The sequence below is a fragment of the Oncorhynchus kisutch genome, linkage group LG23 (genome assembly GCF_002021735.2).
Source record: "Oncorhynchus kisutch isolate 150728-3 linkage group LG23, Okis_V2, whole genome shotgun sequence".
In the NCBI taxonomy this organism is placed as follows: Eukaryota; Metazoa; Chordata; class Actinopteri; order Salmoniformes; family Salmonidae; genus Oncorhynchus; species Oncorhynchus kisutch.
Window position 1 is genome coordinate 47257558 of NC_034196.2, and position 72089 is coordinate 47329646.

General features: G+C 43.3%; 2 protein-coding genes across 2 annotated transcripts; both read left to right on the forward strand.

The window, feature by feature from the left end:
- Positions 1–11606: 11606 nt before the first annotated feature.
- Positions 11607–48783, forward strand: ythdc1 (YTH N6-methyladenosine RNA binding protein C1). The gene is made up of 15 exons (XM_020473059.2): positions 11607–11886; positions 16401–16502; positions 22093–22415; positions 25975–26341; positions 29178–29326; positions 30278–30386; positions 31017–31134; positions 31375–31459; positions 33603–33772; positions 37248–37327; positions 38542–38578; positions 45232–45274; positions 46452–46517; positions 47576–47734; positions 47841–48783. Exons 1-15 carry the CDS (start codon positions 11859–11861, stop codon positions 48054–48056), a joined length of 2052 nt encoding a protein of 683 aa, XP_020328648.1. The 5' UTR covers positions 11607–11858; the 3' UTR covers positions 48057–48783.
- A 5811-nt stretch (positions 48784–54594) lies between these two features.
- Positions 54595–60525, forward strand: dnajc25 (DnaJ (Hsp40) homolog, subfamily C, member 25). Its single transcript, XM_020473060.2, has 4 exons — positions 54595–54938; positions 57091–57243; positions 57915–58385; positions 60237–60525. The coding sequence occupies exons 1-4, from the start codon at positions 54639–54641 to the stop codon at positions 60357–60359; spliced, it is 1047 nt and encodes a 348-aa protein (XP_020328649.1). The 5' UTR covers positions 54595–54638; the 3' UTR covers positions 60360–60525.
- Positions 60526–72089: the final 11564 nt, after the last annotated feature.

Genomic DNA, 72089 nt, shown 5'->3' on the forward strand with positions numbered 1-72089 from the left:
TTGTAGGTAGGGGGACTATTCAACATGTCATTATGGAGACTCCTGTCTACCTGTTGTAGGTAGGGGGGCTATTTAACATGTCATTATGGAGACTCCTGTTTACCTGTTGTAGGTAGGGGGACTATTTAACATGTCATTATGGAGACTCCTGTCTACCTGTTGTAGGTAGGGGGGCTATTTAACATGTCATTATGGAGACTCCTATTTACCTGTTGTAGGTAGGGGGGCTATTTAACATGTCATTATGGAGACTCCTGTCTACCTGTTGTAGGTAGGGGGGCTATTTAACATGTCATTATGGAGACTCCTGTCTACCTGTTGTAGGTAGGGGGGCTATTTAACATGTCATTATGGAGACTCCTGTTTACCTGTTGTAGGTAGGACTATTTAACATGTCATTATGGAGACTCCTGTCTACCTGTTGTAGGTAGGGCTATTTAACATGTCATTATGGAGACTCCTGTCTACCTGTTGTAGGTAGGACTATTTAACATGTCATTATGGAGACTACTGTTTACCTGTTGTAGGTAGGGCTATTTAACATGTCATTATGGAGACTCCTGTTTACCTGTTGTAGGTAGGGGGGCTATTTAACATGTCATTATGGAGACTCCTGTTTACCTGTTGTAGGTAGGGGGACTATTCAACATGTCATTATGGAGACTCCTGTCTACCTGTTGTAGGTAGGGGGGCTATTTAACATGTCATTATGGAGACTCCTGTTTACCTGTTGTAGGTAGGGGGACTATTTAACAATTCATTATGGAGACTCCTGTCTACCTGTTGTAGGTAGGGGGGCTATTTAACATGTCATTATGGAGACTCCTATTTACCTGTTGTAGGTAGGGGGGCTATTTAACATGTCATTATGGAGACTCCTGTCTACCTGTTGTAGGTAGGACTATTTAACATGTCATTATGGAGACTCCTATTTACCTGTTGTAGGTAGGGGGGCTATTTAACATGTCATTATGGAGACTCCTGTTTACCTGTTGTAGGTAGGGCTATTTAACATGTCATTATGGAGACTCCTGTCTACCTGTTGTAGGTAGGGCTATTTAACATGTCATTATGGAGACTCCTGTCTACCTGTTGTAGGTAGGGCTATTTAACATGTCATTATGGAGACTCCTGTTTACCTGTTGTAGGTAGGGGGGCTATTTAACATGTCATTATGGAGACTCCTGTCTACCTGTTGTAGGTAGGGCTATTTAACATGTCATTATGGAGACTCCTGTTTACCTGTTGTAGGTAGGGGGGCTATTTAACATGTCATTATGGAGACTCCTGTTTACCTGTTGTAGGTAGGAAATCTAATTAGCATAATTTAAAAAATATTCGGAGTATTCTGTAAACATCACCTTTTGTTATAGATGAGGGGAGGTCCTTGGGGAACATAGGACTGTGGACACACCAATCCTAAGCAGTCGGCGGGTCTTGCCAGTTACATGTTGAAAGATTTGTGTATTTTAAAAACAGATTGCTAAAAGGAATTTATAATTCATTGTTCATATACTTTTGTGCTCACAACAGTCAAATGTGAGAGAGCAGCCCAGATGACTAAGTGGCTGAACAACATCTGGCTGACCAATCAGGATGTAGAGGGCATAGAGACCACGATCCAGAGGGCTAAGTGGACCAGACAGAATGGGGTCAAGGTAGTCTGAGAGTATTCACGTCTCCTGGATACTCTAGGCATGGTGGGTTACATTTTCCCAGAAACATTAAACTTGAATTTGATTTTTTGTTATGATTAACTAGTCATGTGACTCAAGTAACAGACACATCTCAACATCAACTGTTCAGGGAGACTGCGTGAATCAGGCCTTCATGGTCCAATTGCTGCAACAACAACAAAAACTACTAAAGGACACCAATAATAAGCACTACTAATAAGAATAGACTTTCTTGGGCCAAGAAACACGAGCAATGGCCATTAGACCAGTGGAAATCTGTCCTTTGGTCTGATGAACGGATGATCTCTGCATGTGTGGTTCCCACCGTGAAGCATGGAGGAGGAGGTGTGGGGGTGTTTTGCTGGTGACACTATCGTTGATTTATTTAGAATTCAAGGCACACTTAACCAGCATGGCTACCACAGAATTCTGCAGAGGTACGCCATCCCATCTGGTTTGCGCATAATGGGACTATCATTTGTTTGTCAATAGGAAAATGACCCAAAACACACCTCCAGACTGTGTAAGGGCTATTTGACCAAGAAGGAGAGTGATGGAGTGCTGCATCAGATGACCTGGCCTCCACAATCACCCGACCACAACCCAATTGAGATGGTTTGAGATGAGTTGGACCGCAGAGTGAAGGAAAAGCAGCCAACAAGTGCTCAGCATATGTGGGAACTCCTTCAAGACTGTTGGAAAAGCATTCCTCATGAAGCTGGTTGAGAGAATACCAAGAGTGTGCAAAGCTGTCAAGGCAAAGGGTGGCTACTTTGAAGAATCTCAAATATAAATTAGTTTGATTTGTTTAATCATTTTTTGGTTACTATGTGATTCCATATGTGTTATTTCACAGTTTTGATGTCTTCAATTATTCTACAATGTAGTAAATAGTAAACAATCAAGAAAAACCCTTGAATGAGGAGGTGTGTCCAAATTTTTGACTGGTACTGTGTATCTTGAATCACCCATAAATTTGAAAAACAATTACATGATTTTTAGGCGTAAAGTACTTTATTAAAATTTAGTAGTTTGGGGGTTTCTGTACATTTCTATTTTTCTGACAACTTTTACTCCACTACATTCCTAAAGAAAATGTGTCCACAGAGACGCATACAAAGCTCTCCCCCGCCCTCCATTTGGCAAATCTGACCATGATTCTATCCTCCTGATTCCTGCTTACAAGCAAAAACTAAAGCAGGAAGTACCAGTGACTCACTCAATACGGAAGTGGTCAGATGAAGCAGATGCTACGCTACAGGACTGTTTTGCAGCACAGACTGGAATATGTTCTGGGATTCATCCAATGGTATTGAGGAGTCAATTAGTACATCAACGACGTCGTCCCCACAGTGACCGTATGTACATTTCCCAACCAGGACCCATGAATTACAGGCAGCATCCGCACAGAGCTAAAGGCTAGAGCTGCCGCTTTCAAGGAGCGGGACACTAATCAGGACGCTTATCAGAAATCCCGCTGTGCCCTCCAGACGAACCATCAAACATCAATACATGACTTAGATTGAATCCTACTACACCGGCTCTGACGCTCGTCGGATGCGGCAGGGCTTGGAAACTATTACAGACTACAAAGGGAAACCCAGCCACGAGTTGCCCAGTGACGTGAGCCTACCAGACGAGTTAAATGTCTTTGATCCTCGCTTCGAGGCAAGCAACACTGAAGCATGCATGAGAGCACCAGCTGTTCCAGATGACGGTGTAATCACGCTCTCCGTAGCCGATGTGAGCAAGACTTTTATGGGAGTCTCTCCTGTCTGAGGCAACACTGATTGCTATGCAAATGATGGTTCCACCCCAATTTATCAAGGAACTCAGCCGCCAGAGGAAAAGGAAGAGATTCCATGATGAGACCTCTCAAGAGGAGACCGCTCAGGACAGTGAAGCAACGGTGTTTCAGAACTGTGTTTTTTTACTGCTATGGACAACATAAGTGACTTGGACACTAGCTTCCACACCACTGCAAAAAATGGTCATAGTTTTCTGCTGTTCTGAAAGTTGGGCAGATTAGTGAAGATAAAGTCCCTTCTGTGTGCCAACCACTGATCATGAAGTATTCTATAGATCTGAGTTTCAAAATGAAGTCAGACACCTGAACACTGTTTATGCTGCCACTTTCCCTCCTAATTTGTCCCCTCTTGGTCTCCTGACACCTGAACACTGCCACTTTTTCCCTCTTGGTCTCCTGACACCTGAACACTGTATATGCTGCCACTTGTCCCCTCTTGGTCTCCTGACACCTGAACACTGTATATGCCCCCCTCTTGGGGGACAAGTTGTCCCCTCAAATTGAATGCAATTTGTAAGACCTGCCCTGTCTGGAACTGCGAGGAGTAACAGCGTAACCTACGTTGCTAGCTACCATGACAAAGACCAAAGCCGGTGGGAGTACCGTTGAGGACAGTGGTGTCTCTCTATCACAGGTGAAGGATGTTTTAAACGAACAAAAAGAGACCTACAAGCAGTTGTTACAACAACAAGAACATAGCTTCAAGTGTTTTGTCCAAATACTGGTGGATTCGACTAATAAAAGAATGGATGCCCTGACCAGAGAGGTCCAGGACCTGAAGAACAGTTTACAGTTCTCCCAGGGTCAGCTCGACGACGCTGGTCTGATGTGATTAATGAGGAGCATCCAGACGCTGCACTTGATGAATTTCTGAAATTGCATCTTCCAGTTATTGATAAACATGGACATGTTAAGAAACTGACTGTTAGAACTGTTAAGGCTCCATGGATCGATGAGGAATTTAAAAACTCTATGATTGAAAGAGATGGGGGCAAAAGGAGTGGCTAATAAGTCTGGCTGCACATCTGACTGGCTGATATACTGCAGATTAGAAATGATGTGACTAAACTCAACACAAAGAAGAAGAAACTGTATTATGAAGCCAAGATCAATGATGTAGAGAATGATGGGGGAAGAAATTAAATTAAATTATGGGCAGAAAGACATACAACTCCATCTTTCATCCAATCAGATGGCTTATTCATCACAAAATTAGTTGATGTTGCCAATTATTTTAATGATTATTCATTGGCAAAGTGGGCAAACTTAGGCAGGAAATGACAACAACGATCAGTGAGCCATTAATTATAGTCACGCATAAAAAAAACTAGGAAAGAAAGAAAAGCATTATAATTTTGAATATTATAAAGTTAGTGTGGGAGAGGTGTACAAATGATTAACGATCAATCATGACAAACCTCCTGGCATTGACAACTTAGATGGAAAGCTACTGAGGATGGTAGCTGACTCTATAGCCACTCCTACTGAGGATGGTAGCTGACTCTATAGCCACTCCTACTGAGGATGGTAGCTGACTCTATAGCCACTCCTACTGAGGATGGTAGCTGACTATATAGCCACTCCTACTGAGGATGGTAGCTGACTCTATAGCCACTCCTACTGAGGATGGTAGCTGACTCTATAGCCACTCCTACTGAGGATGGTAGCTGACTCTATAGCCACTCCTACTGAGGATGGTAGCTGACTCTATAGCCACTCCTACTGAGGATGGTAGCTGACTCTATAGCCACTCCTACTGAGGATGGTAGCTGACTCTATAGCCACTCCTACTGAGGATGGTAGCTGACTCTATAGCCACTCCTACTGAGGATGGTAGCTGACTCTATAGCCACTCCTACTGAGGATGGTAGCTGACTCTATAGCCACTCCTACTGAGGATGGTAGCTGACTCTATAGCCACTCCTACTGAGGATGGTAGCTGACTCTATAGCCACTCCTACTGAGGATGGTAGCTGACTCTATAGCCACTCCTACTGAGGATGGTAGCTGACTCTATAGCCACTCCTACTGAGGATGGTAGCTGACTCTATAGCCACTCCTACTGAGGATGGTAGCTGACTCTACAGCCACTCCTACTGAGGATGGTAGCTGACTCTACAGCCACTCCTACTGAGGATGGTAGCTGACTCTATAGCCACTCCTACTGAGGATGGTAGCTGACTCTATAGCCACTCCTACTGAGGATGGTAGCTGACTCTATAGCCACTCCTACTGAGGATGGTAGCTGACTCTATAGCCACTCCTACTGAGGATGGTAGCTGACTCTATAGCCACTCCTACTGACTCTATAGCCACTCCTACTGAGGATGGTAGCTGACTCTATAGCCACTCCTACTGAGGATGGTAGCTGACTCTATAGCCACTCCTACTGAGGATGGTAGCTGACTCTATAGCCACTCCTACTGACTCTATAGCCACTCCTACTGAGGATGGTAGCTGACTCTATAACCACTCCTACTGAGGATGGTAGCTGACTCTATAGCCACTCCTACTGAGGATGGTAGCTGACTCTATAGCCACTCCTACTGAGGATGGTATCTGACTCTATAGCCACTCCTACTGAGGATGGTAGCTGACTCTATAACCACTCCTACTGAGGATGGTAGCTGACTCTATAGCCACTCCTACTGAGGATGGTAGCTGACTCTATAGCCACTCCTACTGAGGATGGTATCTGACTCTATAGTCACTCCTATCTGTCATATCTTTAATCTGAGCCTAGAGGAAAGTCTTTGTCCTCAGGCCTTGGAGGGAAGCCAAAGTCATTCAACTACCCAAGAGTGGTAAAGCGGCCTTTATTGGTTCTAACTATGGATGCACGATATATCGGTGAACATATCGGAATCGGACGATATTAGCTAAAAATGCCAACGTCGGTATTGGCCGATGTCAAGTTTAACGCTGATGTGCAAAACCGATGTCTCTGTCATGGGTGATGTTGGCTTTCACCGACTGGCCGTGCACCGGTACACACTACCAAGTGAGCTATTTTTCAGATGTTGCCCTACAGGAGTTACACAGTAATAGCGTCACTGCTATCAGCTTCACGACATACATACTATGGAACGCCGTTTGGGTCTTTGCGTGTCAAAAAAGATACAGTAGCGCTGCCAAAGCTGTACAAAAAACTCTGCAAACACCGGCCACGAAAGATGTGTTTACAATACCGCCTTAGTAATGAAGCATCATTTGTTCGACCGCAACCTCTGGGGTAGCTAGCTTTAGCTTGGTACCTAGCTAGCACCAATACAACCAGCCTGAAAACAATGACCAGTGGAAATGGCAGTCATTTTTATTATTCTTAGCAAAGATTTAGGAATCCTTGTGAGTAAGTATTAGCTAGGTTGCCACTTGTTGGTCACCTGTTGAAATTGAACTTTAGTTCATGAAAATAAATAGCTAGCCAGCTACTTAACCCTGTTAACGTTATAAGCAGCCCTGATAACGTTATAAGCAGCCAGCTAGCTTCATCTGGCAAGTGATGCTCGACCGGACCGAGTTATGTGTTGTGAAGCTAGCCACAATAAGGATTAGCCACAGCAGTTTTCAAAATAAAAGTATGGCAAGATTCTACTATTTGTATTAATTTGCATCACTGTCAATTACACACTTTTATTTTGAAGACAAAATCCACAAAGTCCACTATTGTGGCTAATCCTTATTGTGGCTAGCTTCACATAGATGGGTCCGACCACCATTAATCAAATAAGAACTGTCTTTTAAATTAGGGTTATTTTAGATGATGGCACCTAGCTATATAGTTATCTAGCTAACTATAGCTACTGAAACAGATTATGTCGTTTTGCTGTGTTTTGGGGAAGAACATTGTTTGCATCCATGAGCTAGCTAGCTTTTTTTTATGACCAGCAGTGTAGGTGCGCGAGACAACTTTACCAGCATCATAGCATACGTATCGATTAATCGTTGTGACATATGAAATACCAGTGATAGTGTAATCAATGTGTAATAACTACTTAAAAAATGTATGAGCGTGTTAAATTATTATGTGACGTGCAGTCATATTCAGGCCCTGATTGGTCAACAAGCTTAATTGACACATCAAAAAGTGTTATAATATATTTTTTGACACGCAAAGACCCAAACGGCGTTCTATAGAAATCCTGGTTGAGAATGAAACGACTGAACAAATGAACAACGAAACAGCAAGTAAGTGAAAGAAACAGGTTTTGATGATGTTTTACTGGTAATGGGGACATACGTAAATGCCAACAAAATAACTTTTTGGTCAGTGTGGTGTGTGTGTATCCTTTATTTAACTAGGCAAGTCAGTTAAGAACAAATGATTATTTACAATGACGGCCTAAGCTGGGCAAATGCTGGGCCAATTGTGCGCCGCCCTATGAGACTCCCAATCACGGCCGGATGTGATGCTTTTTTGACACCACACTCCACAAAGAAAGTTCTGCAGGCTCTAGTTTTGTCTAATCTTGATTATTGTCCAGTCGTGTGGTCCAGTGCTGCAAGGAAAGACCTATTTAAGCTGCAGCTGTTCCAGAACAGAGTGGCACGTCTGGCTCTTCATTGTAATCAGAGGGCTGATATAAATACTATGGATGCCCAGTCTCTCTTGGCTAAGAGTTGAGGAGAGACTGACTGCATCACTTCTTATTTTTATAATAAACATTGTGTTGAAAATCCCAAATGGTTTGCTTACACTTACACACACACTTATCCCACCAGACATTCCACCAGGGGTCTTTTCACAGTCCCCAAATCCAGAACAAATTCAAGAAAGCGTATAGAATTATATAGAGCCCTAATTGCATGGAACTTCCTTCCGTCTCATATTGCTCAAATAAACAGCAACCTGGTTTTAAAAAATAGATAAAGCAACACCTCACGGCACAACGCCTAGATAGTTTGTGTGTATGTATTGATATGTAAGGCTACGTGTGCCTTTAAAACTATGTATGTAGTTCTGTCTTTGAGCTGTTCTAGTCTATTGATGTATTATGACATCATTATTATGTCACTCTGTATCATGTGTTGTGTGGACCCTAGGAAGAGTAGCTGCTGCTTTTGCAACAGCTAATGGGGATTCTATCAACTGGGCAGCAGGTAGCCTAGTGGTTAGAGCGCTGGGCCAGTAACCGAAAGTTTGCTGGATCGAATCCCAGAGCTGACAATGATTTCTAGGTTAGACTACTGCAATGCTCTATTTTCCGGCTACCCGGATAAAGCACTAAATAAACTTCAGTTAGTGCTAAATACGGCTGCTAGAATCCTGACTAGAACCAAAAAATTTGATCATATTACTCCAGTGCTAGCCTCTCTATACTGGCTTCCTGTCAAAGCAAGGGCTGATTTCAAGGTTTTACTGCTAACCTACAAAGCATTACATGGGCTTGCTCCTACCTATCTCTCTGATTTGGTCCTGCCGTACATACCTACACGTACGCTACGGTCACAAGACACAGGCCTCCTAATTGTCCCTAGAATTTCTAAGCAAACAGCTGGAGGCAGGGCTTTCTCCTATAGAGCTCCATTTTTATGGAACGGTCTGCCTACCCATGTCAGAGACGCAAACTCGGTCTCAACCTTTAAGTCTTTACTGAAGACTCATCTCTTCAGTGGGTCATATGATTGAGTGTAGTCTGGCCCAGGAGTGGGAAGGTGAACGGAAAGGCTCTGGAGCAACGAACCGCCCTTGCTGTCTCTGCCTGGCCGGTTCCCCTCTTTCCACTGGGATTCTCTGCCTCTAACCCTATTACAGGGGCTGAGTCACTGGCTTGCTGGGGCTCTCTCATGCCGTCCCTGGAGGGGGTGCGTCACCTGAGTGGGTTGATTCACTGTTGTGGTCATCCTGTCTGGGTTGGCGCCCCCCCCCCTTGGGTTGTGCCGTGGCGGAGATCTTTGTGGGCTATACTCAGCCTTGTCTCAGGATGGTAAGTTGGTGGTTGAAGATATCCCTCTAGTGGTGTGGGGGCTGTGCTTTGGCAAAGTGGGTGGGGTTATATCCTTCCTGTTTGGCCCTGTCCGGGGGTGTCCTCGGATGGGGCCACAGTGTCTCCTGACCCCTCCTGTCTCAGCCTCCAGTATTTATGCTGCAGTAGTTTGTGTCGGGGGGCTGGGGTCAGTTTGTTATATCTGGAGTACTTCTCCTGTCCTATTCGGTGTCCTGTGTGAATCTAAGTGTGCGTTCTCTAATTCTCTCCTTCTCTCTTTCTTTCTCTCTCTCGGAGGACCTGAGCCCTAGGACCATGCCCCAGGACTACCTGACATGATGACTCCTTGCTGTCCCCAGTCCACCTGGCCATGCTGCTGTTCCAGTTTCAACTGACCTGAGCCCTAGGACCATGCCCCAGGACTACCTGACATGATGACTCCTTGCTGTCCCCAGTCCACCTGGCCATGCTGCTGCTCCAGTTTCAACTTCCACCTGACTGTGCTGCTGCTCCAGTTTCAACTGTTCTGCCTTATTATTATTTGACCATGCTGGTCATTTATGAACATTTGAACATCTTGGCCATGTTCTGTTATAATCTCCACCCGGCACAGCCAGAAGAGGACTGGCCACCCCACATAGCCTGGTTCCTCTCTAGGTTTCTTCCTAGGTATTGGCCTTTCTAGGGAGTTTTTCCTAGCCACCGTGCTTCTACACCTGCATTGCTTGCTGTTTGGGGTTTTAGGCTGGGTTTCTGTACAGCACTTTGAGATATCAGCTGATGTACGAAGGGCTATATAAATAAATTTGATTTGATTTGATTTGACAAGGTAAAAAAAAGACACTTAACATACTGTAGGCCGTCATTGTCAATAAGGATTTGTTCTTAACTGACCTGCCTAGTTAAATAATAATCCTAATAAATGACCGAATACCAATTCAATTGAAAGAGGACTAAATTCGATTAAAACATTGGATCCTGTTGATCAGGTAGCTTTGGTCAACAAGATCTGCCATTCTTATTGTGCATAATGGAACTGACGTAGATTGGAAAAGGTGCCATCTCGAACCTAAAAGGGTTCTTTGGCTGACCCCATAGAACCCTTTTTGGTTCCAGGGAGAATGCTTTTGAGTTCCGCGTAAAAAAAACTTTTCTACATGGAACCAAAAAGCGTTATCCTATGGGAACAGCCAAAGAACCCTTTCGTGAACCCTTTTTTTCTAAGATTGTAGATGAGTGGGCTGTCATTACTTCAGAACAATTGAAAGTTGTGTACATTGCAATAAAGTAAATAACTTTAGCCTTTAATTTGATATTGAATATACAGAGGGAACCCTTGACCTTGACCATGACATTAGACATATGTCATTGGATGAAGAGGTCTTCTGTATGGGGGAGTTTTGTTAGAGGCCCTACGCTTGTTCTGAACATTAACATACATCGCTTGAGGTAAGGTTTTGGAAGCATAAGGAACTTATCTTTCATATCAGCAAGAAATCATTAAAAAAAAAACGTTAAATTGATGGGAGTTGTTGAACACAAAGCAGCACTTCGGGCTGTCTAGCTCCTGGCTATCCTTTCTTTGGATTGTGGGGTAGATCTCATTATTGTAATGATTTTTTAAATATTTGATAAGGGCTGTTTACGTTAATTGCCTGTATTCAATGGAGAAAAAGCATATGCTTCTAGACTCATTTCATGAATATGCATAAGCTATCTCGAGACCACGCCCATATGTGTTTATTTGTCACATGCACTGAATACAACGGGTGTAGTAGACCTTACCCTGAAATGCTTATTTTAAAAGCCATTCATTTTTGTTGTTGGCCAAATTAAAAAGTTATTGATCTCCAAACAAAAAACGAATTCCTTGCTTTAGTGGGGGAAACAACGCCACCTGCTGGAGGGAGACATGTTTCCCTTCGAGTTGAGCCTCTAGCCCCCCCCCCCCCCCCCCCCCCCAGCCCTCGGAGTTGTGGGTAAACCGTTTTGCAGCGGTCCACTAGATAGCACAGCCTCAAAGTTAACGACATCTTTAAAAAAAAAAATAATAATAATGAACACAAAAATATCTTATTTTTATTTTTTATATATAAGGTTACCAGTTTGGTCAACGTTAGGGTTAAAAGTTGTGTTTAATGTTAGGTTTCATCACATTTAAAAGACGACAACGTGCCTGAAATAGGAGGAGTTTCAGACTTTGTGGCTGTGGTAACGACCCTTTGCAGCAGGAGGAGGGATGCAGTCTTCCGCCATTTCAGCTGCTACGATGAGACCTACTTCCAGTAAACATTGACGAGGGAACCATCCATTTACCTCATTGTAGATGTTGTAGTTAGATATAGGGCAACGATTAGGTATAGGGCAACTATTAGGCATAGGGCAACCGTGAGAGGAGACAAAACGAGTCCTCTAAAGGTTTGCGGAAAGCAGGGAAAGGGGCGGAAGATGGCGGTCGACAGACGAGACGACAAAGGTACGACTCCTCTAACCATTCTCCCTCCTATCCCCCCTTTTGTGTGTGTGTTAGCTAGAAAGCCATCGTTGGTGGTAGTATTCCGATTACTCACAATTTGCCTTCAAGAATGATTCATTTGTGGAAAAAAAAATGGGGGGGGGGGACACAGCCAGTTATTTAAGTTACATGAGCGAACTACATTCGCCATAGTTTTTGGTAGTTCACTATCGATAGTTTAAAAAAAAAATGACACCCAGAGTTTATACCCTCTGGCCACAGCTAAGTTAACCATTTGAGATGTTCTGTAACGTTGTCTACAGCGATGCTTAACCGTTAGTATCATGTCGCATTAGCTAGAAAAACAAAATCAAGCTGATTTGTGCCCTCCCCGGATCTAGTAACCAAACCCCATTCCAGGGCCGTCATTGGAAATACCAATTTGTTCTTATTTTAACTGACTTGCCTAGTTAAAGGTTAAATAAGGGTAGATCAACAAAGTAAATCACGTTATTCAGCTGTTTTTACCTAATTTAAGTAGAATACTATTGGAGATGTGTGATGCTAATTAAATGTATATTCGGTTAATATTCCGGCGTATGGTGATATCTTACTATCCAAACACATCTGGAAATGGATGTTATTGGTCTCAAACACATTTAGAAGATGTTATTAAGTGTGTAGCGAAATTCTACTATTCTCCCCCATGTACCGGTACGTACATGATCCATTCATGCTGCAAAGTCGTCAAGTAACTCCTTAACAATATGTTATGGTGAGATGGCGGGCAAAAACTGGCAAAATATGTGTGCTTTCTTTGAGACGTTTTCCAACACAACACTAAAATGCCTAATGCCTAGGAATGCCAGTCGGGGATGTTGCTTCCCTCTTTAAGCCAATCAGGTTTCAGCAGTCTGTTTACCCCTGGCAGAACGCAGCCGTGCAACATCAGGAAGTAGCATTAGTGTCTAGCATGGTGGTGGAAACGGATGTTTCCCAAACGAAGTATGCATATTTAACCCATTTTTTCCCCCAGCCTACTCGCCATTTATTATAATAAATTCATTAGGTCCTAATCTATGGATTTCACATGACTGGGCAGAGGCGCAGCCATGGCTAGCCCTGGGAGGGCAAAGGCTCACCCACTTGGGAGCCAGGTCCACCTACATGGGGAGCCAGGCCCAAACAACCAGGATTAGTTTTTCCAAAGAAAAGGGCTTTATTACAGACAGAAATCCTCCACAGCTGTCCGGGTGGGTGGTCTCCGATGATCCCACAGGTGGAGAACCCAGATATGGAGGTCCTGGGCTGGCGTGGTTACATGTGGTTGTGAGGCCTGTTAGACTTACTGCCAAATTCTCTAAAACAATGTTGGATTCAGCTTGAACATTAAATTCTCTGACACAGGTCTGGTGGAGATTACTGCAGTCAGCATGCCAATCGCTCCCCCAAAACATTAACAAAAAAACCTCCACATTTGAGTGGCCTTTTTTTTGTCCCTAGCACAAGGTCCACCTGTGTATTGATCATGCTGTTTAATCAGAGAACGGCTCACTAACAGGGATGTAAACTAATTTGTGCACAAAATGAGAGAAATACGCTTTTTGCACATATTGACATTTCCTGGGATCTAATATTCCAACTCGTGAAACATGGGACCTTTACACGGTGCGAAATCGATAAAACCTTAAATGGAGAATGCTTTAACTATGATTCGGTCCATGCCGCTGCAAACCAGATTTTCCTTGGCAAAAAAAAGGACACAAAGCTAAACTCTATGGTCCTTTTCAATCCTACTTTTGTAAAATATTGAGTGGTATAGCTTGCAGTACAATATTGAGTGGTATAGCTTTCAAAATAAACAGATGTGTCTCTGGGTGATGCATTTTTCCATCATTAGGACTGTTTTAGAAATGTCAAAACACTGTTTTGAAGTCTCGTAATCAATATGCAGAAACAGTCAATTTTATGTTGTCAATAGATCACAAACTACCTACACATTAGGGGAGTTAACGGTTAGCTGTGGAAAATAGATTTGGGTTAATTTGGTGTGTTCGTAGGTCGTCATATCTTTTCACACGCACAGCAAACATACGCTATTTGGCTGACACCTCTCAAGACATTTTTTTTCCTTGACGCATAAGTCCTGTGATTATAACAAATAAAATACAAACATTTCCACAATGGAAAAATGCTTTGTTCCTTTATATCTGGTGTCATATAACTTATGTAGAAAATATAATGTACCCGACCGACACGGTCGGATAATCCAAACGCTTCAGTCATTACATATTCAAGTTTCCAGTCAGATCTTTTTTCTTGGTTGGCTTCGGTGAGATTCAAGTAGTACTGCCAAATATCCAGCAGCCTGTAGTCCTGCGGGTCATAGTGGTACATGCGGAAGGCTGGGTTGTTGGAGTATGGCTATAATGCACACCTGATCGTCGAAAATATCTCATTACAAAATCATTGGCCATTAATATGGAGATGGTCCACCCCCTTCTTGCAGCTAAAAAGCTCTATTCTTCTGGGAAGACTTTCCACTAGATGTTGGTACATTGCTGCTATAACAGCCTCCACTCTTCTGGGAAGGCTTTCCACTAGATGTTGGAACATTGCTGCTATAACAGCCTCCACTCTTCTGGGAGGGCTTTCCACTAGATGTTGGAACATTGCTGCGGGGACTTGCTTCCATTCAGCCACGAGCATTAGTGAGGTCGTGCACTGATGTTGGGCGATTAGGCCTGGCTCGCAGTCGACGTTCCAATTCATCCCAAAAGTGTTCGACAAGGTTGAGTTCAGGCCTCTGTGCAGACCATTCAAATTCTTCCACACCGATCTCGACAAACAATTTTTGTCTGGACCTTGCTTTGCACGGAGGCAGTCATGCTGAAACAGGAAAGGGCCTTCCCCAAGCTGTTGCCACGAAGTTGGAAGCACAGAATCGTCTAGAATGTCGTTGTCGTCCTCCACAACTTTACAGTTGGCACTATGCGTTGGGGCAGGTAGCCTACCACTTTGCAGCACAGCCGTTGTTGCTCCTAGACGTTTCCACTTCACAATAACAGCACAGACCGTTGACCGGCGAAGCTCGAGCAGGACAGAAATCTGACAAACTGACTTGTTGGAATGGGTGTCATCCCATGACTGTGCCACTTTGAAATTCGCTGAGCTCTTCAGTAAGGCCATTCTACTGCCAATGTTTGTCTATGGAGATTGCATGGCTGTGTGCTCGATTTTATACACCTGTCAGCAACGGTTATGGCTTAAATGGCAGAATCCACTAATTTGAAGCGATGTCCACATACTTTTGTAACTATAGTGTATAAAGATTAGCTGGCTACTCACTAGCATGTGGGCTTGAGAGCTTGTTTATGAGGCCTGTTGATTTTTCTTATTGCCTGCTTCAAGAAGTTAGTCATTTAGTGGTTCTAGTCAAATGTGTAACTGAGGCATTTTCAAAGACTGACTTGACAGCAAGTGATTATTGCAAAAACGTTTTAATAAAAAAAAAAATTATTGAACCTTTTTATTTAACTAAGCAAGTCAGTTAAGAACAAATTCTTATTTACAATGACGGCCTAACCCGGACGGCGCTGGGCCAATTATGTGCCGACCTATGGGGCTCCCAATCACAACCCGATTGTCATACAGCCTGGATTCGAACCAGGGTGTCTGTAGTGACACCTCTAGCACTGAGATGCTGTGCCACTCGGGAGCCCAAAGTGGATCTCATGGATGTTGGAGGCTTATACTTAGCCTGAGTATAATATCACAAGCCCTGAATTAAATTGGATTATTGCTGACTGTTAGGAATGCAGTGTGTTTGACCTTTAAATTGTACAACAAAGGGGGGTGGGGGGGGGGGGGGTCGGGTCTCCTGTTCTGTTCAAACTAACCTTACAGAAAAAAAACAAAGCGACAACAGGTTTTTAAGACCTGTTTAAGTATTCAGACTCTTTTACTATGAGACTCAACATTGAGCTCAGCTGCATCCCATTTCCACTGATCATCCTTCTAGATGTTTCTATAACTTGATTGGAGTCCATCTGTTATGCAAAGGGGGGGGGGGGGGATAACGAGTAGAATAGTGCCTCTGAACTAGCTGACTAAACTCAACTTCACCGTTTTATGATGGCGTTGACTAGTGTCGGTGGACTGGAGCTCTGACGTGTAAAATACTGATTTCATCACCCAAAGCCCCCTGGGTGATTTGGTAATCCGTCCCTGGTCGGAGCTCTGACCCACACTATTTGCCGCTCAACTCCGTAACTCGTTGAGTTTAGTCGGCTCTACCTAGTCTAGTCGGCTCTACCTAGTCTAGTCGGCTCTACCTAGTCTAGCCACTCTGATTCTCAAAGATGATTTAAAAACACTTATGCTAGCTACATCCCAAATAGCATCTTATTCCTTTCCATAGTGCTTGTTTTGACTAGAGCTCTATGGGCCTTGGTCCAAGTTAGCTACCCTAAATGGACTCTGCACTCTGTTAAGTTGAAATGTGTAACTGTGATTGTACCTATCTGTCGTCCCAGAGGGAGAGCTCAACGTGCTGGATGACATCCTCACCGAGGCCCCGGACCAGGATGACGAGCTCTATAACCCTGAGAGTGAACACCACGTCAACCAGAAAAAAGGTACCCTTTTTAACAGTGCACTTCTGTCCGTTATAAAAGATTTAAAAGGTTATATTAGCGAGCCTCGTTGTCAACGTGTACCATCGTGCCCAAATCATTGTCACTCTTTGTCATCCCTTTTTGCATTGTACACTGAGCAAATATATATATGCAACAATTTTATAAGGAAAATGGTCAATTGATAAATAAATTAATCTATGGATTTCGTGACTGGGAATACAGATATGCATCTGTTGGACCCATACCTTTAAAAAATGGTAGGGGCTTGGATCAGAAAACCAGTCAGTATCTGGTGTGTCCACCATTTGCCTCATGCAGTGCGACACGTCTCCTTCGCATAGAGTTGATCAGGCTGTTGATTGTGGAATGTTGTCCCATTCCTTTTCAATGGCTGTACGAAGCTGCTGGATATTGGCGGGAACTGGAACGCGGTTGTACATGTTGATCCAGAGCATCCCAAACATGCTCAATGGGGTGACCTGTCTGGTGAGTCTGCAGGCCATGGGAGAACTGGGACATTTTCAGGTTCCAGGAATTGTGTACAGATCCTTGCGACATGGGGCCGTGCATTATCATGCTGAAACATGAGGTGATGGCGGCGGATGAATGACAGGACACAGGGCCTCGTCTCGTTTAAATTGCCATCGATAAAACGCAATTGTGTTCGTTGTCCGTGGCTTATGCCTGTCCATACCATCACCACACCGCCCCTATGGGGCACTCTGTTCACAACGTTCCCCTCAAAACCGCTCACCCACACAACACCATACAGACTATCTGCCCTCTGCCCAGTCCAGTTGAAACCGGACCACGTCCGGGATGAGGGCAGTACGTGACATGTAGCTGGAGCTCCTCTCTTCTCAGACTGTCTTCACATTCCTCACCGTCCCTCCTCCTCTCCACCACCAAGAAAACAGCACAATCAAAATATAAAGCATCACATAAATCTATCAGTCATTTCATATCTTGTTGGCTGCTTTCTTTTCCTCTGTGTAATATCACCAAAGGAAACTGGGGGGAAAAGCTGAGGGGGAAACTTTTGCCTGGATAGTATTTGTGTTGCAGGAAATAAGCACAGAACAAGCAGTATGGCTGCTGGCATTGTCATGCTGGAGGGTCATTATCAGGATGAGCCTGCAGGAAAGGTATCACACGAGGGAGGAGGATGTCTTCCCTGTAACGCACAGCGTTGAGATTGCCTGCAATGACAACAAGCTCGGTCCGATGATGCTGTGACCTACCGCCCCAGACCATGACGAACCCTCCTCCTTGATTAGTGACTCCCCATCCCGGGTGCCGGAGCCTCGACTGACACTAATTTGCATAACGCAACGGACATAAATATTCCTATTCATGAAAATCGCATGTCATCTCAGATTTTCAATATGCTTTACAGCCAAAGCTAGACAAGCATTTGTGTAAGTTTATCGATAGCCTAGCATAGCATTTTGTCCAGCAAGCAGCAGGTAACTTGGTCACGGAAATCAGAAAAGCAATCAAATTAAATTGTTTACCTTTGATGAGCTTCGGATGTTTTCACTCACGAGACTCCTAGTTAGATAGCAAATGTTCGTTTTTTTTCCCCAAAATATTGTTTTTGTAGGCGAAATAGCTCCGTTTGTTCTTCACGTTTGGCTGAGAAATCGCCCGGAAATTGCAGTCACAAACGCCGAAAAATATTCCAAATTAGCTCCATAATATCGACAGAAACATGGCAAACGCTGTTTATAATCAATCCTCAAGGTGTTTTTCAAATATCTATTCGATAATATATCAACCGGGACTGGTGGCTTCTTAGGAGAGAGAGAAACAATGGCCCCATTTGTCCTTTATGCACCAAACACTATGAGAGACTTCAGCTGACCACTGACGCAATGTTGACGTTCAGGCAAATTTTTCCAAATTAAAGCCTGAAACTATGTATTGTGACACTAGACACATTAGGGAAGCCATAGAAAAAGTAAACTGGTTGATAGCCCATTCGCTGCTCAATAGGGACGCATAGGAACGCAGAGGATCTAAATAAGAGTCCCTTCCTGTTTGGATTTTTCTCAGGCTTTCGCCTGCAACATCAGTTCTGTTACTCACAGACAATATTTTTATAGTTTTGGAAACTTTAGAGTGTTTTCTATCCTAAGCTGTCAATTATATGCATATTCTAGCATCTTGTCCTGACAAAATATCCCGTTTACTACGGGAACGTTATTTTTCCAAAAATGAAAATACTGCCCCCTAGTCACAAAAGGTTAAGTTGGGTGAATTTTGGCCCATTCCTCCTGACAGAGCTGGTGTAACTGAGTCAGGTTTGTAGGCCTCCTCGCTCGCACACGCTTTTTTAGTTCTGCCCACATTTTCTGTAGGTTTGAGGTCAGTGCTTTGTGATTGCCACTCCAATACTTTGACTTTGTTGTCCTTAAGCCATTTTGCCACAACTTTGGAAGTATGCTTGGGGTCATTGTCTATTTGTAAGACCCATCCAGAAAACAATGTCATGGTTTTAGAAGTTTTAACTTCCTGACTGATGTCTTGAGATGTTGCTTCAATATATCCACATAATTTTACTACCTCATGATGCCATTTATTTTGTGAAGTGCACCAGTTCCTCCTGCAGCAAAGCACCCCCAACATGATGCTGCCACCCCCACAACATGATGCTGCCACCCCCATCCCAACCACCCCGTGCTTCGCGGTTGGGATGGTGCTTCGTGGATATAGTTACTTGTGTACCTGTTTCCTCCAGCATCTTTACAAGGTCCTTTGCTGTTGTTCTGGGATTGATTTACATTTTTCGCACCAAATTACGAGCGGTGTGACGGCTGTGTGGTCCCATGGTGTTTATACTTGCGTACTATTGTTTGTACAGATGAACGTGGTACCTTCAGGCATTTGGAAATTACTCCCGAGGATGAACCAGACTTGTGAAGGTCAACAATAATTTTTCTGAGGTCTTGGCTGATTTCTTTTGATTTTCCCATGATGTCAAGCAAAGAGGCACTGAGTTTGAAGGTAGGCCTTGAAATCATCCACTGGTTCACCTCCAATTGACTCACATGATGTCAATTAGCCTATCAGAAGCTTCTAAAACCATGACATTGTTTTCTGGAATTTTTGGAACTTCGTGTATGTAAACTTGTGACCCACTGGAATTGTGATACAGTGATTTATAAGTGTAATAATCTGTCTGTAAACAATTGTTGGAAAAATGACTTGTCATGCACTAAGTGGATGTCCTAACCGACTTGCCAAAACTATAGTTTGTTAACAAGAACTTTGTGGAATGGTTGAAAAACGAGTCCTCAGTTGACAGGAGGATTTCTTTTTTTTTTCAGAGTTTATTTTCATTAACAAACTTTTTTTTTTCTTTTTCTTACAGCTGTTTTGAAGCTGGGGGACCAAAACTTGAGTTACTTTAATTTTTTGGGCTCCGTTGTGGAAGCATATTTCAGTGGATGGTACAGTTGTTCCCTACACCATTCAGTGCTTGTTTTTCCCATAAACTAAAACTGAGTTTTAGATGGTACAGTTGTGAACAGATTTTGATCAACCAGTAAATTAGCGATTTCCTCTAAATAACTGTCGTGGAAATTCAGTACCGAGAAAGATTTGGTCATTTCTTCAAACAGTTTTTATTTAATTTCAAATAATTATTGCAATAATGAGGCTGGTTGATTTATTTTTATTTTTTTATTTATTCATTAATTTTAAAAATGATTTGTTATATATATATATATTATATATTTTTTTTGTTCGAATTTTATTTTTTTATTTCGATTTTTTTATTTCTTATAGCGGACACTAAAAATGCTTAGTCGTGGTTGGTTCCACCAATCCCATGCAGATTGGGGTGTCATAAGTCACTCTGGGTTCATCCTGTCGTTATCTGCACGGGGTTGATGTCTTAACCCCCCCCCCCCCCCCCGGCTTAGTTTCCCAGATGCAAGGATGATTGAGACAATGAGGCATTGTTCTACCCCTAAGCTATCCCTAGTAAAACACATTCTTGTCTATGTAATGCAGTCTTTAGATCATTTGTCAGCTCAAGCCATCTCTGGTAACCATATGCCCAGATTAGCTGCAGGGAACTAGAGTGGAGCTCTAGAAAAACAAAACACAGAATTAAACAGAACAGTAATGTCCTATTTTTTTAAGTATTAGTTGCTAACTATTAATATCAAACAAACCAGGTAAATACACCACCGTTCAAAAGTTTGGGGTCACTTTAGCAATGTCCTTGTTTTTGAAAGAAAAGAGTCCATTTTTAAAATACAATCAAATTGATCAGAAATGCAGTGTAGACATTGTTGATGTTGCAAATGACTGCGCTGGAAACGGCTGATTTTTAATGGAATATCTACATAGGTGTACAGAGGCCCATTACCAGCAACCATCATTCCTATGTTCCAATGGCACGTAGTGTTAGCTAATCCAAGTGTATCACTTTAAAAGGCTAATTGATCATTAGAAAACCCTTCTGCAATTGTTACCACAGCTTTTTCGGTTTTTTTAAAACTATAAAACTGGCCTTTTTAGTCTAGTTGAGTATCTGGAGCATCAGCATTTGTGGGTTCGATTACAGACTCAAAATGGCAAGAAACAAGGACCTTTCTTCTGAAACTCATCAGTCTGTTCTTGTTCTGAGAAATGAAGGGTATTCCATGCTAGAAATTGCTAAGAAACTGAAGATCTCGTACAACGCTGTGTACTACTCCCTTCACAGAACAGCGCAAACTGGCTCTAACAGAATAGAATGTTGAGTGGGAGGCCCCGGTGCACAACTGAGTTTGAGAAACCGACGACTCACAAGTCCTCAACTGGCAGCTTCATTAAATAGTATCCGCAATAACACCAGTATCAACGTCAACAGTGAAGAGGCGACTGGAACACAGTTGGGACTCTGGGATGCTGGCCTTCTAGGCAGAGTTCCTCTGTCTGTTCTTTTACCCATCTTAATCTTTTCTTTTCATTGGTAAGTCTGAGAGATGGCTTTTTCTTTGCAACTCTGCCGAGAAGGCCAGCATCCCGGAGTCGCCTCTTCACTGTTGACAATGAGACTGGTGTTTTGCGGGTACTATTTAATGAAGGTGCCAGTTGAGGACTTGAGGCGTAAAGAACTACACTCTTTATGACAATTTTGTTAGCACAGTGTTCAGCTGTGCTAACATAATTGCAAAAGGGTTTTCTAATGATCAATTAACCTTTTAAATGATGAACTTGGAACACAACTTGCATTTGGAACACAGTAGTGATGGTTGCTGATAATGGGCCCCTGGACGCCTATGTAGCTATTCCATAAACAATAGTCATTTACAACATTAACCATATGCTATACTGTATTTCTGATCAATTTTATGTAATTTTAATGGATAAAAAATGGGCTTTTCTTTAAAAAACAAGGACCTTTTCTAAGTGACCTCAAACGTTAGAAAGTTAGTGTATGTAATTTTTCTGTCACATAACACAGCCACAAAGTCAGAACCGATACCGTTCCGGTGGGAGACATAAAGTGAGAAACTGACAGTCCAACACAGAGGGATTTAAGAACATAATATTGAAGATTTAATGACATTTTTTTTTTTTCTCCCTCCTGCAGGATCTAAGAGGAAGAATGACCGAGGGGATGACCACGATCTGAAACGTCTCCGGCCCTCGGCTCACACCACCACCAGACAGGCCACTAAAAGATCTGCCCCCTCGGCTGGTGGGAAGAAACTGGTCAACCTCAGGGGGGTGCGGCACCCCTCCGAATACAAGACCGAAGATTATTACGACGACCGGAAAACCCATTCCATCCGAGCTGGTGGGGCGCAGAGGGGGGACCCTCCCAAAGCAGCCCACCTTGACAAGCCTCTGGGCCGCAGGAGAGAGCCAGACAGACAGAGGATCAAGCCCCTCATGCCTGAGCTAACCACAGAGGTAGGAGTGGCTTCGCTAAGGGTCACGAGGGGAAGTTACTTTAGCATATCTGCAGGGCTGTTTTCAGGTCTTTTCACTTCGCTAGACAGTATAGCCTTTTCTTTTAGAATGAAATGAGATGCATCTTCTAGTGATCTGTAGATAGGACAGGCCCCTGTCGGGTCACCAAGCCAGCAACGACAGGGAAACACTGCTGGTTTGTCAGCCTGTCCCGCTTCTCGGTACCTGTTTTTGTGCGCTGTGGTTGACTGCAGTCAACAATAGAAATTAACAGAGGAGAGGGCATGATGCTTCTTTGTCTTCTGTGAGTGAATGTCCACATCCTATGTTATATAACTTTTACCGATGAGTTGAGGTCGACTTCCATTATTGTTTTCTGGCACGTTAATTTCCGCCACGGCGTCGGGGCACATGGGCTATTTACGATTCCTTTCATTCTATTTGTTTTGTTTCCGGTTCTTTGATTGGCCGCTGAACAGCGTGTGTTGACTAGTATTCAAAGCACCGTGTCGAGACTTGCCAGTGACCGCTGAAGTGACTCGTCAGCGTAGCCTAGTGATTGGTTGTTTGGGAATGAACGGCTCTTTTTGAACTGATCTTTTAGGTGAATCGAATCGGGGGGCTATTCGAATCGCATCGACGAGAGAGCCGTTCATTTGGCTCCCTAATTTGCATACTGGTCGGCTACTACTGCTTCTTGGTGAATATCTGCAGATACATTAGAGAATAATTTTGATGAAGATGGTGAATCATCACTGCAGGAACAATAGGTGGAGATGGAGAACCTCATTCTGGTGCAAAATATGAAAGAAAGAAAAAAACGATTTTGAAGGTTATAAAAGCTGATGTCATTATGTATTATTAAAGGGACTGGAGTCGTAGTCAGACCGGCCCTAGTCCATATCCAACACGCTGTAGTCATACAGGCCCTAGTCCATATCCAACACGCTGTAGTCATACAGGCCCTAGTCCATATCCAACACGATGTAGTCATATAGGCCCTAGTCCATATCCAACACGCTGTAGTCATATAGGCCCTAGTCCATATCCAACACGCTGTAGTCAGACAGGCCCTAGTCCATATCCAACACGCTGAAGTCATATAGGCCCTAGTCCATATCCAACACGCTGAAGTCATACAGGCCCTAGTCCATATCCAACACGCTGAAGTCATACAGGCCCTAGTCCATATCCAACACGCTGAAGTCATACAGGCCCTAGTCCATATCCAACACGCTGAAGTCATACAGGCCCTAGTCCATATCCAACACGCTGAAGTCAGACAGGCCCTAGTTCATATCCAACACGCTGAAGTCATACAGGCCCTAGTCCATATCCAACACGCTGAAGTCATACAGGCCCTAGTCCATATCCAACACGCTGAAGTCATACAGGCCCTAGTCCATATCCAACACGCTGAAGTCATACAGGCCCTAGTCCATATCCAACACGCTGAAGTCAGACAGGCCCTAGTTCATATCCAACACGCTGAAGTCATACAGGCCCTAGTCCATATCCAACACGCTGAAGTCAGACAGGCCCTAGTCCATATCCAACACGCTGAAGTCATACAGGCCCTAGTCCATATCCAAAACAACCAACACGCTGAAGTCATATAGGCCCTAGTCCATATCCAATACAACCAACACGCTGAAGTCATACAGGCCCTAGTCCATATCCAACACAACCAACACGCTGAAGTCATACAGGCCCTAGTCCATATCCAACACGCTGAAGTCATACAGGCCCTAGTCCATATCCAACACGCTGAAGTCAGACAGGCCCTAGTCCATATCCAACACGCTGAAGTCATACAGGCCCTAGTCCATATCCAATACAACCAACACGCTGAAGTCATATAGGCCCTAGTCCATATCCAACACGCTGAAGTCATACAGGCCCTAGTCCATATCCAACACGCTGAAGTCATACAGGCCCTAGTCCATATCCAACACGCTGAAGTCATACAGGCCCTAGTCCATATCCAACACGCTGAAGTCATACAGGCCCTAGTCCATATCCAACACGCTGAAGTCAGACAGGCCCTAGTTCATATCCAACACGCTGAAGTCATACAGGCCCTAGTCCATATCCAATACGCTGAAGTCATACAGGCCCTAGTCCATATCCAACACGCTGAAGTCATACAGGCCCTAGTCCATATCCAACACGCTGAAGTCATACAGGCCCTAGTCCATATCCAACACGCTGAAGTCAGACAGGCCCTAGTTCATATCCAACACGCTGAAGTCATACAGGCCCTAGTCCATATCCAACACGCTGAAGTCAGACAGGCCCTAGTCCATATCCAACACGCTGAAGTCATACAGGCCCTAGTCCATATCCAAAACAACCAACACGCTGAAGTCATACAGGCCCTAGTCCATATCCAACACAACCAACACGCTGAAGTCATATAGGCCCTAGTCCATATCCAATACAACCAACACGCTGTAGTCATATAGGCCCTAGTCCATATCCAATACAACCAACACGCTGTAGTCATATAGGCCCTAGTCCATATCCAACACGCTGAAGTCATACAGGCCCTAGTCCATATCCAACACGCTGTAGTCATATAGGCCCTAGTCCATATCCAATACGCTGTAGTCATACAGGCCCTAGTCCATATCCAACACGACCAACACGCTGAAGTCAGACCGGCCCTAGTCCATATCCAATACGCTGTAGTCATACAGGCCCTAGTCCATATCCAACACGCTGTAGTCAGACCGGCCCTAGTCCATATCCAACACGCTGTAGTCATATAGGCCCTAGTCCATATCCAACACGCTGTAGTCAGACAGGCCCTAGTCCATATCCAACACGCTGAAGTCATACAGGCCCTAGTCCATATCCAACACGCTGTAGTCAGACAGGCCCTAGTCCATATCCAACACGCTGAAGTCATATAGGCCCTAGTCCATATCCAACACAACCAACACGCTGAAGTCATACAGGCCCTAGTCCATATCCAACACGCTGAAGTCATACAGGCCCTAGTCCATATCCAACACGCTGTAGTCAGACAGGCCCTAGTCCATATCCAACACGCTGAAGTCATATAGGCCCTAGTCCATATCCAATACAACCAACACGCTGAAGTCATACAGGCCCTAGTCCATATCCAATACGCTGAAGTCATACAGGCCCTAGTCCATATCCAACACGCTGTAGTCAGACAGGCCCTAGTCCATATCCAACATGCTGAAGTCATATAGGCCCTAGTCCATATCCAACACGCTGAAGTCAGACAGGCCCTAGTCCATATCCAATACAACCAACACGCTGAAGTCAGACAGGCCCTAGTCCATATCCAAAACAACCAACACGCTGAAGTCAGACAGGCCCTAGTCCATATCCAACTCCCTGCCTTGCTGCTTTTTCTATTTGGCTGACTTACAGGAAACACTTAAAGTGCACTGGTTTTGAACAGAGCCCTATGGTCCACTTTTTTACCAAAACCTTATGGCCTTTGCCAAAAGTAGTGCACTATATAGGGAATAGGGTGTAATTTGCGATACAGACTCTGGTGCCTTTCTGTTCTCCTCTTGTCTAGAAGCTGATGCGTCCCAGTGAGGGGAGTGTTGGCAGGGTCAGCACCTCCTCCAAGGAAGAGGCAGAAGAGGAGGCATCAGACCAGGAGACGGGCAGCACGGCTGAGTCCTCCGAGGGAGACCGATCCAACATGGAGGGAGAAGAAGTGATGGAGGAAGAGGAGGAGGAGGAGGAGGAGGGAGAGAAGGGCCCAGAGGAAGACGAGGAAGAGGAGGAAGAAGAGTATGAACAGGAGGAGGGGGATCAGAGAGTTGTGAACGAACCGCCAGATTACGACACTCGCAGCGAAGCCAGCGACTCCCAGTCTGATTCAGTGTCGTTCTCTGAGGGGGAGTCGGTTCACTCTGGGTCTGGATCTGACGCCTCAGGTAAACACATCTGCTCAACAACCCTTTCTTCTTCTCTCTTCACTATCCTGGTTGCATCCCATTCTCCTGACATCTGTTCACTTCCCTTCATGGATTAAGATAAAATAAGAATTTGTTCTTAACTGACTTGCCTAGTTAAATAAAGGTTAAATAAAAAAGAAGGAAATGACTGGTATCAGAAAATGGGTGAAACTGGGTCTAATTAGAGGCACCAATCCATCCCATTTAGAGAGCCTGGGTCTAATTAGAGGCACCAATCCATCCCATTTAGAGAGCCTGGGTCTAATTAGAGGCACCAATCCATCCCATTTAGAGAGCCTGGGTCTAATTAGAGGCACCAATCCATCCCATTTAGAGAGCCTGGGTCTAATTAGAGGCACCAATCCATCCCATTTGGAGAGCCTGGGACTGTCCTAGAGGCACCAATCCATCCCATTTGGAGAGCCTGGGACTGTCCTAGAGGCACCAATCCATCCCATTTGGAGAGCCTGGGACTGTCCTAGAGGCACCAATCCATCCCATTTAGAGAGCCTGGGACTGTCCTAGAGGCACCAATCCATCCCATTTAGAGAGCCTGGGACTGTCCTAGAGGCACCAATCCATCCCATTTAGAGAGCCTGGGACTGTCTTAGGCACCAATCAATCCCATTTAGAGAGCCTTGGACTGTCCTAGAGGCACCAATCCATCCCATTTAGAGAGCCTGGGACTGTCTTAGGCACCAATCCATCCCATTTAGAGAGCCTTGGACTGTCCTAGAGGCACCAATCCATCCCATTTAGAGAGCCTGGGACTGTCTTAGGCACCAATCCATCCCATTTAGAGAGCCTGGGACTGTCTTAGGCACTAATCCATCCCATTTAGAGAGCCTGGGACTGTCTTAGGCACTAATCCATCCCATTTAGAGAGCCTGGGACTGTCCTAGAGGCACCAATCCATCCCATTTAGAGAGCATGGGACTGTCCTAGAGGCACCAATCCATCCCATTTAGAGAGCCTGGGACTGTCCTAGAGGCACCAATCCATCCCATTTAGAGAGCCTTGGACTGTCCTAGAGGCACCAATCCATCCCATTTAGAGAGCCTTGGACTGTCCTAGAGGCACCAATCCATCCCATTTAGAGAGCCTGGGACTCTTAGGCACCAATCCATCCCATTTAGAGAGCCTTGGACTGTCCTAGAGGCACCAATCCATCCCATTTAGAGAGCCTGGGACTGTCTTAGGCACCAATCCATCCCATTGAGAGAGCCTGGGACTGTCTTAGGCACCAATCCATCCCATTGAGAGAGCCTTGGAGATTATTCTACCAGTAAGGTGCCACAAATCTAACAGCAGATGTACCTAACTGGTTGGAGATGGAAGGTATCTCCAGAGTTAGCCATCTCTCAACCGGGTCTGGTATCTCTGTCCTATGACGGTACCGCAGGAGGTTTATGTAGGAGGGCTTTATAATAACAGTGCAATTCATCAATCTAGCTTTCAAAGAGTGACCGGGCTACTTTCTGATACAGAAAGCTATGATGTGTACTGAACCTGGTGCCCCGTCGTAAAAGCCTAGTGTGTTTACCATAAACTGTGTCCAGTAGCTCTTCAATACAGCTACATTCATATAAATTATATCCTCATAGTCTATAAGCAGTGTGAATATCAACTGAATAATTAGTTTTCTGCTGTTATTTTATATAGGAAGGCCGTGTTAGTTCATTCTTAACTCATCAACATGCTTTCTGAAACATGGCTCTAATCAATCCAGATGCCTACATGAGCAAAAGTATGTGGACACCTGCTCATCCAACATCTCATTCCAAAATCATGGGCATTAATATGTAGTTGGTCCCCTCTTTTACTGCTGTAAAAGCCTCCACTCTTCTGGGAAGGCTTTCCACTAGATGTTGGAAAATTGCTGCTATAACAGCCTCCACTCTTCTGGGAAGGCTTTCCACTAGATGTTGGAACATTGCTGCGAGGACTTGCTTCCATTCAGCCTCAAGAGTATTAGTGAGGTCGGGCACTGATGTTGGGGATTAGGCCTGGCTGGCAGTCGGCGTTTCAATTCATCCCAAAGGTGCTCGATGGGGTTGAGGTCAGGGCTCTGTGCAGGCCAGTCCAGTTCTTCCACACCGATCTCGACAAACCATTTCTGTATGGACCTCACATTGTGCACAAGGGTCATTGTCATGCTGAAACAGGAAAGAACCTTCCCCAAACTGTTGCCACAAAGTTGGAACCACAGAATCATCTAGAATGTCATTGTATACTGTAGTGTTAAGATTTCCCTTCACTTGAACTAAGGGGCCCAAACCATGAAAAACAGCCCCGACCATTATTCCTCCTCCACCAAACTTTACAGTTGGCACTATGCATTGTGGCAGGTAGCGTTCTCCTGGCATCTGCCAAACCCAGATTTGTCTGTCGGACTGCCAGATGGTGAAGCGTGATTCATGAGTCTAGAGAACGCGTTTCCACTAGTCCAGAGTCCAATGGCGACGAGCTTTACTCCACTGATCTTAGGCGAGCTTTACTCCACTGATCTTAGGCGAGCTTTACTCCACTGATCTTAGGCGAGCTTTACTCCACTGATCTTAGGCGAGCTTTACTCCACTGATCTTAGGCGAGCTTTACTCCACTGATCTTAGGCGAGCTTTACTCCACTGATCTTAGGCGAGCTTTACTCCACTGATCTTAGGCGAGCTTTACTCCACTGATCTTAGGCGAGCTTTACTCCACTGATCTTAGGCGAGCTTTACTCCACTGATCTTAGGCTGCTCGGCCATCCAGCCGACTCTTGTAATTACTTTGGATTTTATGTGATTTATTATTATTTTTTCTTGTCCTCCAGGTTCTGAGAAGAAGCATGAGAAGCTATCCTCCTCAGTCCGAGCCGTCCGCAAGGATCAGACCAGCAAGCTGAAGTACATCCTACGAGACGCACGCTTCTTCCTGATCAAGAGCAACAACCATGAGAACGTCTCCCTGGCCAAGGCTAAGGTGCACTTCTCTATCTTAACTTAGTCTCTCAATCTCTACCCAGTACAGCCAGTAGAGGACTGGTCACCCCTCAGAGCCTGGTTCCTCTGGTCTACCCAGTACAGCCAGTAGAGGACTGGTCACCCCTCAGAGCCTGGTTCCTCTGGTCTACCCAGTACAGCCAGTAGAGGACTGGTCACCCCTCAGAGCCTGGTTCCTCTCTAGGTTTCTTCTAAGGAGTATTTCCACTGTGCTTAGACTTCTGCTTTCTCAGCTGCTTGGTTCTCAGTTCAGCGTGCTGTGATAACAGTTCAGCGTGCTGTGATAACAGTTCAGCGTGCTGTGATAACAGTTCAGCGTGCTGTGATAACAGTTCAGCGTGCTGTGATAACAGTTCAGCGTGCTGTGATAACAGTTCAGCGTGCTGTGATAACAGTTCAGCGTGCTGTGATAACAGTTTAGCGTGCTGTGATAACAGTTTAGCGTGCTGTGATAACAGTTCAGCGTGCTGTGATAACAGTTCAGCGTGCTGTGATAACAGTTCAGCGTGCTGTGATAACAGTTCAGCGTGCTGTGATAACAGTTCAGCGTGCTGTGATAACAGTTCAGCGTGCTGTGATAACAGTTCAGCGTGCTGTGATAACAGTTCAGCGTGCTGTGATAACAGTTCAGCGTGCTGTGATAACAGTTCAGCGTGCTGTGATAACAGTTCAGCGTGCTGTGATAACAGTTCAGCGTGCTGTGATAACAGTTCAGCGTGCTGTGATAACAGTTCAGCGTGCTGTGATAACTGCTGATGTGAAAATAGCTTTTATTTAACTAAATAAATTGATATAGAATGTACAAAACACAAATGACCGCCATCAATCTAATTGTCTGTTTATATGTACTTAAAAAAAATAATCTGTACGGTAATATTGACTGATGCTGAACACAAACAAGCAAGTGGTTTATGTTGGTTGTTATTGACAGGGAGTGTGGTCCACTCTGCCTGTGAACGAGAAGAAGCTGAACGCCGCCTTCCGTTCTGCCCGCAGCGTCATCCTGGTCTTCTCAGTCAGGGAGAGTGGAAAGTTCCAAGGTAAACGGGCTTAAATGGAATCCTATTCCCTATATATATATATATATAAGTAGTGCACTACTTTTCACCAGGGGCCTCATTTATGAAAGGCACAAATAAGACTTTAAAACTAGCGTGCGCCACTTTTCACACAAGGTTGTGATTGGTCCATTTTTTTTTTACTCGACGGGAAGGTGGCCGTATCTCCACACGAATCTCAGATCAAGAGAACGCACAGCTTCTTGTTGTCGATCAATTGTATTGCAACTAAATATAGTTTATTTTGAGGGAAATGGAGGTGTTGAATGCACAGTATTTATAATGATGGTTGGCTAATGATCAGGCACGGTTGATGAGGTCCCAGAGCCCTATTGTACTTCCTAACTAATCGATAACCTTAGACATCAAGCAAGTACAAGGGAGGAGCGAAAACCTGCAGACACTGGATCTTCCAGGAATTAACAGCCCTACCTGAGACAACATCTTGGTTTTCTATCTTGTTCTTGGATCACATCCCTGATGTTATCATGCCGTGCGGGGGTCGACGCGCGCCGTCGGCCCCGTGCGGGGGTCGACGCGCGCCATCGGCCCCGTGCGGAGGTCGTCCTGTGCATAGTGTACTGAATATGGTCTGTCATCCTGTGTGTGCAGGTTTTGCCAGGCTGTCCTCGGAGTCCCATCATGGAGGGTCTCCCATCCACTGGGTCCTGCCTGCTGGGATGAACGCCAAGATGCTGGGTGGGGTTTTCAAAATCCACTGGATCTGCAGGTAAACGCTTCTGGCTTATCCTCAAAGACATGAGGTATGTTCCAAATGGCACCCTATTCTCTATAGAGTGCACTCCTTTTGACCCGGGCCCATAAGATTTAGGTCTAAAGCAGTGCACTACATGGGGAGTTTGTAAACGTATCATGTCTTTACTGGCATTGTGGTAGCAGCCAGAAATATGAACATGATTTTTTATTAAATTTTTTTAATAAAGGAATCATCTAAATGGCTTGTTTTCAGACGGGAGTTGCCGTTCACTAAAACGGCTCACCTTTCCAACCCGTGGAACGAACACAAGCCTGTAAAGATCGGCCGAGACGGACAGGTAGACATTCTTCATCTATCTATCTTATGCTGTCCTTGGTCTTTTGGTTCTGCGTCGATCACTTTCTAGAGCTTGTCACTCTAGGATAGTGGGTATGATTCCTGCTGAGGTCTATCATACATTTTGTTAAGTTGTTTGTATAAACGCATCTGCTGCCTATACAGTGTATTCGCTAAGTATTCAAAACCCTTGACTTTTTTCCACTTTAAAAAAAAAAAACTGTTATAGCCCGATCCTAAAAACAGATTAAATAGTTTTCCCCCTTCATCAATCTACAAACAATACCCCATAATGACAAATCAATAACAGGTTCTGAGAAATATTAGCAAAAGAACAGAAATATCACATTTACATAAGTATTCAGACCCTAGGGCCTCCCGGGTGGCGCAGTGGTTAAGGGCGCTGTATTGCAGCTGTGCCACCAGCGACTCCTGTGGCGATCCAGGTTAAGGGTGCACGCTAACCAAGGTTGCCAGGTGCACGGTGTTTCCTCCGACACATTGGTGTGGCTTGCTTCCGGGTTGGATGCGCTGTGTTAAGAAGCAGTGCGGCTTGGTTGGGTTGTGTTTCGGAGGACGCATGACTTTCAACCTTCGTCTCTCCCGAGCCCGTACGGGAGTTGTAGCGATGAGACAAGATAGTAGCTACTAAACAATTGGATACCACGAAATTACAGAGAAAAAGGGGTTAAAAAAAAGTATTCAGACCCTTTACTTATGGCTGAAATCCCATTAACAGGATCGATATTACAACGGCAGGTGAAAGTGCAGGGCGCCAAATTCAAAACAACAGAAATCTCATAATTAAAATTCCTCAAACATACATGTATCTTATAACCTTTTTAAATGTAATCTTGTTGTTAATCCCACCACAGTGTCCGATTTCAAATAGGCTTTACAGCGAAAGCACCACAAACAATTATGTTAGGTCACCGCCAAGTCACAGAAAAACACAGCCATTTTTCCAGCCAAAGAGAGGAGTCACAAAATAGAGAGAAAATTAATCACTAACCTTTGATCTTCATCAGATGACACCCATAGGACTTCATGTTACACAATACATGTGTGTTTTGTTTGATAAAGTTCATATTTATATAAAAAAAAATGTTTACATTGGCGCGTTACGTTCACTAGTTCCAAAAACATCCAGTGATTTTGCATAGCCACATCATTCAACAGAAATACTCATCATAAATGTAGATGATAATACAAGTTATACACATGGAATTATAGATATACCTCTCCTTAATGCAACCGCTGTGTCTGATTTCAAAGAAACTTTAAAAAGCAAACCATGCAATAATCTGAGACGGCGCTCAGAAAAATAATACAATTAGCCGCCATGTTGGAGCCAACAGAAACCAGAAATCACATGCTAAATATTCCCTTACCTTTGATCTTCATCAGAATGCACTCCCAGGAATCCCAGGTCCACAATAAATGCTTGATTTGTTCGATAATGTCCGTTATTTATGTCCAATTAGCTACTTTTGTTAGCGTGTTTGGTACACCTATCCAAACGCTGGTGCAGGTTCCCGCATAACCTAAGACAAAAAGTTATATTACAGGTCGAAGAAACATTTCAAACTAAGTTTAGAATCAATTTTAGGGTGTTGTTATCATAACTCTTCAATAAAGTTCCAACCAGAGAATTCCTTTGTGTCTAGAGATGCAATGAAACGCAGGTCATTCAGCTCTTATTCAGGCCCACAACACAGAAGCCTCATTCAAGTTAAGACGGTTGACATCTAGTGGAAGCCCTAGGAAGTGCAACTTCATCCATATCCCACTGTGAATTCAATAGGGGCTGGGTTGAAAATCGACCAACCTCAGATTTCTCACTTCCTGTTTGGATTTCTTCTCAGGTTTTTGCCTGCCATATGAGTTCTGTTATACTCACAGACATCATTCAAACAGTTTTAGAAACTTCAGAGTGTTTTCTATCCACATATACTAATACTATGCATATATTAGCAACTGTTTTTGAATAAGGTTGTAATGTAACAATGTGGAAAAAGAGAATGGGGTCTTGAATACTTTCACAATGCTCTGTATTTTATATTTATGTATTTTCACACTAATTCTAATTTTTATTTTATTTTTTATCTACCGATCTGTGTCTCCCCCCTCCTCGGGACCACCAGGAGATCGAACCAGGATGTGGGATGCAGCTGTGCATGCTGTTCCCCCAGGACGAGAGCATTGACTTGTATCAAGTTATTCATAAAATGCGACACAAGCGGAGGATGCCTTCGGAGCCGCGTTCTCGAGGACGCCCGCCGCACAGAGAACCCGCCCGAGGCGACCTGGGAAGGTTAGAAATATTCTTTGGACTGCTAGTGAGCTCTGGTGTCGGCGTGACATGATGCCCCGGAGCAGTGTTCTGATCTGATGGTCTAACCGCCCCTTCCAGAATGCTCTCATCACATCCCAGCGAAGAGGGAAACCTGCTGACATCCTCTGGGCTGTTGCTAAGGACCCCGTACCACAGCTCCACAGTATCTATGGGCCGGGCCAGTCTTAACCCCAGTATCTATGGGCCGGGCCAGTCTTATCCCCAGTATCTATGGGCCGGGCCAGTGTTAATCCCAGTATCTATGGGCCGGGCCAGTGCTAATCCCAGTATCTATGGGCCGGGCCGTTGCTAATCCCAGTATCTATGGGCCGGGCCGTTGCTAACCCCAGTATCTATGGGCCGGGCCGTTGCTAACCCCAGTATCTATGGGCCGGGCCGTTGCTAACCCCAGTATCTATGGGCCGGGCCGTTGCTAACCCCAGTATCTATGGGCCGGGCCGTTGCTAACCCCAGTATCTATGGGCCGGGCCGTTGCTAACCCCAGTATCTATGGGCCGGGCCGTTGCTAACCCCAGTATCTATGGGCCGGGCCGTTGCTAACCCCAGTATCTATGGGCCGGGCCGTTGCTAACCCCAGTATCTATGGGCCGGGCCGTTGCTAACCCCAGTATCTATGGGCCGGGCCGTTGCTAGTAGGCTGAGTGTGGCTTGTCTCTCTCTACAGGTGATGGTGGTTAATTAGTTTGATCTCTCAATATAAAGAATGCAATTTTTAATTTATACCATCATGATACTTAAAACCACTTAAGTTGTAGTTGCGTTTTAATACACTTGTCTTCAGGTTTGCTTGAATGAATTTGTCTAGATAAGTTTGTTTTTTAAAATTTGTTTCCGAAGCCTTTTCTTTCAGGAGTATCCTGGCGAGTTAAAACCTAGTCATATATGGGACTTAGAAAAAGGAGCCGTTCCATTTAAGCAGAAGATGGCACATGGATTTGAGTGGGGAGAATGATGATGCTGTCTTAAATGCTTCCAGGGGACTTTCCTCTCCCTCCATGGGCCATTTATTGAATATACATAATGTATACCTGTGGTGAAATCTACACTACTGCTGTGTGTGCCTGTAGCTTCAGATGGGCAGGGGTGGGTGTCTATCTACAAAGCTGCCTGGAAAGGGAGTAAAAAAAAAAGCGTTGGAAGGTTCTGGAAAGCGGTAGGCCTTTTGGGAGACCTGGCGACAACCTAGAGAGAGAGAGAGAGAGAGGGGGCTTGGCTCTGCTGTGTGGTTCTCTCTACCTCCTGTTGCAATGCTCCATTTACACCAGCAATCCAAATCCCCCGACATCCCCTTCAAGAGATCATATACCCGCAAAAAAACATTTTGGTTAATGGTCAGTCAGTCACTGCCCCCCCCCCCCCACAACCAAACAGGACTGAAGATGGTTGTGGTGCTGAGAGAGCCTGCCAGCCGTTCCTTGTTCAAGTTTCTTCATCTGGAATGAATGGCACCTGGTGGTAGGTGGTTAGAGAAACCTAAAGGACTAGGTTAGGAGTGTTTCCTAAAGGACAGGAGTGTTTCCATACCCTAACCTAAAGGACTAGGTTAGGAGTGTTTCCTGAAGGACAGGAGTGTTTCCATACCCTAACCTAAAGGACTAGGTTAGGAGTGTTTCCTAAAGGACAGGAGTGTTTCCATACCCTAACCTAAAGGACTAGGTTAGGAGTGTTTCCTGAAGGACAGGAGTGTTTCCATACCCTAACCTAAAGGACTAGGTTAGGAGTGTTTCCTAAAGGACAGGAGTGTTTCCATACCCTAACCTAAAGGACTAGGTTAGGAGTGTTTCCTAAAGGACAGGAGTGTTTCCATACCCTAACCTAAAGGACAGGAGTGTTTCCATACCCTGACCTAAAGGACTAGGTTAGGAGTGTTTCCTAAAGGACAGGAGTGTTTCCATACCCTAACCTAAAGGACAGGAGTGTTTCCATACCCTGACCTAAAGGACTAGGTTAGGAGTGTTTCCTAAAGGACAGGAGTGTTTCCATACCCTAACCTAAAGGACTGAGAATAAGGTAGGAGGAGACCCACTGGCAGAATGATACAACCCCACTCCTTTCCTTTTTAAGGCCTCAATGGACTGAGAATAACGCCACAAGGAAGGGATGTTCTAAGCCAAAAGGGGGCCGTCACCTTTTTGGTTTTATAAAATGGCCGACGTGAAGTTCGTCCCCTGGTCTTTTCGATTGCAATGGACTGCATCAATCACCCTTATCAATCACCCCCTTTGCCCTCCCCAGCCCGGCCCCATCCTTGTAATGTCTTTGTGGCTGTAAACCGTAAGATGGACTGTCTATATGAACTTTTGATATCTTAATATATGTCAACGGTAACAGGTCACAAAACTACAAGAAAGCGGTATGTTACAATTTTAACCGGCTCTTTCTTCATTTTCCTGTAGACAGTCATTATCCCAGCTGTAAAAACAAAACAACATTTTGGTATCTGGTTGATTTTTGAATTGAAAATGGAAAGTTGTGTTGTGGAGTAATGATCATTCACTTAGTGCTAACGTGGTTATTGATGGCTAGTCAGAAGCTGTTAGAATAGAACTCTAGCTCCTTATTGGAGACAAGTGATACCTCAAACTATCCCCAAACAGGTAACTAGGGTGTACTTCCAATAGTTACAGTACTGTAAACATCCTGTTTTAGCTACAGAATGAGTTGAACTATCATAGGACCGATCTGAACAAAAAAAACTTACTGGTCAATTCACTGTTTTAATGGAACTGTCCACAACCAGTAAGATATAATTCAGAATATAATGGTTGATTCAGTCAGATATCAGTCAGAATATAATGGTTGATTCAGTCAGAATATAATGGTTGATTCAGTCAGATATCAGTCAGAATATAAGGGTTGATTCAGTCAGATATCAGTCAGAATATAAGGGTTGATGCAGTCAGATATCAGTCAGAATATAAGGGTTGATGCAGTCAGATATCATTCAGAATATAAGGGTTGATGCAGTCAGATATCATTCAGAATATAAGGGTTGATTCAGTCAGATATCATTCAGAATATAATGGTTGATGCAGTCAGATATCATTCAGAATATAATGGTTGATTGATGCAGTCTGCTCATTATAACTGTCTCTACATGTTTAGTGTTTAAAAAAAAAAAAGTATTTGGAAATACTGTCAAGATTCAATGAAATGCATCCTGAATTTTGGTCATGAATTAAGTTTCCCCCTTTATGGAGGTGGATGAGATCAGAAGAGACAGAATGGTGATATGGCTTAAATCAATTTGTTTCCCAATCTGTCAATAGGTGTTTTTTTTGTGTTTTTTACTAGTTCATGTAAATGTTTTGGTGTATACATGTGCTTTTCAGATGATACTAGATGTTTTACACAGTTCTATTATGACTTAGGGCAACTAGGATGCTGTGCTGTATCGTGGTGCTTGTCTCAATTGTTTACCTAATTCATGTAGGCGTCGGCCCGAGGAATATGACATTCACAACAGGAAACGCCCAAGGATTGACTATCCAGCCGAGTTCCCACAGAGACCAGGTTACTATTACTGCCATATGTATTGGTCCAGCATGGACATGTATCCCAGATGGTCCCCTATTCCCTATATAGTGCTCTACTTTAGACCAGGGTCCTATGGGGCCCCCTATTCCCTATATAGTGCTCTACTTTAGACCAGGGTCCTATGGGGTCCCCTATTCCCTATATAGTGCACTACTTTAGACCAGGGTCCAAATGGCTCTGGTCAAAAGCAGTGTGTGTATATATATATATATATATATATATATATATATATATATATATATATATATATATATATATATATATATATATATATATATATATATATATATATATATATATATATATATATATATATATATATATATATATATATATATATATATATATATATATATATATATATATATATATATATATATATATATATATATATATATATATATATATATATATATATATATATATTTCAATTGTATTTGTTATATATATTTCAATTGTATTTGTTATATATATTTCAATTGTATTTGTTATATATATTTCAATTGTATTTGTTATTTATTTAAGGAACTGGGCCATTTGGGCACACAACTAGTATTTACCAATTGTATTGGTACCGGTCAATGTCAGTTATAAGGACGAGCTGGACCAACAGGAACGTCGGCCATGTGCAGTAGATCTCCTGCTGGGTGTCGACGAACGATTGTGATCAAACATGAAGACACGTCTGGAAATTAACAGAAAATGACGGCCATTGTGGTCAAAGGTGACAGTACGGCCACCCGCTGACGTTTGTGTTGGTCTGTCTTGTCCTTTTACTGGTATCTGAACGATGTACTCATGAAACATGCTTGAGTTTACCAGTAAAGGCTCATTTTGAAATCCATATCGACAACAAATGTAACAGAGTTGAAGCCAGATCCAGATGACCGATGTTTAGTCTAGCTGACTTATTACTGTTACAACTATCAGTTTACTGTAGTGGCAAGAGGTTAGATTTTAATGTTCCAATTTTCTGTGTGATATTTTCCACTTTGGATGTTATGAATCAGAGTAGGAGGTTGTAAGTAAGTATTGATTTTTACTTTTCTTATTGACTACCGATGTAGCAGTATTAGGACAAAACATGTTGAAATTGGCAACTAGTGTGTCTGTAAACACAGATGTTCCACAGGGACATGAAAGAACATGATTCGCCAGTCGGAGTAAATCAGCTTTCTCTCTTTACACAGGCTTTATGCCAGTTCCACGTAACCCACCAGTTGACCGGTAAGTACCTGACATAACTCACCGTGGACCCCAAATCTAAACCCCCCCCCCCCCCCCCAGGCTCTAGTGTAGATTGATGACAGCTTCAGTTAGCTTCGCATTCCAGCTCCGGCTTCATCTGCACTACGACGGTGGATATTACTCGTCCGCCTGCCGCTAACTAGCAGGCTTGTAACTGCGTGTGCTTGTCGGTCGTGGTTAGTCGAACTCTTTCATTGAGACCTGAAAAATCAATCCACGGGCAAGTCAGTGACATGTTTTCATTTGTGTCAAAAACAAAATGAAAATGTATCTTGCAAATTAGAAGTGCCGTCTTTATCCTATTACTTAGCATCAATGCCGTCTTTATCCTATTACTTAGCATCAATGCCGTCTTTATCCTATTACTTAGCATCAATGCCGTCTTTATCCTATTACTTAGCATCAATGCCGTCTTTATCCTGTTACTTAGCATCAATGCCGTCTTTATCCTGTTACTTAGCATCAATGCCGTCTTTATCCTATTACTTAGCATCAATGCCGTCTTCATCCTATTACTTAGCATCAATGCCGTCTTTATCCTATTACTTAGCATCAATGCCGTCTTTATCCTATTACTTAGCATCAATGCCGTCTTTATCCTATTACTTAGCATCAATGCCGTCTTCATCCTATTACTTAGCATCAATGCCGTCTTTATCCTATTACTTAGCATCAATGCCGTCTTTATCCTATTACTTAGCATCAATGCCGTCTTTATCCTATTACTTAGCATCAATGTCGTCTTTATCCTATTACTTAGCACCAATGCCGTCTTTATCCTATTACTTAGCATCAATGTCGTCTTTATCCTATTACTTAGCATCAATGCCGTCTTTATCCTATTACTTAGCATCAATGCCGTCTTTATCCTATTACTTAGCATCAATGTCGTCTTTATCCTATTACTTAGCATCAATGCCGTCTTTGTCCTATTACTTAGCATCAATGCCGTCTTTGTCCTATTACTTAGCATCAATGCCGTCTTTGTCCTATTACTTAGCATCAATGCCGTCTTCGTCCTATTACTTAGCATCAATGCCGTCTTTGTCCTATTACTTAGCATCAATGCCGTCTTTATCCTATTACTTAGCATCAATGCCGTCTTTATCCTATTACTTAGCATCAATGCCGTCTTTATCCTTCTATTTAGCATCCGGGTTGGCTAGGTTACTTTCTAAATTGTAATCATTAAAGTAACTTTTCAATTACCCAAACTCAATTACGTAATCAAATTACTTTCACTTTTAGATGTACTATCCCCTTACGAGACATTTGTCGTTTTCTAATACATGTTACCAACTGAACGACTTCTCTTGCAGGATAAATCAATGTTAAAGTTTAAATAGCTGGCCATGTATGGATGTTAGTTTGTTGGTTACGTAGGCTTCATCTAACCCATCACTTTCTACTACATTATAATAATATGATTAAATGACATCTTTACATTAAAAACCAGTCATTCCTATAAATGTTATACCCCTTGACATTCAAGAATAGGACTTGGAAATATAGAAGTATAGATTAGAAAAGTTGTTTTACCTGAGCATGACCCCAAAACTAAGGATGTATTAGCCAGCCCTACTCTGTTTATGATTTAATTGTCACGGAGGACTGATTGGGCTCATTTGATTCAAGTTGAAAAGTAAACACTGTGCCCATGGAATGGCTTTGAGCACTATTGAAAAGTGCTATTTACATGTGATAAATGAATGTCATATGCTGCATTTGCTACAGGGCACAGTTACCTGTTTAGTTGGTGACACTTTGATATCTTGCTAATATGCAGCTGTTTAAAGGGCAAGTCCACAAGATGAAACGATAACAAAAGATGCCCCCGTCTCTGTTTTGGGATGGGCCTGGAGAAATGTAACCCCGCTCAGATGAATAGACATCTACAATGTTTACAGACATTGGATTAAAAAAACAAGCTTATATTTTGCGTTCTGATCGAGTGTAACAGCTGAACGAAGCTCATGAGACATTTACAAGTTATATTCAAGAATCAATGGAGATGTAAAGTACCAGTCAAAAGTTTGGACACACCAACTCATTCAACGGTTTTTCTTTTCTTTTTACTATTTTCTACATTGTAGAAGTAACTATGAAATAACACATGGAACCAAATCAAAATATATATATATTTTTTACAAGAGATTCTTCAAAGTAGCCATCCTTTGCCTTGATGATAGCTTTGCATACTCTTAGCATTCTCTCAACCAGCTTCATGAGGTTGTCACCTGGAATGCATTTCAATTAACAGGTGTGAATTTGTGAATTTCTTACCTTCGGGCTCCAGAATGGCTCAGTGCTAGAGGCGTCCCTACAGACCCTGGTTCGATTCCAGGTTGTATCGCAACCAGCCGTGATTGGGAGTCCCGTAGGGCGGCGCACAATTGGCCCATCGTCGTTGGGGTTTGGCCGGGGTAGGCCGTCATTGGAAATAAGAATTTGTTCTTAACTGACTTGCCTAGTTAAATAAATGTATTAATTAAAGATGTGTTCGAGCCCATCAGTTGTGTTGTGATATGGTAGGGGTGGAAAATTTCAAGAACTTTGAACATTTCTTCAAGTGCGGTCACAAAAACCATCAAGCGCTATGATGAAACTGGCTCTCAGGAGGACCTCCACAGGAAAGGAAGACCCAGAGGTACCTCTGCTGCGGAGGATAGGTTCATTAGAGTTACCAGCCCAAATAAATGCTTCAGAGTTCAAGTAACACACATCTCAACATCAACTGTTCAGAGGAGACCGTGTGAATCAGGCCCTCATGGTCGAGTTGCTGCAAAGAAACCACTACTAAAGGTCAACAATAAGAAGAGACTTTCTTGGGCCAATAAACACGAACAATGGACATTGTACCGGTGGAATTCATTCATTTGGTCTGACGAGTGCAAATTTGAGATGTTTGGTTCCAACCGCAGACTATGAATTGTTTTTCAACAGGACATTGACCCAATACACACCTCCAGGCTGTGTAAGGGCTATTTGATCAAGGAGAGTGATGGAGTGCTGCATCAGAAGACCTGGCCTCCACAATCACCTGACCTCAACCCAATTGAGATGGTTTGAGATGAGTTGCACCGCAGAGTGAAGGAAAAACAGCCAAAAAGTGCTCAGCATATGTGGTACCTCGTTCAAGACTGTTTGAAAAGCATTCCCCATGAAGCTGGTTGAGAGAATGCCAAGCGTGTGCAAAGCTGTCAAGGCAAAGGGTGGCTACTTTGAAGAATCAAAAATATATTTTGATTTAACTCTTTTTTTTGGTTACTACATGATTCCATGTGTTATTTTGTAGTTTTGATGTCTTCACTATTATTCTACAATGTAGAAAAAATAAAGAGAATCCTTGGAATGTTCTAAAAGTTGGTGTCCAAAAATGGATGTAGCCACTACAGATCGACTTAAAGGGGCAAGTGTGTGGGTTTGAGCGTGTGTTCATTGTGCCATTTTTGTAAAAAAAAATATTTGCGTAAATTAGATTGAGCAATAAAAGCCAGACTTTTATTCCATAGGCTGTTTCGAGAGCGCATTATATGGACAATAACGTTGTCAATATAAAAGGTAAACAAGAAAGGCTCTCTCGGTTGCGCGCATGAAAAGGCTCTGTGACGGGGTCCACTCATTCAGACTGATCTTACTCCCTCATTTTTCAGAATACAAGCCTGAAACCATTTCTAAAGACTGACATCTATTGGAAGGCATAGGAACTGCAATATGAGTCCTAAGTCTATGGATCCTGTAATGGCATTGAATAGAAAACTACAACAACAAAAATCCTACTTCCTGAATGGATTTTTCTCATTTTTTTCGCCTGCCAAATCAGTTCTGTTATACTCAGACATTTAATTTAACAGTTTTGGAAACTTTAGAGTTTTCTATTCTAGTTCGGTCCCCGGCGTGTCTGTATTCACTTGTTGAGAAAGACCAGATTACGTGATGGAGAGCCATGTGAGTGGTGCTTAGCAGCACTCTGGGAGAAGGGGATCATATGCATTAAACATCCAAACATAAACGGAAGTTACATAAATAACTCTTAAGCATTTAGGAGGACCTCTTAATTTGAACCTTATTTATTCAGCTATGTTCAATTGTTTTCTTAATGCTATATAATAATGCCACAGAATTCTAAGCAAATCTTGTCTGTTAAATAAACTAGTGTAGCCCACAGCCGTATGGCATAGCCAGATCAGGACCTAACATAAGGACAACTCTTGCTATTCTGTTCTTTTGAAATAGACAACCTGTTCTTTGTTGTTTTTTAAATAGTGTTTTTGTGTGACGCTGTAGGCTATATTACATGGATTTATTAGACCTTTTTTTTATGTGGATGTTCCAAAGGTCTGCATCATTGGCAGTGTGTGGAAACCAGGAGATGCTAAATGTGTATTAGTTAACGGTCAAATTAAAAAATTTAAAAAATTTTTTTTTAGATATATATCTAACCCGAATTGTGGATGGCTGTAACCCTATATATATGGTTAGGGTTACAGCCATCCACAATTCGGGTTAGATATATATATATATTTTTAAATACCTTTATTTAACCAGGCAAGTCAGTTAAGAACAAGTTCTTATTTTCAATGACTGCCTGGGAACAGTGGGTTAACTGCCTTGTTCAGGGGCAGAACGACAGATTTCTACCTTGTCAGCTCGGGGATTCTATCTTGCAACCTTCCGGTTACTAGTCCAACACTCTAACCACCACTAGGCTACCTGCCCCATTACCATGAGACCTACAGTTATTTGCTTGACGATGACCTGCTGATAATCCATGACCGCCACAGGACTAGTTGGGGCTACTGGCGGACTGGAGTTGGAACACTTGCTTTTAAAACTCCCCATGTTGAACTTCTCTCTTCAAAATTCATCAACAGGTTGAAACTGAGTGTAAAATATGGTCGTTGTGGATGTGTTTTTTTTGTAAATTTTTTTAAGCCTAACGAAATGGAAAGGGCTTTCTAAGGTAACGGATTCTCTTTTATTATGCTTCCTGGATCCCCGTCTGCTGCTCTGAGAGTCCAGGAGAGAGAACGTCTAGCCCCACGCCATGCTGTTGGGTCATTGATTGTGCAGGGCTGCTTTACAGAGCCTACAATTATAGTGAATTTGATTTTGAATAGCCTAGTAATAGTGCATTTTTATATGGCCTTTTTGTTTTCGATCCGGAGTGTCTCCACCGTGTGTTTCCATCTCTCCTTCATTCCTTTCTCCAGAACACAGAGAGGGGCTGGCAACAGTTTAATGAAATGTTTTTGTTTGTTGTGAAAACATGTTACTGTCGATGTTCCCGATCAGATTTCACTTGGTTTCCCACATTAAATCACTGGGTAGCTGCAGGAACAAGGTTGGAGAGACCATGGCATCCAGAGTTTGGGCGGGAATATCACCTGTCGCCTAGGGAGAGGCTGCATGCTCATCCCGTGTGAAAGCAGAGTTTTGATGGTTGCCACAAGCAACAGGAGACTCCCAGCGGCTTCTCTAGTTACTCCCGGCGGCTCCTCTAGTTACTCCCGGCGGCTCCTCTAGTTACTCCCGGCGGCTCCTCTAGTTACTCCCGGCGGCTCCTCTAGTTACTCCCGGCGGCTCCTCTAGTTACTCCCGGCGGCTCCTCTAGTTACTCCCGGCGGCTCCTCTAGTTACTCCCGGCGGCTCCTCTAGTTACTCCCGGCGGCTCCTCTAGTTACTCCCGGCGGCTCCTCTAGTTACTCCCGGCGGCTCCTCTAGTTACTCCCGGCGGCTCCTCTAGTTACTCCCGGCGGCTCCTCTAGTTACTCCCGGCGGCTCCTCTAGTTACCGGAGTAACCTACCCAGCATGATTTTACAATGGAAAGCGGCCTCGCTTTTCCAGTGCATACGGATGACATCCTAAATCCCAACACATTTGACATATTAGTGAAGACTAGATTAAATTGAGAATAGTTTGATGGGTGAAAAGGTGATCACTTGATGAGGCACAAGCTTATTTTTATTTTTTTTGCGACTTTTTCAAATAGCCGATTTAGTTGAATCCTGCAGCCCATTTTATGTTTTGATTTCTAAGACGTTCTGAGGTTTGTATCGTTCAAAACTAAAGTTGCCAAATAACTCTAAATCTAGTGTATAGGACCCGTTTCAAATGATCACTTCGACGCTCAACATAGCCACTTCATATGCGCACACATACTATAAAATAATGTTATGGGGACTTATGAGCATTTCAGCTAAATGAATACGCCTATGGCACGGAGCATAGCCAGATAACACACTGTATTTTTTCCTTAAAATTATAACGTTTCCTTTAACCCGCCTAAAATAATGGATTTATTGTGACGTTGTATAATGAATGGACTTTTTTTTTAATGTAGATTTTTCAGAGATCTGCATCAGTGGCTTGTAGGCTATGCGTGGAAGCCAGGAGATGCTAAATGTGTTGGTTAATTAACGGTAAATTACTGTGAGACCGGCAGTCATTTGCATGACAATAACCGGCTGACAAAATGTAATGACCGCCCTGGCCCTCCCCCTCTCCACCACCCCTTCCCTGGCCCTCTCCACCACCCCTTCCCTGGCCCTCTCCACCAACCCTTCCCTGGCCCTCTCCACCAACCCTTCCCCTCCCCAGACATTAACCAGTAGTAACTTCATTTCCCCAGGCGCTTCCCAACTGGAGTAAGAAGAGATGTGTTTCTCAATGGGGTGAGTTCAGTAAATATACACTACATCACCAAAGGTATGTGAACACCTACTTGTCAAACATCTCATTCCAAAATCATGGCCATTAATATGGACTTGGTCCTCCCTTTAGTCCCATAAAAGCCTCTACTCTTCTGGGAAGGTGTTCCACTAGATGTTGGAACGTTGCTGCTGGTACTTGCTTCCATTTCAGCCACGAGCATAAGGAAGGTCCGGTACTGATGTTGGGCGATTAGGCCTGGCTCACAGTCAGGGTTCCAATTCATCGCAAAGGTTGCGGTCAGGACTGTGCAGACCAGTCAAGTTCTTCCACACCGAACGACAAACCATTTCTGTATGGACCTCGCTTTGTGCACGGGGGAATTGTCATGTTGAAACAGGAAAGAACCTTCCCCAAACTGTTGCCACAAAGTTGGAACCACAGAATCATCTAGAATGTCATTGTATACTGTAGTGTTAAGATTTCCCTTCACTGGAACTAAGAGGCCCGAACCATGAAAAACAGCCCGGCAGCCCCAGACTATTCCTCATCCACCAAACTTTACAGTTGGCACTATTCATAGGGGCAGGTAGCGTTCTCTTAGCATCCGCCAAACCCAGATTCGTCTGTCGGACTGCCAGATGGTGAAGTGTGATTCATCCCTCCAGAGAACGCGTTTCCACTGCTCCAGAGTCCAATGGCGGTGAGCTTTACACCACTGATCTTAGGCTGCTCGGCCATGGAAACCCATTTCATGAAGCTCCTGATGAACAGCTCCCGGCAGTCTCGTTCTGTGAGCTTGTGTAGCCTACCACTTTGCGGCTGGGCCATTGTTGCTCCTAGACGTTTCCACTTCACAATAACAACACTTACAGTTGACCAGGGCAGCTAAAGCAGGGCAGAAATCTGACAAACTAACTTGTTGGAAAGGTGGCATCCTAAGGCAGTGCCTCGTTGAAAGTCACTGAGCTTTTCCGTAAGGCCGTTCTACTGCCAATGTTTGTCTATGGAGATTGCATGGCAGTATGCTCGATTTTATTCACCTGTCAGCAACGGAGGGTGGCTGAAATAGCTGAATCCACTCATTTGAAGGGGTGTCCACATACTTTTGTGTGTGTGTGTGTGTATAGTATATGATATTAACACACAGTTCATTTGATTCACTCCTATTGATATTATCATGTGTTTTGTTATCCCCAGTCCTACAACGATTACATGAGAGAGTTCCACCACACCATTGGGCCGCCTCCTCCTTGGCAAGGAATGGTATGTTCTAGAAGTTTGGTTCATAGAGCAATAGAGTGCTCCAAGTAATATGGTTTAATATAGACATAAGACTAAAAGGACTATTAATGCTACCCGAGAAATACCTGTCTGGTCAAAACGTGTTGCAGTATTTCACCAGTTAATATGTTACCTGTCTGGTCGAAACGCGTTGCAATACATCACCTGTTAATATGTTACCTGTCTGGTCGAAACGCCTTGCAATACATCACCTGTTAATATGTTACCTGTCTGGTCGAAACGCGTTGCAGTAGTTCACCTGTTAATATGTTACCTGTCTGGTCGAAACGCCTTGCAATACATCACCTGTTAATATGTTACCTGTCTGGTCGAAACGCGTTGCGGTAGTTCACCTGTTAATATGTTACCTGTCTGGTCGAAACGCCTTGCAATACATCACCTGTTAATATGTTACCTGTCTGGTCGAAACGCCTTGCAATACATCACCTGTTAATATGTTACCTGTCTGGTCGAAACGCGTTGCAGTAGTTCACCTGTTAATATGTTACCTGTCTGGTCGAAACGCCTTGCAATACATCACCTGTTAATATGTTACCTGTCTGGTCGAAACGCGTTGCGGTAGTTCACCTGTTAATATGTTACCTGTCTGGTCGAAACGCCTTGCAATACATCACCTGTTAATATGTTACCTGTCTGGTCGAAACGCCTTGCAATACATCACCTGTTAATATGTTACCTGTCTGGTCGAAACGCGTTGCAGTACATCACCTGTTAATATGTTACCCTGATCTGCTCCTGTCTGTATATTAGTCAATATTTTGGGTGAATCGCTGAAGTTTCTCATCATAGTCTCTGTATTGTTAATGGCTCATCTCTTCAGAAGACTTTAGCTAATATTTGTTTGGTAAATTTACATGCAACTCCTTTTACGTACATGGCTCTTCAATTTTTGTATACCGTAGTTACATAGCCAGTACATTGTTTTTGTTATTTTTAATTGATCCTACCTGCCATTTTTAAGAGGTTTTCTTGCCTCTGACTTCATTCATAGTATCATTTAAAAACCATCTACCCTGTAGGCACCGTACCCTGGGATGGAGCAGCCACCTCACCACCCGTTCTACCAGCACCATCCTCCACCTCCCCAGGCACATCCCCCGTACACTGGGCACCACCCTGTACCACACGACGCCCGCTTCAGGGAGAAGAGGGTCGTACGTTCCTTCAGCTCTACCCTGGTACAGCTCGTTTCTGTCCTGGTTAAATGTGTAGTGCACTATAAATGGAATAGTGAGTCATTTGGGACGTAGTATAGCCTGAACACCATCTCTCTCTCCTCTGAAGCATGACTATGACATGCGGGTGGATGACTTCCTGAGACGGACCCAGGCCGTGGTGACAGGTCGCCGCAGCCGCCCCAGAGAACGAGACCGGCAGAGGGAGCGAGAACGTCCCCGGGATGCCCGCCGGGACCGCGACAGAGACCGTGGACGCGAACGTGACCGAGAGAGAGACCGGATCAGAGACAGGGAGAAGGAGAGGGGGCGCTACAGGAGATAATCAGGGACTAAATCAAATCAAACCAGAAGTCCTGTGGTAGTTTCTCTGACCTAGTCATTTCTTTTCTCTTTTTTTCTTCCATTTTGTTTTATTTAATTTTTTAAAGAATCTGAACTGTTCTGAGTGATTTGTTCTGTTTTACATCGTGCTGTGAAGTCGCCTCATGTCTATCATGCATGCAGTGTAACCGAACTAACTGGGGGGGGGGGGGGTTCCACCCCAAAATACACATTTTTAGTTAATCTTATTTTGGAGGAGACTCAGTTAAAAGCATTTAACTATTTGGAGCTGGTTTTCGTCTCTTCTTCCTGTCCCCGACTTTCAGTGTTGAATGCCAGTCTTTTGCGTGTATTTTTTAGGAAGGGACTGATCCACTTGTCACATTTGTCTTTGTGCTGTTCATACTTGTACATGGTTCAGATGAAGATGTCTACTGAAATGGGTATAATTGTGTTGTACTGAATCTGACTGTCGTTGCGATTCCCTTTTTTGCCTTTAAAAAAAAATGTCAAGTCATTTTTTTTTTCTAGTGTTTCGACTGATCTGGAAGCAAAAAGCAATATTGTTGTTATGATCGATCCCGTTTCCTTTCGGAAGTTTAAACCAATCAGTGCTGTAAAGTTTAGAGATCCTGCAAGGTTTTGTCGGGGGCGGGGGAATAAGGTATCGCTTTGTCTTGGATGACTGTTTTGTACAAAAAAAAAATTAAATACTATTGAGTGTTTTACTACTGTCGTCAGTTTGAGTGAAAGATGTTTGGATTGATTCACTTTACATTAAACAGGTTTTAGCCTTTCTGCTGGTTTGCAGAGGAAATATTAATCGTAAGATCAACAATGGCAATACACATCAGTCAGATTTAAATGTTTGGGAAAACTAGTGACATTTTAGGCCTTATGTTTGGGCTCCCGAGTGGCGCAGCGGTCTAAGGCACTGCATCTCAGTGCTAGAGGAGTCACTACAGACCCTGGTTCAGCAGTCTTAAGACACTGCCTCTCAGTGCTAGAGGAGTCACTACAGACCCTGATTCGATCCCGGGCTATATCACAAACGGCTGTGATCGGGAGTCCCATAGGGTGGTGCACAATTTGGCCCACGGTTATCCGGGTTAGGGGAGGGTTTGGCCAGGGTAGGTCATCATTGTAAAATAATAATTTGTTCTTAACTGACTTGCCTAGTTAAATAAAGGTTAAATTAAAATGGAGAATAAACAAACGTACATTTGAAAAAGGTTTTATGTAAAATTAATTCTAAAACAGTCTTTGGTCATATTTGTTTTTGGGATGGCCAGAGAAAGTTGACATAAACTTGTGACCATTGTGAAGGAGGCAAGAATAACTAAGCACTTCCTGGTGACGGATTTTCAGAATAAGAGTCCCGTCCTGTAAACAGGGTTGGGGATTAACGGTACCAGCCAACTATTGTAATCAGATGAGATACTTTTGAACAACTAGATTACTACTTTGATTCCGTTTGTTTTCCGACCATAAATCAGAGATGATGACGCCAAATTCTTTTGGGCTATTAGTGCAAACTATGTCTTTCAATTATGCTTCTGTCTTCATCTAAAGATTATACGACAAACTTGAATAAATGCTTGGCGGTGAAGGAGGACACGGCCGACACGCAAATATCACTTTTAGATCTATTATTGATATCTACATGGTAGTGATGTGGATTTCATGCTGCTCTCAATTATTCTCGCTTTTACAGATTGTGGTTGTGGATGGCTGTTCACAAATGTACAGGTGTATTTGTGTGGTTTCTGGCTATTTCAGCCACACCCGTTGCTGACCGGTGTATAAAATTGAGAACACAGCCACGCAATCTCCATAGACAAACATTGGCAGTAGAATGGCCCGTACTGAAGAGCTCAGTGACTTTCAACATGGCACCGTCTTTGGATGCCACCTTTCCAACAGTCAGATGTCTTCCCTGCTAGAGCTGCCCCGGTCAAGGGTAGATGCTGTTATTATGCTAGAGCTTCCCCGGTCAAGGGTAGATGCTGTTATTGTGAAGTGGAAACGTCAAGGAGCAACAGCGGCTCAGCCACGAAGTGGTAGGCCACAGAAGGGAACGGGACCGGCGAGTGCTGAAACACGTAGCATGTAAAAACCGTCTGTCCTCTGTTGCAACACTCACAACCGAGTTCCAAACTGCCTCTGGAAGCAACGTCAGTACAATAACTTCGGGAGATTCATGAAATGGGTTTCCATGGCCGAGCAGCTGCACACAAGCCTAAAATCACCATGCGCAAAGCCAAGCGTTTCCTGGAGTGGTGTTTAGCTCACCCCCATTGGACTCTGGAGCAGTGGAAACGCGTTCTCTGGAGTGATGATTCACGCTTCACCATCTGGCAGTCCTATGAACGAATATGGGTTTAGCGGATGCTGAGAGAACGCTACCTGCCCGAATGCATAGTGCCAACTGTAAAGTTTGGTGGAGGACAAATAAATGTCTCGGGCTGTTTTTCATGGTTCAGACTCCTTAGTTCCAGTGAAGGGAAATCTTAACGCTACAGCATACATCAACATTCTAGACAATTCTATGCTTCCAACTTTGTGGGAACAGTTTGGGGAAGACCCTTTCCTGTTTCAGCATGACAATGCCCCTGTGCACAAATCGAGGTCGGAGTGGAAGAACTTGACTGGCCTGCACAGAGCCCTGACCTCAACCCCATCAGACACCTTTAGGATGAATTGGACTGTGAGCCAGGCCTAATCAACCAACATCAGTGCCCGACCTCACTAATGCTCTTGTGGCTGAATGGAAGCAAGTCCCTGCAGCAATGTTCCAACATCTAGTGGAAAACCTTCCCAGAAGAGTGGAGGCTGTTATAGCAGCAATGTTCCAACATCTTGTGGAAAGCCTTCCCAGAAGAGTGGAGGCTGTTATAGCAGCAAAGGGGGGACCAACTCTATATTAATGGCCATTGATTTTGGAATGAGACGTTCGGCGAGCAGGTGTCCACATACTTTTGTCAATGTAGTGTATGTAAACTCTAACATTGATTCTGTAAAAAAAACTCTTTCAATTGGTAATATTCCTTTTTGTCTTCTAATGGAAAGTAATCTAAAAGTAACAAAATAATCTTATTTTACAGAGTTTGAGTAATCCAAACGTTACATTACTGATTTTAACATTTTGGACAGGTAACTAGTAACAGATTGCATTTAGAAGGTAACCTACCCAGGTTTGTTTGCAAATGAATCCTTAGGGGAGAAAATTTGCTGAATTATCTAGATATTTTATACTAGTTATCATACAAAGAAGAATTCAATCTATTTTAGATATGTAATTAATTTATACGTTTTTTTCAAGCCTAAATGGTCAATATTTGTTGTGTGTGTACTCTTCATTTATTGGACTGTACATAATTGCCTTTGCATTCTGTCGCAGTGAAAATGGGGTCCACTCTACTCAGGAGCTAGTGGGGTCTACTCAGGAGCTAGGTGGGGTCCACTCTACTCAGGAGCTAGGTGGGGTCCACTCTACTCAGGAGCTAGGTGGGGTCCACTCTACTCAGGAGCTAGGTGGGGTCCACTCTACTCAGGAGCTAGGTGGGGTCCACTCTACTCAGGAGCTAGGTGGGGTCCACTCTACTCAGGAGCTAGGTGGGGTCCACTCTACTCAGGAGCTAGGTGGGGTCCACTCTACTCAGGAGCTAGGTGGGGTCCACTCTACTCAGGAGCTAGGTGGGGTCCACTCTACTCAGGAGCTAGGTGGGGTCCACTCTACTCAGGAGCTAGGTGGGGTCCACTCTACTCAGGAGCTAGTGGGGTCCACTCTACTCAGGAGCTAGGTGGGGTCCACTCTACTCAGGAGCTAGGTGGGGTCCACTCTACTCAGGAGCTAGTGGGGTCCACTCTACTCAGGAGCTAGTGGGGTCCACTCTACTCAGGAGCTAGTGGGGTCCACTCTACTCAGGAGCTAGGTGGGGTCCACTCTACTCAGGAGCTAGGTGGGGTCCACTCTACTCAGGAGCTAGGTGGGGTCCACTCTACTCAGGAGCTAGGTGGGGTCCACTCTACTCAGGAGCTAGGTGGGGTCCACTCTACTCAGGAGCTAGGTGGGGTCCACTCTACTCTGGAGCTAGTGGGGTCCACTCTACTCAGGAGCTAGTGGGGTCCACTCTACTCAGGAGCTAGTGGGGTCCACTCTACTCAGGAGCTAGTGGGGTCCACTCTACTCAGGAGCTAGTGGGGTCCACTCTACTCAGGAGCTAGTGGGGTCCACTCTACTCAGGAGCTAGTGGGGTCCACTCTACTCAGGAGCTAGTGGGGTCCACTCTACTCAGGAGCTAGTGGGGTCCACTCTACTCAGGAGCTAGTGGGGTCCACTCTACTCAGGAGCTAGTGGGGTCCACTCTACTCAGGAGCTAGTGGGGTCCACTCTACTCAGGAGCTAGTGGGGTCCACTCTACTCAGGAGCTAGTGGGGCCCACTCTACTCAGGAGCTAGTGGGGCCCACTCTACTCAGGAGCTAGTGGGGCCCACTCTACTCAGGAGCTAGTGGGGTCCACTCTACTCAGGAGCTAGTGGGGTCCACTCTACTCAGGAGCTAGTGGGGTCCACTCTACTCAGGAGCTAGTGGGGTCCACTCTACTCAGGAGCTAGTGGGGTCCACTCTACTCAGGAGCTAGTGGGGTCCACTCTACTCAGGAGCTAGTGGGGTCCACTCTACTCAGGAGCTAGTGGGGTCCACTCTACTCAGGAGCTAGTGGGGTCCACTCTACTCAGGAGCTAGTGGGGTCCACTCTACTCAGGAGCTAGTGGGGTCCACTCTACTCAGGAGCTAGTGGGGTCCACTCTACTCAGGAGCTAGTGGGGTCCACTCTACTCAGGAGCTAGTGGGGTCCACTCTACTCAGGAGCTAGTGGGGTCCACTCTACTCAGGAGCTAGTGGGGTCCACTCTACTCAGGAGCTAGTGGGGTCCACTCTACTCAGGAGCTAGTGGGGTCCACTCTACTCAGGAGCTAGTGGGGTCCACTCTACTCAGGAGCTAGTGGGGTCCACTCTACTCAGGAGCTAGTGGGGTCCACTCTACTCAGGAGCTAGTGGGGTCCACTCTACTCAGGAGCTAGTGGGGTCCACTCTACTCAGGAGCTAGTGGGGTCCACTCTACTCAGGAGCTAGTGGGGTCCACTCTACTCAGGAGCTAGTGGGGTCCACTCTACTCAGGAGCTAGTGGGGTCTACTCGGGAGCTAGTGGGGTCATCTCGGGAGCTAGTGGGGTCCACTCGGGAACTAGTGGGGTCCACTCGGGAGCTAGTGGGGTCCACTCGGGAGCTAGTGGGGTCCACTCGGGAGCTAGTGGGGTCTACTCGGGAGCTAGTGGGGTCTACTCGGGAGCTAGTGGGGTCTACTCGGGAGCTAGTGGGGTCTACTCTACTCGGGAGCTAGTGGGGTCCACTCTACTCGGGAGCTAGTGACTGTAGTGGTGACTAGTGACTGTAGTGGTGACTGTAGTGGTGACTAGTGACTGTAGTGGTGACTAGTGACTGTAGTGGTGACTAGTGGTGACTAGTGACTAGTGGTGACTGTAGTGGTGACTAGTGACTGTAGTGGTGACTAGTGACTGTAGTGGTGACTAGTGACTGTAGTGGTGACTGTAGTGGTGACTAGTGACTGTAGTGGTGACTAGTGACTGTAGTGGTGACTAGTGACTGTAGTGGTGACTAGTGACTGTTGTGGTGAATCTGGTGGTGACTGTTGTGGTGACTGTAGTAGTGACTGTAGTGGTGACTAGTGACTAGTGGTGACTGTGTACCTATAGCCTGGTTGATATTCATTACGATTAAATTGTAAATAATTGAGATTGTCGTTTTGACTAAAAAAATTGACTTGTGTTTGTTTTTTGAGTTCTGATGGTTTACTGTATATAGAGTTATTGACTTCAGGACCATGGATAGTTGAATGTATATAGAGTTATTGACTTCAGGACCATGGATAGTTGAATGTATATAGAGGTATTGACTTCAGGACCATGGATAGTTGAATGTATATAGAGGTATTGACTTCAGGACCATGGATAGTTGAATGTATATAGAGTTATTGACTTCAGGACCATGGATAGTTGAATGTATATAGAGGTATTGACTTCAGGACCATGGATAGTTGAATGTATATAGAGGTATTGACTTCAGGACCATGGATAGGCACCCCATTTTAAGCAGTTTGATCACAGTGAAAGGCCAGCAACACCCTATATTATTCAGAGGCCCATGAAATGACACCATATACACATTCTACAGACCCAACTGAGTTTTCCCTACAATACTTTTGCAGCAAAACTACAATAGTTCTTGCTCTATTCCATAAACAGTGATTTGCATTGGAACATGTTTTAAAACCCACATGTAATGTAACTTAAATATTAACACATATGAATCATTATTCATGTTTAGACAATTATTTGTCATATATCATTAATAAATAAAGGTTATTGACACTTTTCTACCACTACGTGTGGAATTTTGGGGGGAACATTTACGAAATCCGTAACCCGGAAGTACTTTATTTTTTATTTTTATGTTGCTGACGAGACGTGGATCAAATTCTGCGACTCATCAAGTGGTGAAAATGGCTGCACTCACTGAGTATGGTCGACACTGTGGTCAATGGATAGGCATTATATTCATTGTGGTGGTGGTTTTCGTACCGTCTGCCACGGCGCTTATCGAGGGACTGTATTGTGGCACCCAGATTTGTTACGATGTTCTTGGAGTATCGAGGGAAGCGGTTAAATCGGACATAGCCCGGGCTTACAGACAGATAGCCAGAAAGTATCACCCGGACAGATTCTCAAGTCTTGCAGGCGAGACAAGAGAAAGTGCTCATCAAAAATTTCTGCTCATTGCGACTGCATATGAAACGTTGAAGGTAAGTGGAGAAACCTGACATTTTGATTCGTTTCAGCGAATCTTTTCAAAGTAAAACGCTGCTTCTCCGGTCAGGTAGTTTACCGTTAACTTATGTTGTACGCCAATGTGGCACTTTTCTCAACTCCGTCAAAAAAGTCCTTCAGTCAATTTGATCCTTTTGCCTTCTAGTGTACAAATACTGTAAATGACTGTGTTATGAATAAACCTGAACAAGTTCAAAGTCATTGGGATGGTTTTTTCCTTCACATGCAGGTAGGGGCAGCCCGATCAAATCTCAGACACCCAAGATGTTGGGAAAAGTTGTTGTAGTGATTCAGATGAGCAGTATGTATCTGGAGGTTGACATGGTCATCTCTGAATCAGATGATCAGTATCTAATCAGAGAGGATCCACTGACATGTGTTTTGTCAGATGAGGCAAAGTTTGGAGGGTTAATGCTTACCACTCCACATAATAGTGAGTTTACGTTGACTCGTGAGGATTGGGAGAGGGTCCTTTCAAAAAGAAGTGGTAGGTATTTTTTTAAAGTTCCTATGGCCTATTTTGCACCGCCGATAAGCCGGGTCCAGAAAAGTTGGATCCTCGACCTTTAAATAAATAAAAAAACGAACAGTTTTTTGTGTGTGTGTCCTTGGCCTCGATAACCACTACGGTGTTATTGCGGAAAATAGTACGCAGCATCATCTGGATAGGTGTTCGAAAAATGTTTAACATTTACCTTTATAACATTTCTGCCAAACCGTCCACGCATACAGTTTGACGCATACGTTCGATAAATCCAACGTATGAACCACACAGAACGCCCTGCCTCTGCAACGTGCTGCGTCTGCAACGCACTGCCTCTGCAAGGAAAACGCAGCGTTCCATTGGAAATGAATGTACTTCTGGTGAACCAAAATGCAATGACGCTGTCGATCACACGGAGGCGTTATGAGAGGGCAAGGCAGAAAAAGCCTTTTACACAGTGGCATGCAAGACTGTTTTAATACGAGTTATCGGAGAGAACTGTTATCTTAAAGGCAGAACTGCACTCCAACTCTGATAGGCTTGATACATACAGTACCAGGCAGAACTTTTAGAACATTCCAGGGTTTTTATTTATTTTTTACTATTTTCTACTTTGTAGAATAATAGTGAAGACATCAAAACTATGAAATAACACATATGGAATCATGTAGTAACCAAAAAATGTACGCAAATCAAAATATATTTCATATTTGAGATTCTTCAAAGTAGCTACCCTTTGCCTTGATGACAGCTTTGCACGGGCTTGGTATTCTCTCAACCAGCTTCATGAGGTAGTCGCCTGGAATGCATTTCAATTAACAGGTGTGCCTTGTTAAAAGTTGTGGAATTTCTTTCCTCAATGTGTTTGAGCCAATCAGTTGTGTTGTGACAAGGTAGGGGTGGTATACCGAAGAGATGGTGACACTGTCAGTGATTTATTTAGATTTCAAGGCACACTTAACCAGCATGTCTACCACAGCATTCTGCAGCGTTACGCCATCCCATCTGGTTTGCGCTTAGTGGGACCATTATTTGTTTTTCAACAGGACATTGCCCCAACACACCCAGTCTGTGTAAGGGCTATTTGACCAAGAAGGAGAGTGATGACCTGCATCAGATGACCTGGCCTCCACAATCACCCGGCCTCAACCCAATTGTGATAGTTTGGGATGAATTGTACTGCTGAGTGAAGGAAAAGCAGCTACAAGTGCTCAGCATATGTGGGAACTCCTTCAAGACTGTTGGAAAAGCATTCTTCATGAAGCTGGTTGAGAGAATGCCAAGAGTGTGCAAAGCTGTCATCAAGTCAAAGGATGGCTACTTAGAAGAATCTAGAATAGAAAATATATTTTCATTAGTTTAAAACCTATTTTCTTTTTTTGTTGGGTTACTACAAATGTGTTATTTCATAGTTCTTGTCTTCACTATTATTCTTCAATGTAGAAAATAGTAAAAAAATAAAATAAAATTTAAACTCTTGAATGAGTAGGTGTGTCCAAACTTTTGATTGGTAGTGTACATACAGCTCTCAATCATTCCGATACGGAGATATCTTCTGGTAACTTGTACCTTAGTACATGGCCTATAGCAATTAGCTAGTCGTCATAATAGTGTTATAAGGGTAATTTCCTCCTGTGTATCAGGATGAGGACTCCCGTAGAGACTACGACTACATGCTGGACCACCCTGAAGAGTACTACAGCCACTACTACACCTACTACAGGAGACGACTGGCACCTAAAGTGGACGTACGGATTGTCATTCTGGTCACTGTGGTTGCTATATCCATCTTCCAGGTAGGGTCATACACACTCGTATAGTGCACTATAAAGGGAACAGGGTAGTGCACTATAAAGGGAACAAACCAAACGGAACCATTTTCTTGTTTTTATTTATTTACGGATAGCCAGGGTCACACTCAGACATAATTTACAAACGAATCGTGTGTTTAGTGAGTCCTCCAGATCAGAGGCAGTAGGGATGACCAGGGATGTTCTCTGTTTAGTGAGTCCTCCAGATCAGAGGCAGTAGGGATGACCAGGGATGTTCTCTGTTTAGTGAGTCCTCCAGATCAGAGGCAGTAGGGATGACCAGGGATGTTCTCTGTTTAGTGAGTCCTCCAGATCAGAGGCAGTAGGGATGACCAGGGATGTTCTCTGTTTAGTGAGTCCTCCAGATCAGAGGCAGTAGGGATGACCAGGGATGTTCTCTGTTTAGTGAGTCCTCCAGATCAGAGGCAGTAGGGATGACCAGGGATGTTCTCTTGATAAGTGTGTGAATTGGACCATTTTCCTGTCCTGCTAAGCATTCAAAATTTTTTAGGAATGTAGTGAAGTAAAGGTTGTAAAATAATATATAAATACTAAAGTATAGCTACCCCCAGGAACTACTTACAATAAGTACTTCTTTAAAATATTCTTACATCATTACTTTACACCACTGCCTGATTGTAATTTTCCTGCTTCAGTACTACAGTTGGTGGGCCAGCTACACAGAAGCCATCAACTACCTATCAACGGTCCCCAAGTACCGTATCCAGGCGACAGAGATAGCCAAGCAGCTGGGTCTCCTGAACAAGACAAAAGAGAAGGGCAAGAACCGTCGGTCCAAAGAGGAGATCCGGGAACAGGAAGAAGAGGTCATCCGTGACATCATCAAGAACAAGATCGACATCAAGGGAGGATACCAGAAGCCTAAAATCTTGGACATCCTGCTCTGTCAGATTGTCCTGTTCCCTTACTGCCTGTGTGCCTATGTGGTCTGGTACTGTAAGTGGATCTACAGGTTCACCATCTGCAGAGAGGAGTACGGAGAGGAGGAGAAGCTCTACATCATCAGGAGGAACATGAAGATGTCTCAGTCTCAGTTCGACAGTCTGGAGGCGGAGCAGAGAGACACCTTACTGGAGAGGCAGCTCTGGATCAAAGACAACTATGAGGTCTGTAGTAATGCAGCTGTAGTAGCAGTAGTAGCAGTAGCTGTAGTAGCAGTAGCTGTAGTAGCAGTAGCTGTAGCAGCAGTAGCTGTAGTAGCAGTAGCTGTAGTAGCAGTAGCTGTAGTAGCAGTAGCTGTAGTAGCCGTAGCTGTAGTAGTAGCAGCAGCTGTAGTAGTAGTAGTAGCTGTAGTAGTAGTAGTAGCAGCTGTAGTAGTAGCAGTAGCAGCTGTTGTAGTAGTAGTAGTAGTAGTAGCAGCTGTAGTAGTAGTAGTAGCAGCTGTAGTAGTAGTAGTAGCAGCTGTAGTAGTAGTAGTAGTAGTAGCAGCTGTAGTAGTAGTAGTAGTAGCAGTAGCAGCTGTAGTAGTAGTAGTAGTAGTAGTAGCAGCTGTAGTAGTAGTAGTAGTAGCAGTAGCAGCTGTAGTAGTAGTAGTAGTAATAGCAGCTGTAGTAGTAGTAGCAGCTGTAGTAGTAGTAATAGCAGCTGTAGTAGTAGTAGTAGTAGCAGCTGTAGTAGTAGTAGTAGTAGCAGCTGTAGTAGTAGTAGCAGTAGCAGCTGTAGTAGTAGTAGTAGTAGTAGTAGTAGTAGCAGCAGCTGTAGTAGTAGTAGCAGTAGCAGCTGTAGTAGTAGCAGTAGTAGCAGTAGCAGTAGTAGTAGTAGCAGTAGCAGTAGTAGTAGTAGCAGCTGTAGTAGTAGTAGCAGTAGCAGCTGTAGTAGTAGTAGTAGTAGTAGTAGTAGTAGTAGTAGCAGCTGTAGTAGTAGTAGTAGCAGCTGTAGTAGTAGTAGTAGCAGCTGTAGTAGTAGTAGTAGCAGTAGCAGTAGTAGTAGTAGCAGTAGCAGTAGTAGCAGTAGTAGCAGTGGCAGCTGTAGTAGTAGTAGCAGTAGCAGCTGTAGTAGTAGTAGTAGCAGTAGTAGTAGTAGTAGTAGCAGTAGTAGTAGTAGTAGTAGTAGTAGCAGCTGTAGTAGTAGTAGTAGTAGCAGCTGTAGTAGTAGTAGTAGTAGCAGCTGTAGTAGTAGTAGTAGTAGCAGCTGTAGTAGTAGTAGTAGTAGCAGCTGTAGTAGTAGTAGTAGTAGCAGCTGTAGTAGTAGTAGTAGTAGTAGCAGCTGTAGTAGTAGTAGTAATAGCAGCTGTAGTAGTAGTAGTAGCAGCTGTAGTAGTAGTAGTAGTAGTAGCAGCTGTAGTAGTAGTAGTAGCAGCTGTAGTAGTAGTAGTAGCAGCTGTAGTAGTAGTAGTAGTAGTAGTAGTAGCAGCTGTAGTAGTAGTAGTAGTAGTAGCAGCTGTAGTAGTAGTAGTAGTAGCAGCTGTAGTAGTAGCAGTAGTAGTAGTAGCAGCTGTAGTAGTAGCAGCTGTAGTAGTAGCAGCTGTAGTAGTAGTAGCTGTAGTAGCAGATGTAGTAGTAGCTGTTGTAGTAGCAGCTGTAGTAGTAGCAGCTGTAGTAGTAGTAGTAGCAGCTGTAGTAGTAGCTGTAGTAGTAGTAGTAGTAGCAGCTGTAGTAGTAGTAGCTGTAGTAGCAGATGTAGTAGTAGCTGTTGTAGTAGCAGCTGTAGTAGTAGCAGCTGTAGTAGTAGTAGTAGCAGCTGTAGTAGTAGCTGTAGTAGCAGATGTAGTAGTAGCAGCTGTAGTAGACTACACACACAAACAGTGGAACACTTTGCATCAGATATTACAATGTTATAACAACAGAACACATTCTGTATGTGAACATTTATGTCTGTTTATATCTTAAGCCGAGTACTGGTACAAAGGGAAGCTCGAGAGAGTATCTCCATTTATAAATAATGATGCTTTCTCTTTGGTGCCTTTAAACATTTTTTTTTGTGTGTGTATATTTATATTGCATGATGTTGTTGTACAGGTATACAAGGAAGAACAGGAGGAAGAGATGAAGACGAAGATGGCCCTGGATCCCAGGTGGAAGAGGTACCGACGGTGGATGAAGAATGAAGGACCTGGACGACTCACTTTTATTGACGATTGACAACATGCCGATCGACAATCACACCTGACTTGTGGCAATACTTACAGATACACACTGTGTTATACCGATACAGGGCATTCGGAACGTATTCAGACCCCTTGACTTTTTCCACATTTTGTTATGTTACAGCCTTATTCTAAAATTGATGGAATAAATTATTTATTAAATCTACACACAATACCCCATAATGACAAAGCAAAAACATATTTTTTTTTGTATTTTTTGTGTGCTTAGTTTGTCCTGGGCAGCCAGCTCTAGGAAGTGTCTTCTTCTATTTAAGAATGATGGAGGCCACTGTGTTCTTGGGGACCTTCAATGCTGCAGAAATGTTTTGGTACCCTTCCCCAGATCTGTGCCTCGATACAATCCTTCCGTATTAAAAATTTAAAAAAACATTTACATAAGTATTCAGACCCTTTACTCAGTATTTTGTTGAAGCACCTTTGGCAGCGATTACAGCCTCAAGTCTTCTTGGGTATGACGCTACAAGCTTGGTACACCTATATTTTGGGAGTTTCTCCCATTCTTCTCTGCAGATCCTCTCAAACTGTCAGGATGGATGGGGAGCATCGCTGTACAGCTATTTTCAGGTCTCCGGAGATGTTCAATTGGGTTCAAGTCCGGGCTCTGGCTGGTCTTCTCAAGGACATTCAGAGGCTGGTACTGAAGCCACTCCTGCATTGTCTTGTCTGTGTGCTTAGGGTCGTTGTCCTGTTGGAAGTGAACATTTGCCCAAGTCTGAGGTCCTGAGAGCTCTGGAGTAGGTTTTCATCAAGGATCTCTCTGTACTTTGCTCCGTTCATCTTTGCCTCGATCCTGACTAGTCTCCCAGTCCCTGCCGCTGAAAAACATCCCCACAGCATGATACTGCTACCACCACGCATTACCATAGGGATGGTGCCAGGTTTCCTCCAGACGTGACACTTGGCATTCAGGCCAAAGAGTTCAATCTTGGTTTCATTAGACCAGAGAATCCTGTTTCTCATGGTCAGAGTCCTTTTGGTGCCTTTTGGCAAACTCCAAGCGGGCTGTTATGTGCCTTTTACTGAGGAGTGACTTCCGTCTGGCCACTACCATAAAGGCCTAATTGGTGGAGTGCTGCAGAGATGGTTGTCCTTCGGGAAGGCTCTCTCATCTCCACAGAGGAACTCTGGAGCTCTGTCAGAGTGACCCTTGGGTTCTTGGTCACCTCCCTGACCAAGGCACTTCTCCCCCGATTGCTTAGTTCGGCCGGGCAGCCAGCTCTAGGAAGAGTCTTGGTGGTTCCAGACTTTTTTCCATTTTAAGAATGATGGAGGCCACTGTGTTCTTGGGGACCTTCAATGCTGCAGAAATGTGTTGGTACCCTTCCCCAGATCTGTGCCTCGACACAATCCTGCCTCGGAGCTCCGTGGACAATTCCTTCGACCTCATGGCTTGGTTTTTGCTCTGACATGCACTGTCAACTGTGGGACCTTATATAGACAGGTGTGTGCCTTTCCAAATCATGTCCAATGAATTGAATTTACCACAGATGAACTCCAATCAAGTTGTAGAAACATCTCAAGGACGATCAGTGGAAATGGGATGCACCTGAGCTCACTTTTGAGTCTCATAGCAAAGGGTCTGAATACTGATGTAAATAAGGTACTTCTGGTTTTTGTATTTTTACTACATTTGCAAAAAATGTCTAAACATTGTGTAGAATAAGGCTGTAATGTATCAAAGTGGACAACAGATACACTGTGATGAAATATATACAGACACAGTGTTATACAAATACACTGTTTGCATACCTGAGTGTTTGTGAATACATCTACTGATGTGTGTGTGTGCAGACCATTGACAATAATGCCTGTTTGTATGGAGAATTATTTTCATAGATATTGTATTGGGGATGTTTTAAAGCCGATGAAAGGTACTACTGTATAACTAATAAGATGTATTGAAGCCTTATACAGCATATCGAGAGCTGAGGACTAGAAGGGTCTATCTGCAAAAAGATCATTCTGAGATAATTGGCTTTCGAGTTCTGAACCCTCATTGGTTTGAACGGTGTTGGCTATGGGAATTGTGGTACTCATGAATTGAGTACTATATACATAGTGTATATTAGAGTATTATATACGTAGTGTATGTAGAGAACATTGTATTTAGAGTACTGTATATGTAGAGAACATAGTATTTAGAGTACTGTGTAGTATATGTGGAAAATATAGTATTTAGAGTACTATGTAGTATATGTAGAGAACATTGTATTTAGAGAACTATGTAGTATATATAGAGAACATTGTATTTAGAGTACTATATAGTATATGTAGAGAACATTGTATTTAGAGTACTATATAGTATATATAGAGAACATTGTATTTAGAGTACTATATAGTATATGTAGAGAACATTGTATTTAGAGTACTATATAGTATATGTAGAGAACATTGTATTTAGAGTACTATATAGTATATATAGAGAACATTGTATTTAGAGTACTATATAGTATATGTAGAGAACATTGTATTTAGAGTACTATATAGAGAACATTGTATTTAGAGTACTATATAGTATATGTAGAGAACATTGTATTTAGAGTACTATATAGAGAACATTGTATTTAGAGTACTATATAGAGAACATTGTATTTAGAGTAGTATATATAGAGAACATTGTATTTAGAGTAGTATATGTAGAGAACATTGTATTTAGAGTACTATATAGAGAACATTGTATTTAGAGTAGTATATATAGAGAACATTGTATTTAGAGTACTATATAGAGAACATTGTATTTAGAGTACTATATAGAGAACATTGTATTTAGAGTAGTATATATAGAGAACATTGTATTTAGAGTAGTATATGTAGAGAACATTGTATTTAGAGTACTGTGTAGTATATGTAGATAGAACCTTCTAGCCCCAACCTCTGCTGGTGTTTGTGACGCCTTTCATAATATGACCTTTCAGCTTTCTGCTCTACAGGGAAAAGCTCATTGTATGAAAGAGTCAGAAGATGTATTTAAAACCTGCATGGAGGAACTGTTCTTATTACGAAGGGTGTATCCTGAATGGAACCCTGTATAGTGCACCACTTCTGGTCAAATCTAGTGCACTATATAGTGTGTCACTTCTGATCAAAACTAGTGCACTATATAGTGCGCCACTTCTGGTCAAATCTAGTGCACTATATAGTGCGCCACTTCTGGTCAAATCTAGTGCACTGTATAGTGCACCACTTCTGGTCAAATCTAGTGCACTGTATAGTGTGTCACTTCTGGTCAAAACTAGTGCACTATATAGTGTGCCACTTCTGGTCAAAACTAGTGCACTATATAGTGTGCCACTTCTGGTCAAAACTAGTGCACTATATAGTGCGCCACTTCTGGTCAAATCTAGTGCACTATATAGTGCGCCACTTCTGGTCAAATCTAGTGCACTGTATAGTGCACCACTTCTGGTCAAATCTAGTGCACTGTATAGTGTGTCACTTCTGGTCAAAACTAGTGCACTATATAGTGTGCCACTTCTGGTCAAAACTAGTGCACTATATAGTGTGCCACTTCTGGTCAAAACTAGTGCACTATATAGTGTGCCACTTCTGGTCAAAACTAGTGCACTATATAGTGTGCCACTTCTGGTCAAAACTAGTGCACTATATAGTGTGCCACTAGGGACAGACACACCAAGGGCTAGGCAGGGTTGTGTAGTCTGTTATTACAGATGCTCATCGTCTGTCTCTGCTTCTAACTGTTATCCCGTCAGACACAGATTAAACCCTATTTCTGGAATCTCTACTGAAAGTGCTTCTTAATCTGTGTCTGGGAAACTTGTCTGTTATGGGTTAGAATGGAATTGGCCTTCCTATGAATTGTCTTACCTGGGAAGGCTATTTTGAATCACAACCCGGCACAGCCAGAAGAGGACTGGCCACCCCTCATACCCTGGTTCCTCTCTAGGTTTATAATCTCCACCCGGCACAGCCAGAAGAGGACTGGCCACCCCCTCATAGCCTGGTTCCTCTCTAGGTTTCTTCCTAGGTTTTGGCCTTTCTAGGGAGTTTTTCCTAGCCACCGTGCTTCTACACCTGCATTGCTTGCTGTTTGGGGTTTTAGGCTGGGGTTCTGTACAGCACTTTGAGATATCAGCTGATGTAAGAAAGGCTTTATAAATCAATTTGATTTGATTTGAACTGAAAGTACTGGTTCACAAAATTGTACAAAGTATTCAGAACCCAGTAAAAATAAGTCCTGGGTCTGTGATATTAGTTCTACCCCCATCCTTTACTTTAAATATTGACTTTGTTGCATGTTAACAGCCAACCAATCAAGCTTCATTTGACCTATACTGTAATAATATGGTATATTACGGAGTAGTTGGGTACGTGGTGAGATTTGTTGGATTGAAAACACAAAAAATGATTTTAAAAAATGAAACCAGAGATTCTTGTTGGTACTGCATTGAGTTTACTTGTTTAAAATCACTGTCCGTCTCTGTTTGTGTCCCACATGGACCCTATTTCATATAGACCTGCGATACTTTTGACCAGGGCACATAAGACTTTGGTCAAAAGTAGTGTACTATATAGGGAATTAGGCTTTGTCCCAAATACACCACCTATGTTTATTGTTTATCATGTAACCATAACATGATGAAATCAAATCTGCCCCTCAGACTGTGGTTGCTACACATCACTTACAATTCAATGCTAAATCATCTCTGTAGTATATGTTATAGTAATTAGCAACATCAACAAGAATTTAGTGAGGTTTAACTATTTCTCACTTAGTTGGAACTAATGTTTGGGTGAGAAATATTTGGGGGAGGGAAACATTTTTATTTCTAAACATATTAAAATAATAGTATAGTATATTTTAAATGTCAGGGTACATGCCATTACAAAAACAAACAAAAACATGTCATAAACGGAATGTATTGCTTGACTGCTGGACACGTGATACAACCAGATGCTTCAAACCTTTTGCGTTCCAGCGGAAGTCATTCGTCGTCAGTGGAGCTGTCCGCAACGATCCGTTGCTAAAGGAAAGACGGGCTGAAACGTTTTGCATAGTTAGATTTCGGGTATATAAATTGCATATACGATGATGATGATGTCACGCAAGCTACTTCGAACAGTTTCAGGCAGCGCTTGTGTTGTCCACTATGATGTGATGCTGTGACCAACATTGGCCTGGATGCTTCCTACATAGAAAAGGACGTTTTTATTAATTTAGTAGCCTAAGCTAAATAAAATGTAAAAAATTGCACGGTTGTCTGTCACTTATTATTAATGCTATGCTATTGCTATTTTACGATATTAAAGGGCTGCTGTCAAAAATAGCAACATTTAGCTAAATTGTGTCTCTTGACGTTCTGGTCATTTGTCAACCTTGCCTTTGTTGTTTCTATCATCGCAGTGATTTACGGTAATTTCACGTTAATTACAGTGCATTCGGAAAGTGTTCAGACCTTTGACTTTTTCAACCCAAAAAAATTAACATTACAGCGTATTTTAAAATGGAGAAGGAAAAAAAATCATCAATCTACACACAATATCCCACAATGACAGCGAAAACAGCTTTGTAGAAATGTTTGCACATTTATAAAAAACAAGTATTCGGACCCTTTGCTATGAGACTTGAAATTGAGTTCAGGGTGCATCCTGTTTCCATTGATCATCCTTGAGATGTTTCTACAACTTGATTGATGTGCACCTGTGGTAAATTCAATTGCTTGGACATGATTTGGAAAGGCACACATCTGTATATAAGGCCCCACAGTTGACAGTGCATGTCATAGCAAAAACCAAGCCATGAGGTCAAAGGAATTGTCCGTAGAGCTGCCCCTCAGGATTGTGTTGAGGCACAGATCTGGGGAAGAGCGCCAACATATTTCTGCAGCATTGAAGGTCCCAAAGAACACAGTGGCCTCCATCATTCTTAAATGTAAGAAGTTTAGAACCACCAAGACTCTTCCTAGAGCTGGCCGCCCGACCAAACTGACCAATCGGGGGAGAAGGGCCTTGGTCAGGGAGGTGACCAAGAATCCGATGGTCACTCTGACAGAGTTCCTCTGTGGAGATGGGAGAACCTTCCAGAAGGACAATCATCTCAGCAGCACTCCACCAATTTATGGTTGAGTGGCCAGATGGAAGCCACTCTTAGTAAAAGGCACATGACAGCCCGCTTGGAGTTTGCTAAAAGGAACCTAAAGGACTCTCAGACAATGAGAAACAAGATTCTCTGGTCTGATGAAACCAAGATTGAACTCTTTGGCCTGAATGCCAAGCATCACATCTGGAGGAAACCTGGCACCATCCCTACGGTGAAGCATGGTGGTGGCAGCCTCATGCTGTGGGGGATGTTTTTCAGCAGCAGGGACTGGGAGACTAGTCAGGATCAAGGGAAAGATGAACGGAGCAAAGTACAGAGAGATCCTTGATGAAAACCTGCTCTAGAGCAGCTAGCTGTAGGCTAGTTGTCTAGTGATATTGGTGTCTAGCTAGCTGTAGGCTAGTTGTCTAGTGATATTGGTGTCTAGCTAGCTGTAGGCTAGTTGTCTAGTGATATTGGTGTCTAGCTAGCTGTAGGCTAGTTGTCTAGTGATATTGGTGTCTAGCTAGCTGTAGGCTAGTTGTCTAGTGATATTGGTGTCTAGCTAGCTGTAGGCTAGTTGTCTAGTGATATTGGTGTCTAGCTAGCTGTAGGCTAGTTGTCTAGTGATATTGGTGTCTAGCTAGCTGTAGGCTAGTTGTCTAGTGATATTGGTGTCTAGCTAGCTGTAGGCTAGTTGTCTAGTGATATTGGTGTCTAGCTAGCTGTAGGCTAGTTGTCTAGTGATATTGGTGTCTAGTTGTCTAGTGATATTGGTGTCTAGCTGTTGGCTAGTTGTCTAGTGATATTGGTGTCTAGCTGTTGGCTAGTTGTCTAGTGATATTAGTGTCTAGCTAGCTGTAGGCTAGTTGTCTAGTGATATTGGTGTTTAGCTGTAGGCTAGTTGTCGAGTGATATTGGTATCTAGCTGTTGGCTCATTGTCTAGTGATATTGGTGTCTAGTGATGTTGGTGTCTAGCTAGCTGTAGGCTAGTTGTCTAGTGATATTGGTGTCTAGCTAGCTGTAGGCTAGTTGTCTAGTGATATTGGTTGTCTAGCTGTAGGCTAGTTGTCTAGTGATATTGGTATCTAGCTGTAAGCTAGTTGTCTAGTGATATTGTTGTCTAGTGATATTGGTGTCTAGTTGTCTAGTGATATTGGTATCTAGCTGTAGGCTAGTTGTCTAGTGATATTGGTGTCTAGTTGTCTAGTGATATTGGTATCTAGCTGTAGGCTAGTAGTATAGTGATATTGGTGTCTAGCTGTAGACTAGTTGTCTAGTGATATTGGTGTCTAGCTGTAGGCTAGATGTCTAGTGATATTGTTGTCTAGCTGTAGGCTAGTTGTCTAGTGATATTGTTGTCTAGTGATATTGGTGTTTAGCTGTAGGCTAGTTGTCTAGTGATATTGTTGTCTAGTGATATTGGTGTCTAGTGATATTGGTGTTTAGCTGTAGGCTAGTTGTCTAGTGATATTGTTGTCTAGTGATATTGGTGTCTAGCTGTAGGCTAGTTGTCTAGTGATATTGGTGTCTAGTGGTATTGGTGTCTAGCTGTAGGCCAGTTGTCTAGTGATATTGTTGTCTAGTGATATTGGTGTTTAGCTGTAGGCCAGTTGTCTAGTGATATTGGTGTCTAGTGATATTGGTGTCTAGCTGTAGGCCAGTTGTCTAGTGATATTGGTGTCTAGTGATATTGGTGTCTAGCTGTAGGCCAGTTGTCTAGTGATATTGGTGTCTAGTGATATTGGTGTTTAGCTGTAGGCTAGTTGTCTAGTGATATTGGTGTCTAGCTGTAGGCTAGTTGTCTAGTGATATTGGTGTCTAGTGATATTGGTGTCTAGCTGTAGGCCAGTTGTCTAGTGATATTGGTGTCTAGTGATATTGGTGTTTAGCTGTAGGCTAGTTGTCTAGTGATATTGGTATCTAGCTGTTGGCTAGTTGTCTAGTGATATTGTTGTCTAGTGATATTGGTGTTTAGCTGTAGGCTAGTTGTCTAGTGATATTGGTATCTAGCTGTTGGCTAGTTGTCTAGTGATATTGTTGTCTAGTGATATTGTTGTCTAGTGATATTGGTGTTTAGCTGTAGGCTAGTTGTCTAGTGATATTGGTATCTAGCTGTTGGCTAGTTGTCTAGTGATATTGTTGTCTAGTGATATTGGTGTCTAGTGATATTGGTGTTTAGCTGTAGGCCAGTTGTCTAGTGATATTGGTGTCTAGTGATATTGGTGTTTAGCTGTAGGCAAGTTGTCTAGTGATATTGGTGTTTAGCTGTAGGCCAGTTGTCTAGTGATATTGGTATCTAGCTGTTGGCTAGTTGTCTAGTGATATTGTTGTCTAGTGATATTGGTGTTTAGCTGTAGGCCAGTTGTCTAGTGATATTGTTGTCTAGTGATATTGGTATCTAGCTGTAGGCCAGTTGTCTAGTGATATTGGTGTTTAGCTGTAGGCCAGTTGTCTAGTGATATTGGTGTCTAGCTGTAGGCCAGTTGTCTAGTGATATTGGTATCTAGCTGTTGGCTAGTTGTCTAGTGATATTGTTGTCTAGTGATATTGGTATCTAGTGATATTGGTGTTTAGCTGTAGGCCAGTTGTCTAGTGATATTGTTGTCTAGTGATATTGGTGTCTAGTGATATTGGTATCTAGCTGTAGGCCAGTTGTCTAGTGATATTGGTGTCTAGCTGTAGGCCAGTTGTCTAGTGATATTGGTACCTAGCTGTTGGCTAGTTGTCTAGTGATATTGTTGTCTAGTGATATTGGTGTCTAGTGATATTGGTGTTTAGCTGTAGGCCAGTTGTCTAGTGATATTGGTGTCTAGTGATATTGGTGTCTAGTGATATTGGTATCTAGCTGTTGGCTAGTTGTCTAGTGATATTGTTGTCTAGTGATATTGGTGTCTAGTGATATTGGTGTTTAGCTGTAGGCCAGTTGTCTAGTGATATTGGTGTCTAGTGATATTGGTGTCTAGTGATATTGGTGTCTAGCTGTAGGCCAGTTGTCTAGTGATATTGGTGTCTAGTGATATTGGTGTCTAGTGATATTGGTGTTTAGCTGTAGGCCAGTTGTCTAGTGATATTGGTGTTTAGCTGTAGGCCAGTTGTCTAGTGATATTGGTGTTTAGCTGTAGGCCAGTTGTCTAGTGATATTGGTGTCTAGTGATATTGGTGTCTAGCTGTAGGCCAGTTGTCTAGTGATATTGTTGTCTAGCTGTAGGCCAGTTGTCTAGTGATATTGTTGTCTAGTGATATTGGTGTCTAGCTGTAGGCCAGTTGTCTAGTGATATTGGTGTCTAGTGATATTGGTGTCTAGCTGTAGGCCAGTTGTCTAGTGATATTGGTGTTTAGCTGTAGGCCAGTTGTCTAGTGATATTGGTGTTTAGCTGTTGGCTAGTTGTCTAGTGATATTGTTGTCTAGTGATATTGGTGTTTAGCTGTAGGCCAGTTGTCTAGTGATATTGGTGTCTAGTGATATTGGTATCTAGCTGTAGGCCAGTTGTCTAGTGATATTGGTGTTTAGCTGTAGGCCAGTTGTCTAGTGATATTGTTGTCTAGTGATATTGGTGTCTAGCTGTAGGCTAGTTGTCTAGTGATATTGTTGTCTAGCTGTAGGCCAGTTGTCTAGTGATATTGGTGTTTAGCTGTAGGCCAGTTGTCTAGTGATATTGGTGTCTAGCTGTAGGCCAGTTGTCTAGTGATATTGGTGTTTAGCTGTAGGCCAGTTGTCTAGTGATATTGGTGTCTAGCTGTAGGCCAGTTGTCTAGTGATATTGGTGTCTAGCTAGCTGTAGGCTAGTTGTCTAGTGATATTGGTGTCTAGCTAGCTGTAGGCTAGTTGTCTAGTGGTATTGGTGTCTAGCTGTAGGCCAGTTGTCTAGTGATATTGTTGTCTAGTGATATTGGTGTTTAGCTGTAGGCCAGTTGTCTAGTGATATTGGTGTCTAGTGATATTGGTGTCTAGCTGTAGGCCAGTTGTCTAGTGATATTGGTGTCTAGTGATATTGGTGTCTAGCTGTAGGCCAGTTGTCTAGTGATATTGGTGTCTAGTGATATTGGTGTTTAGCTGTAGGCTAGTTGTCTAGTGATATTGGTGTCTAGCTGTAGGCTAGTTGTCTAGTGATATTGGTGTCTAGTGATATTGGTGTCTAGCTGTAGGCCAGTTGTCTAGTGATATTGGTGTCTAGTGATATTGGTGTTTAGCTGTAGGCTAGTTGTCTAGTGATATTGGTATCTAGCTGTTGGCTAGTTGTCTAGTGATATTGTTGTCTAGTGATATTGGTGTTTAGCTGTAGGCTAGTTGTCTAGTGATATTGGTATCTAGCTGTTGGCTAGTTGTCTAGTGATATTGTTGTCTAGTGATATTGTTGTCTAGTGATATTGGTGTTTAGCTGTAGGCTAGTTGTCTAGTGATATTGGTATCTAGCTGTTGGCTAGTTGTCTAGTGATATTGTTGTCTAGTGATATTGGTGTCTAGTGATATTGGTGTTTAGCTGTAGGCCAGTTGTCTAGTGATATTGGTGTCTAGTGATATTGGTGTTTAGCTGTAGGCAAGTTGTCTAGTGATATTGGTGTTTAGCTGTAGGCCAGTTGTCTAGTGATATTGGTATCTAGCTGTTGGCTAGTTGTCTAGTGATATTGTTGTCTAGTGATATTGGTGTTTAGCTGTAGGCCAGTTGTCTAGTGATATTGTTGTCTAGTGATATTGGTATCTAGCTGTAGGCCAGTTGTCTAGTGATATTGGTGTTTAGCTGTAGGCCAGTTGTCTAGTGATATTGGTGTCTAGCTGTAGGCCAGTTGTCTAGTGATATTGGTATCTAGCTGTTGGCTAGTTGTCTAGTGATATTGTTGTCTAGTGATATTGGTATCTAGTGATATTGGTGTTTAGCTGTAGGCCAGTTGTCTAGTGATATTGTTGTCTAGTGATATTGGTGTCTAGTGATATTGGTATCTAGCTGTAGGCCAGTTGTCTAGTGATATTGGTGTCTAGCTGTAGGCCAGTTGTCTAGTGATATTGGTACCTAGCTGTTGGCTAGTTGTCTAGTGATATTGTTGTCTAGTGATATTGGTGTCTAGTGATATTGGTGTTTAGCTGTAGGCCAGTTGTCTAGTGATATTGGTGTCTAGTGATATTGGTGTCTAGTGATATTGGTATCTAGCTGTTGGCTAGTTGTCTAGTGATATTGTTGTCTAGTGATATTGGTGTCTAGTGATATTGGTGTTTAGCTGTAGGCCAGTTGTCTAGTGATATTGGTGTCTAGTGATATTGGTGTCTAGTGATATTGGTGTCTAGCTGTAGGCCAGTTGTCTAGTGATATTGGTGTCTAGTGATATTGGTGTCTAGTGATATTGGTGTTTAGCTGTAGGCCAGTTGTCTAGTGATATTGGTGTTTAGCTGTAGGCCAGTTGTCTAGTGATATTGGTGTTTAGCTGTAGGCCAGTTGTCTAGTGATATTGGTGTCTAGTGATATTGGTGTCTAGCTGTAGGCCAGTTGTCTAGTGATATTGTTGTCTAGCTGTAGGCCAGTTGTCTAGTGATATTGTTGTCTAGTGATATTGGTGTCTAGCTGTAGGCCAGTTGTCTAGTGATATTGGTGTCTAGTGATATTGGTGTCTAGCTGTAGGCCAGTTGTCTAGTGATATTGGTGTTTAGCTGTAGGCCAGTTGTCTAGTGA

Excerpts from the sequence above, each read along its gene's own strand:
- ythdc1 (XM_020473059.2), top strand. The coding sequence starts at position 11,859 with ATGGCGGTCGACAGACGAGACGACAAAG. Across the intron at positions 26,342-29,177 it reads GTCTGGATCTGACGCCTCAG|GTTCTGAGAAGAAGCATGAG; the intron begins GTAAACACATCT and ends CTTGTCCTCCAG. Across the intron at positions 45,275-46,451 it reads GAGATGTGTTTCTCAATGGG|TCCTACAACGATTACATGAG; the intron begins GTGAGTTCAGTA and ends TGTTATCCCCAG.
- dnajc25 (XM_020473060.2), top strand. The coding sequence starts at position 54,639 with ATGGCTGCACTCACTGAGTATGGTCGACACTGTGGTCAATGGATAGGC. Across the intron at positions 57,244-57,914 it reads TTGCTATATCCATCTTCCAG|TACTACAGTTGGTGGGCCAG; the intron begins GTAGGGTCATAC and ends TTCCTGCTTCAG. Across the intron at positions 58,386-60,236 it reads GGATCAAAGACAACTATGAG|GTATACAAGGAAGAACAGGA; the intron begins GTCTGTAGTAAT and ends GTTGTTGTACAG.